The sequence below is a fragment of the Oryctolagus cuniculus genome, chromosome 12 (assembly GCF_964237555.1).
Source record: "Oryctolagus cuniculus chromosome 12, mOryCun1.1, whole genome shotgun sequence".
NCBI classification, from domain to species: Eukaryota; Metazoa; Chordata; class Mammalia; order Lagomorpha; family Leporidae; genus Oryctolagus; species Oryctolagus cuniculus.
Genome location: NC_091443.1, coordinates 106075950 through 106144092, shown reverse-complemented (window position 1 = coordinate 106144092; position 68143 = coordinate 106075950). Strand labels below are relative to the sequence as shown.

The 68143-nt window shown below is 59.2% G+C and overlaps 3 protein-coding genes across 11 annotated transcripts in view; 2 read left to right on the top strand and 1 right to left on the bottom strand.

Annotated features, from left to right (window-relative positions):
• The first annotated feature begins 20613 nt into the window (after positions 1-20613).
• Positions 20614-38021, top strand: SKIC8 (SKI8 subunit of superkiller complex). 8 transcript variants are annotated; one of them, XM_070054614.1, is made up of 12 exons: positions 20659-20711; positions 20947-21042; positions 24151-24200; positions 24835-24862; positions 26652-26757; positions 27042-27214; positions 32007-32155; positions 32371-32464; positions 33465-33519; positions 34777-34869; positions 36456-36534; positions 37741-38021. In XM_070054614.1, the coding sequence occupies exons 3-12, from the start codon at positions 24189-24191 to the stop codon at positions 37828-37830; spliced, it is 879 nt and encodes a 292-aa protein (XP_069910715.1). In that variant the 5' UTR covers positions 20659-20711; positions 20947-21042; positions 24151-24188; the 3' UTR covers positions 37831-38021. The 8 variants fall into 8 exon arrangements, with proteins under 8 accessions (XP_051690616.1, XP_051690613.1, XP_069910715.1 ...); XM_070054610.1 differs by having other exon boundaries at positions 33426-33519; XM_051834656.2 differs by lacking the exon at positions 20947-21042 and having other exon boundaries at positions 20614-20711.
• Positions 38022-38430: 409 nt separating this feature from the next.
• Positions 38431-51750, bottom strand: DNAJA4 (DnaJ heat shock protein family (Hsp40) member A4). 2 transcript variants are annotated; one of them, XM_051834652.2, is made up of 8 exons: positions 51457-51750; positions 50986-51124; positions 45703-45883; positions 44126-44230; positions 42851-43078; positions 41967-42197; positions 40318-40418; positions 38431-40102 (listed from the first exon to the last, which is right to left on the bottom strand). In XM_051834652.2, exons 1-8 carry the CDS (start codon positions 51537-51539, stop codon positions 39887-39889), a joined length of 1284 nt encoding a protein of 427 aa, XP_051690612.1. In that variant the 5' UTR covers positions 51540-51750; the 3' UTR covers positions 38431-39886. The 2 variants fall into 2 exon arrangements, with proteins under 2 accessions (XP_051690612.1, XP_051690611.1); XM_051834651.2 differs by lacking the exon at positions 51457-51750 and adding an exon at positions 51300-51443.
• Positions 51751-64002: 12252 nt separating this feature from the next.
• The window catches only part of ACSBG1 (acyl-CoA synthetase bubblegum family member 1), a 34947-nt gene continuing 30806 nt past the window's right edge, over positions 64003-68143 (top strand). Inside the window, exon 1 of the mRNA XM_017337650.3 lies at positions 64003-64166. Within this exon, the coding sequence (XP_017193139.3) occupies positions 64036-64166 (131 nt within the window). The 5' untranslated portion in view covers positions 64003-64035. The remainder of the gene's footprint in view (positions 64167-68143) is intronic.

Below are 68143 nucleotides of genomic sequence, written 5' to 3'. Positions count from 1 at the left end.
GCCCCAGGGCAGGACAGATGCCGTGCGCAGCGGCACTGCGTGAGCCAAGGTGCTAAACACCAGCAAGCCTGAGCATTCCGGTGGTTTCCCGGCCAGGGCGGACTTCTGACTGCTCCTGGGACTGACCTCCTGCAGGACAACCTCGTGCACGCTGCATTCTGCATGTGCACACACGGAGAAACACATGAACACACAGACATGTGCACACACAAACACGTGCACACACAAACACTTGCACACAAATGCATACAGACACGTGCACACACAGAGACAAGTACACACGCAAACATGTGCACACACACAAACACATGCACGCACACAGACATGTACACACAAACACGTGCATGCACACAGACGTGTGCACACACAGACATGTACACACACAAACACATGCACATAAATGCATAGACACGTGCACACAGAGAAACATGTGCACACACATGTGCATACACACAGACATGTACACACACAGAGACATGTGCACATACAGAAGCACATACACACAGAGAGACACATACACACAAACACTTGCACACACAAACACATGCATACACACAGAGACGTGCACACATAGAAACACACGCACATACAGACGGTGCACAGAGACATGTGCACACACATAAACATACATACACAAACACATGCACAGAAACATGTATGCACATAACACGAGTACACACATAGAGACACATGCACACATAGACACGTGCACACACACAGAGACATGTGCACACACACAGAAACACGTGCACACATAGACACATGCACACATATAGAGACACGTGCACACATAGACACATGCAAACACAGAGACATGTGCACACACAGAGACACGTGCACACACACAGAAACACGTGCTCACACAGAAACACATGCACACACAGAGACACGTGCACACAGAGACACATGCACACACAGAAACACGTGCACACACACCCAACTCACATGTTGAAGTCCCAACACCCAGCATCACCCAAAGTGACTTTTTTTGGACACAGAAGTCATCCAGTCGAGGGGAGGTCATCAGGGTGGGCCCTCGCCCCGTGTGAAAGGGGGAAACCAGGACACGTGACACCCATGGCAGAACCACAGTGAGCAGAGTCGCAGGTAGGCGCGCAGCATCCACAGCCTAGGAGGGGGGCCTGGAGCAGACCCCTACCTCAGGGCCCTCGGAAGGAACCAGCCCTGCGGCCTTTTGCTCTCTGACTTCCGGCCTCTGGGGCCTTGAGACAATCATTTTGTCTTGTTAAAGCCGCCCATCCCTACCAAAATCAGGACAGGAGCCCGGGCAAGCCAGGAGTGAGAGCCGGTGGAGGGCGCCATCCGGGCCTCCTGCCCACGCCCTGCCAGGCTTCTCTGCTCTCACTCGGCCTTGAAGGCTGCGGACGTGCGTCTGCCCTACTGAGAGGCAGGTGCTCTGAACCCTGCTTGGGCTCAAGCTACAGAGGGCGGAGAAACCCAAGAGGCTGGCAGGAGGCCCCTCCCCACCTTGGTGAGGTTTGAGAACCACAGCCAGGCCTCAGGAGGAATCAGCCCCTCGGCCACCTGAGCTGGAGGGACGTCCTGGTTGGCTGGGCCCTGTGGCCTGTGCACCAGTCGCCTCAGGTGCACCTGGAGCTTGTTAGGAATGCAGAGTCCCAGGCCCCAGCCCCTCTGCTGTGTCCGATCTGCATTTGCCAGGATCCCAGTTGCTTTGCGTCGCGCCCAGGTGTGAGACTCGCTCTTCTTAAACCCGGCTACCTGTGGGATCACCAGGAGTCCCAGGCGCACTCTAACCCTGGTGCCTCTGCCAGAGACTGTGACGTAATCGTCGCTGAGCATGGCTCGGAGCAGTAGATTCTGAAGAGCTGTATGGAAAACTGGCACGCACAGCACAGCCAGGATTGGAAACCGTGGGTCCACTCCAGGTATTCACACCAGCCCTCTGGCCTGCCAGGAAGCTGTTTCATCTTTTCAAGATTTATTTTTATTTATTTGAAAGGTAGAGTGACAGAGAGAGGGGGAGAAAAGGGGACACACACACACACACACACACACACAGAAAGCCTGGAGCTCCATCCGGGTCTCCCACGTGGGTGGCAGGGGCCCAAGCACTTGGGCCATCCTCCCAGGCACCTTAGCAGGGAGCTGGATCAGAAGCGGAGCAGCCAGGACTCTGATATGGAATGCCGGCATTGAAAACCGCATCTTAACCTGCTGTACCACAACGCCAGCCCCCATCAGAAAACTTTTATAGCAGATAGCAAAATAGAGCTGGGGGGGTGTGTCTCAACATACCCCCTGCTCCTCCCCCCACTGATGTCTCCGGTTGTCTGGGAGGTGCCTGTGCCAGCGACCTCTGGCCAGGGAAAGGCACGGTTGGAGCCCTGCGTGGGTGAGTTGAGAAAGGCTCCTGTCCTTAGACTGTGGCATTTAATACTGGGAGGAAGTTGGAAGTTGTGCCCAATGCTCCCACATGTTACGTGACTTTACCCGAGGTCCCATAACTGTTCCCATAACTGTTGTGGGTGGGTCTGTGGGTCTCCATTGGGAGCACTGTGTTGCTGAAAGTCTCAGGTTCAGCTGGTCCCCTGGGGCTGGGAACACACTGTCCTGTAGGTGGTTATAGAAGAGGCCACAGCCTGAGAGCAGAGGGCGGACCTTGGGTGCCCAGATGAAATCCAAGATGCACCCCACCCCGGTGAACCTCGGGGAGGACACACGGGCTGCTGCCGACTCTCCGGCCAGACGGCTCTAACCAGGGCAGAGGGAAACCACTTCTCGGAAACCAGCAAGGGACCAGCAGAGGAAACAGGAGTAAGACCCTGGGGCCCGGTGTTGTAGCACAGTGGGTTAAGCCTCCGCTTGACACTCTGGCATCCCAAATGAGTGCCATTTTGCTTCACTTCCAATCCAATTCCCTGCTAATGCACCTGAGAAAGCAGTGGAAGATGGCCCAAGTGCGTGGGTCCCTGCCACCCACGTGGGAGACCCAGAAGAAGCTCCTGGCTCTTGGCTTTGGGCTGGCTCAGCCCTAGCTGTTGCAGTCATCTGGGGAGTGAACCAATGGATGGAAGGTCTCTCTCTCTCTCTCTCTCTCTCTCTCTCTCTCTCGGTCTCTCCCCATCTCTCTCTGTAACTCTTTCAAATAAATAAATCTTTAAAATAAAAAACGTTGGACCTGAGATAGAAGTTGCTCTCTGTTTACTTCCATTGATGTTATGCACTAAGTAGTTGAGCGAGTAGCAGGTAAAGGAACTTGAACCTGGGAGTTCTGAGGGCCAAGGTTTGGCACCCCGACTTCAACATCTCTGAGCCTTGGTTCCACGTCTGCAAATGGGGGGTGATGGTTGACCTTGGATGGTTGACCTTGGATAGTGGGTGTGAGAGCAGGCCGTCCAGGGCAGGGTCTAAATTGGACACACAGTCCTGGCTCATACACTGTCCAAAGTGTGTGTCCATGCTGCATTCACACTGTGCTTGTAACCACACGCCACCCCCTGATCAGGAGGGTCCACACCCACCCACCGGTCCTCGGGTCCCCATGCGATTCCTCCAGGCCAGACATGTTCCCGAATGCTGGACTTGGCTGATTTCCAAAACTGTTATCATACCCCATGATCAAACGCCTTAACCCTACAGCAGAGTCACGTGCAGTGGGATCAAAACAGCCGCAGGTCAGTCTGCTCTGGTTTGGGCTACTCTGGGGAGAGTTGTTTCATTTCCAGAAGGTTTGGGAATTTCAGGAAAGGAAGCTGGCATTATGGCGTAGCGGGTTAAGCCGCCGTCTGCAACACCATCATCCCATATGAGGGCTGGAGCTGTGGCTGCTCTGCTTCTGATCCAGCTCCCTGCTAACACACCTGGAGATGCAGTGGAAGGTGGTCCACGTGCTGGGCCCTGCATCCGCGTGGGAGACCCGGAAAAAGCTCCTGGCTCCTGGCTTCGGATCGGCGCAGCTCCGGCCACTGCAGCCATCTGGGGAGTGAACCAGTGAATGGAAGACCTCTCTCTCTCTCTCTCTCTCTCTCTCTCTGCCTCTGCCTCTCTGTAACTTTGCAATTCAAATAAATAAATACATCTTTTAAAAAAATAAAAGAATGCACTGGCGCCATGGCTCACTAGGCTAATCCTCTGCCTGCAGCGCCGGCACACCGGGTTCTAGTCCCGGTTGGGGCACTGGGTTCTGTCCTGGTTGCTCCTCTTCCAGTCCAGCTCTCTGCTGTGGCCAGGGAGTGCAGTGGAGGATGGCCCAAGTGCTTGGGCCCTGCACCCCATGGGAGACCAGGAGGAAGCACTTGGCTCCTGGCTTCGGATCTGCGCAGCGTCAGCCAAAGCGGCCATTTGGGGATTGAACCAACGGAAGGAAGACCTTTCTCTCTGTCTCTCTCACTGTCTAACTCTGCCTGTCAAAAAAATAAGAGAAATAAAAGAATGCTGGGTGTGTGTTGTGACAGCACTGATGAGCTGAGCGTGTGCCTGACGGGAGGCTGGAGTCACCCATCACTGAATTCGCCCCAGCCCTCTGGGGCTGGAAGGGGATGCCAGCTGGGGGAGGGTCCATGCAGGACCTCTGTAGACCAGGCTGCTAACGGTTACATCCACCTGCTGAGTCAGGTCGGAGAACAGCCTAGGCGCTGAGGACATCCGCCCCGCCCCCCGCCCCGCCCTGCCACTGTCACTCATTCTGACCCCCCCCCTCCTTCCCATTAGCCTAGTGATTCAGCTAGCTGCTTTTGTTCTTTCTTTAAAATTTGCTTGGCCTGTGTTTGTTTCCAAGGATGGAGTTTTGCCCTTTCTTTTGCTCTGTAGGTGTGCGTGGGGGGTCTTCGAGTGTCTGCATCTGGAGTGAGCCGCATCTCTGGGGTGCAAAGGGTGTACCTGCTCCGTGTGTGTCTACACCTTTGTGTGGCTGTGTTTCTCTGAGCTAGGGTGACCAGCTGCCCCAAATTGCCTGGGGCCGAGGGGTTCCCAGGACATAGACCTTCCTGCTGGCCGCGTACTCCGACCACCCGGGTCTCCACGCCCTGGGACTCTCTCTGCTTGCTTGCGCCCCCTGTGCTGTGGCGTGTGAGCCTGCTCACTGCGCATGCGTGCTCTCTACGGCTTCCTCCCCGGGAGGCGTGAGCCTGAGCGATTGGCTCCCCGCCGGCTGTCCGCACCTCTCCTGCGTGTCTCGTCCGTACCTGTGTGTACCTGGGTCTCAGTTCCACCCGCCTGCATCTGCACGCCCTGGAGTGACCTCTCCGTGGGGTTGAGAATCGCTCTGCCCGGAACCCGTATGGGGGGTGTCCCTGCTGCGGCCAAGCTGCCCTCGCCTCCATCCTGGGTTCCCATGGACATTTCTTTCTGAATCCAGCCCCTCTCCATCCTTGGGCCTGGCTCCAGCCCAGAGCTGCTGCACGGGGATTCGTAGCGCCGCCCGGTCTGCACGTGGTGGGCGTGGCCTCGGAGCCCCCACCTGGAGGTGCTATCTGTCCCAGTGCTGGGCAGGGCCAGCAGGGCGGGGGGACCTGTGTTTCCCAGTCCTTCCCGGCAAAACTTCCCTCTCACCTCTGCTCTTTATTTATTTTTTTTAATGCAAAGTCACAGAGAGAGAGAGGGAGAGACAGAGAGAGAGAGAGAGATCTTCCATCCACTGGCTCACCAAATGGCTACAATAGCTAGGACCGGGCCAGGCTGAAGCCTGGAACTCCATCCAGGTCTCCCACGTGGGTACAGGGGCCCTGGGCACTTGGGCCATCCTCTGCTGCTTTCGCAGGCGCATTAGCAGGGAGCGGGGTCAGAAGAGGAGCAGCCGGGACTTGAACCAGCGCCCACTGCACCAGCCCCAGTCTCTGTTCTTGCAGACACCTCAGCAGCACCTGCTCTGTGACGCCCTCACCTCCTCCTTGCCCTCCCCCCACCCCGGGCAAGGGCAAGCACGGCCACTTCCGGCCCCCACAGCCCTCAGTGGCCCCCATGAGAGGGGTCCTGCAGGGGCTGAGGCTCCTGGGTGCCGGGTGCTGGGCTGCACTGCACTGATTTCCTTTCTTTTCTCAGATTATTCATTTGGAGGGCGGAATGAGGAGAGGGAGGGACAGAGAGAGGAGAGGATCTTCCATCTGCTCGTTCACTCCCCAAATCTCCACAGCGTGCAGATGCAGGGCTGGGCCAGGCTGACGCCAGGAGCCAAGCACTCCGTCCACATCTCCCACGTGGGTGGCAGGGGCCCCGAGAACTTGAACCATCACCTGCTGCCTCCCAGGCACTTTGCAGAGAGCTGGATCGGGAGTAGAGCAGCCGGGACTCGAACCGGCGCTCCCGATATGAGATGCCAGCACCGTGAACAGCGGCTTAACAATGTCAGCCCCCGGCATTGAATTCTCACAACCATCCAGGGAGGTGGATGTCCTCATGGCTGCGAGGAAACAGCAGCTCAGAGAGGCTAAGGTGCTGGCCTAAGGCCGCACAGCCAGGCGGCAGCGGGACTGGCTCCAAAGCCCACGCTCCCGCCAGGCTTATCACCTTCTTTTGTGAGAGCTGCCAGCCCCACTGGCCGGTGGAACTTCTACAGGCTGAGCCTGTCCCTGATTTGCCTCCGTACGGGCCCGTGTACTCGCGGGAGATCCGCAGAGGTTTGCTGAGTGAATGCCTGCCCCGGCCATCGACAGCCTCCGCTTTCACTACTCTGATTTATGCCCGCGCTGGGATCCTCCAGCCTGCAAAGCTGGGAGCGCGTGGCCATAATTTATCAGCAAACACGGCAACTGTTCCAGCTTCCCTTTCCGTGCAAGAGAAGCTAAATTGATGTCCAACAGCCCAGCACCGGGGAAGGGCCTGGAGGGTGGCTGCCCGGCTCTGTGCTGACAGCGCGCACAGCACGTGACGGGGACTCCGACCACGGCTGCCCATCCACCTGCTGCCTGAAGGTGGCCACAGGGGGGTCAGCTGGCTCTCATCGATCGCCCTGCTCGGGATGCCAAATGGTGCCTTTGAAAGTCCATAAAGAAAGCGACACTCATTCTTCCCCGAGCAATCACCTCGGGCCGGCCCCGTGCGGCACGTGCGGGGCGCGGCACAATGCCGATCGGTCACGGGTGCTCCATCACTGAGCCGGGATGAATGGTTTTTCAACTGAGAGCCACACCCACCTCCTTCCCCCTGGTCCCCAGGCCGGGCGTCTCCAGGACAATGCCGCGGTGGCGTTCCTTAATCGAGAATGACGGATGTGGGGCATGTGGTGCACAGACGCCGGAGCCGTGCCTCCTGGGGGTGGGGGGCAGTGCAGCTACCTCAGCCTTCCCAGATGTCCCAGGGATCCATTCTCTCCTCCCGATCAATGAAGCAGCTGGGTGACCCCGAGAGCCCCACCTGAGGCTGCCCCCAGCCTCAGGCCTCCACCGGGCCAGGTCACCAGACCTAACGGCCCCGACTCGAAAGCTTTGGCATGAGAGCTGGGGACGCCTCCCCCCCCCCGCCCCCCTTCTTCCTGCTGAGGCTGCGCCAGCCTGGGCTGTGAGTGATGAAGAGAACTCTCCAGCCTTGTGGGGGTGATTGCATGAGCGCAGATAACGCAGAAATTCATCATCGTAATAAGACCTGTCTGGCTGCTGCTGCAGACCTGGGGCCGCCCCGCATTCCGGCAGCACGGGGCTTCCTGCGGAGCCGCGATCATGTCCTCATCTCCACGGCTCCCAGAGGCCCCGCAGGATGTGAATATTTAATTAACGCTCTCTCCGCGCCTGGGGGTTTGTAAATATGATTCATGGGCTGTATTGCTACCTCCGCCCCCTCAGCTGCCAGCAGCTCCCGGGCACGGCCAGCCTCCTGGCAGCTCTCCACCCGCCCTCCGCCGTGTCCAGTGACTGGGGCCTGGGGCCTGGGGCCTGGATACAGCCCACCATCCCTTCCATAGAACCCAGGGTGAAAATCAGAGGCCATGTTTTCACCTTGTGATTTTTCTTTTTAAAGGCTTATAGGGGGAGAGAGAGAAAGAGAGAGAGAGGGAGAGAGATATCTCCCATCCACTTGTTCACCACCAAATGGCTCAGTGGCCAGAGTTTGGTCATGACAAAGCCAGGAACTCCATCCGGGTCTCCCACGTGGGTGGCAGGGGCCCAAGCACTTGGGCCATCTTCTACTGCTCTCCCAGGTGCATTAGCAGGGAGCTGGATCGGAAGTGGAGCAGCCAGGACTCAAACCAGCACCCACATAAGATGCCGGCATCACAGTGGGTGGCTTACCCTGCTGCGCCACAATGCCAGCCCTCACTTTGTGTTTGGATCACAGGCCCGGGAGTTAGTTATGGGGCCTTTTAGCCTCCCAGGATAGGGAGTAAGGAATGTCCCCTTCCCACGCCCACTTAGAAACAAACGTAAGAAAACAGCACCTGCCCTCCAGTGTGGCTGAGGCCCGAGCTATGGCTCCGAGGGAAAGGCGGGGCACGGGGCAGCAGCAGCCCCAAGTCCTTGTCTGGACTTCCTGGCCCGGGGCAGCCCATGGGCCCCAGTCTGAATGTCCTCATGGCATACATGATATTCCTGTTCCATTTCGGCCATGACCAGGTCGGGGTATGGATGGGGCGGTGCAGGGGAAGCCACCAGGTTCTGTGCACATTTCAGAAATGGAAGGTGGGCGTGACAGGTCTCTCACTGTGCAGCTGGGGGAACCGAGGTCCCTGGCACGGTCAGAGCTGCCTTCCTGGGTTGGGGTGGGGGGCTTTCTCAGCCACAGTCTGCCCGTGGACGGCCCTGTTCTTCCAGCTCTGGGATGTGGGTGGCTGCTGGCTGCTTAGAGTGGGACCAGGCTGGGGATCTACCATGGAGAGCTGGCTCCGGGAGGGGGGGGCCCTGCACCTCCCTGAGATCCCTGGAAGGGCGGATCTTGTGGGTGTCCATTCCCACAACCCAGCAGGCCCTGGGGATGCTACCCGGGACAGGCACCCCTGATTTCCTGAGCATCTGTCCCACAGCTTCCCCTGACCTCCCAGCCTCCCAGACGCCCCCTTCCCCCCACCCCCGCCCCGGCACACAGTGCTCCCAGCCTCAGGGTGGGTGGGACCCTCCCGGCTCTGGGTTCTGAGGACTTCATGGCCTGGGTCCGCCTTGCCTCATTTCCCCCACAGCTGCTGCTAGGACAACACAGGCCCTGGACGCGTCTTTAGCTCTGTCCCGCTCTCCCTCCTGTCTCTCTGCCTAGAACAACCCCCTTCAGACAGCGCAAAGTGCCTCCCGCTTGTCCCCAACTCTGGCAGCTCCCTAGGCCCTCCAGGCCTTCATCCGCGCACCCCCAGCGCGCACATCCCAAGTGTCCAGGCCCAGCCCAGGATGACGCACAGGAGATGTCAGAGATGTCCCTGGTGTCGTGAGTGAGGGTGGGGTTGTCCAGCAGGTTCCCCGGCTGGCTGCCCACGACACACGGCCACGCAGCAGCTGCTGTTGGGGCTTGTCCCTCCTCCCTCCCCCCAACCCCGGGCCTTTGTGTGCCCTCCTCCTTGGGGCCCGGAGCCAAGGGGCTCTGGCAGTCGGCCTGGGGAGGAGACAGGAGAGGTGAAGCTGGAGGCACCAAGCATCTGGAGCCCGATTCCAATCAATGCAGCTTCTCAGGGGTCCGGGGCGGGGGAGGCCCTGGGATCTGAACGGCAATAGCTTGGCAGGCTCCTGACCCATCCCCCTCCAGTGGGGCGGGCAGGGGGCCTTTGTTTAAGGCCTTTGATCAGATGGTGTGTCCAGCCTTCCCCTGGCCGGAGAGGTGTAAGGATAAAATCCTACTGTAGGAAGCAGTGGGTAGTGGGCTGTGTGAGGTGGTGGTGCTGATGGGGGTGGGGGTCCCAGGTGAGCTCACCCCCAGGCAGAGGAGGCTGCCACCTGCCTCCTGTCTCTCCCCTGCCATTCCTGAGTCTGCCCTGGCCTCATTCCTGATGTCCCGTCCCAGAGACGGGAGGAGACGGCCTTACTGGGGGCGGGGACGCTTCCTGCCACGGTCACCTGGAGGGCACAGATGAAGGAAGGCAGTCACCGAGCTGTGGGACTGCAGGAGGCCAGGCCCAGCGGCCATGCGAGAGGATCCCACTCCCTCACTCATTAACGACGGCCCATCCATCTCCACTGGGCTGACAGCAGGGCAGGGGTGCTGCCCTCCGTGTGGCTGGGAGAAGTCTTTGGGAAATGTCCTGTGGTTTCAGCCGCCCCACCCCCCGGAGCACCGTGTCCTCCTCTGTGTGACTGGGAAACCACTCTGGGCCTTGATGGGCATTTGTGAGGTTGGGTAAGACTGTGGGATGGCCACCTCCCCACCGTTCACAGCCCGTGACTTATCTTTTTTTTTTTTTAAAGATTTATTTCATTTTATTTTAAAGGCAGAGTTATGGAGGGGAGAGAGAGAGAGAGAGAGAGAGAGAGAGAGAGAGAGAGAGAATCTTCCATCCAATGGTTCACTCCCCAGATGGCCCTGACAGCCCGGGTTGGGCTGGGCTGAGCCAAAGCCAGGAGTCAGGAGCTTCTTCCAGGTCTCCCACGTGGGTGCAGGGGCCCAAGCACTTGGGCCACCTTCCACTGCTCTCCCAGGTGCATTAGCAGGGAGCCGGATCAGAAGGCTCTGCACCCAGCTCAGTCGTCTGTTGGGATTTTTTATGCACCACACGCTCAAAACGGTGGTGTGGCTCACAGCTGCCAGCCCGGAGAGGTCACAGATTGGTCTCAGTGGGCAATTCTCAGCGTGCGTACAGGTCAGTAGTTGCTGCCTGAATGTGTTTTGCGCCAGGCTGGTTTGGAGCTGAGGGTGGATGCGGGTCAGACGGGAGGGTGACGGAGCGAGCCTGATTCAAGGGGATGTACCTGATGCCCTGCACTCCGTCTGAGGATGTGTTTTGGTTTGTCAGTGCCCCTCTTTGGAAAAATGCGAGCACAACTTTTTTAAGTAAAATTAATTGACATTTTTTCAACCTATTTTCATTGTATTTGAAAGGCAGACAGAGAGAGAGAGAGAGTGATCTTCCATCTGCTGGTCCACTCCTAAAATGTCCACAACAGCCAGGGCTGGGCCAGGCTGAAATCAGAAGGACACATCTCCATCCGGGTCTCCCTCGTGGGTGGCAGGGACCCAGCCACTGACCCATCACTGCTGCCTCTCAGAGTACGTATTAGCAGGAAGCGGGAATCGGAAGCAGAGCCAGGACTTGAACCCAGGCCCTCTGGTATAGGATGTAGATGTCACAGCGGTGTCTTTTAACCACTGAACCAAATACCCGTCCCTAAGTAACAATATTTTATAGAAAAATTAGAAAATGGAGCCCCCCCAAAATCCACTATTTGTATGTTTATATTTTCTTCCTGTTTCACCTCCACATCTGTTATGGGGTGACCACACGGCATCAGACAAATGTGAACCACATTTTTTCTTAGTTTCCTAACAAAAGCACTTTCCATGCAGAGGTAGGATATTTGCTTTACTTTTTTTTAGAAGGTATATTTATTTATTTATTCGAAAGTCAGTGTAACCGAGAGAGAGAGAGAGAGGGAGAGAGAGAGAGAATCTTCCATCCACTAGTTCACTTCCCTATGGCTACAACAGCCAGGAACCAAGAACTCAGTCTGGGTGTCCCACGTGGGCGGCAGGGACCCACGTACTTGGGCCATCTCCCATTGCTTTCCTAGTTGCATTAGCAGAAGCAGAATAGCTGAGGCTCGAATCGGCACTCCAATTGGTTGCCAGTGCCACAAGCATTAGCTTAATTGCACCACAATGCCAGTACCATGGTTTTTGGTTTTTGGGTTTTTTTGGAAAATAATGCAATGGGATGATTCAATATTTTGAAACTCTTCATCCTCCCCTCAAGTGCTCTATGCGATTCAATCGCCATCCAAACACTGACAAGGCTTTTCATAGTTGGCAAGTGGGCTCTAAGTTTTTACTAGGCTGCTTCAGCAAGTTTGTGGAAAATAGAATTAAAGGGTAAGTTTATTTCAGTGCAAAAAAGTCTTGAAACCCATGCATAGCTTTTTTCATAACAAGCTTTTTCCATGACTTCTTAAAGACCCCTCGTATGCAGAGATGCCAGGTTGTTTGCACCAAAATAAACGTATCTTTTAATCCCATTTCCATGAACTTTTTGAAACACCCTCATGTGAATGGGTAAATGTCAAGAAAATTAGGACAGAAAGGAGAAAGAGGAGAAAGGGAATTGGCAAACCAGATACAGAAGGTTGTCTTCCGGCCTCAGCACTTTGAAATCGTAGCATTCGCAGGGAGTAAAGAGATGAACAGAACAGCATTGAGAGCGGGGACACGGGCTGCTGGATTGGAAAGGCAGAACGTAAAACAGAGGCCCCTCTTGGCTTTGTGGCACAGCGGGTTAAGCTGTGACCTACAATGCCAGCGTCCCATATGGGTGCAGGTTCAAGTCCTGGCAGCTCCAACTGTTCTGATCCAGAATGTACCTGGGAAAGCAGCAGAAGATGGCCCTTGGCCCTCTGCACCCACCTGGGAGACCCGGATGGAGGTCCAGGCTCCTGGCTTCAGCCTGGCCCAGCCCTCCTGATTGTTGAGGACATTTGGGGGGTGAACCAGCAGATGGAAGACCTCTCTCTCTCTCTCTCTCTCTCTCCCTGTCTCTGTCACTCTGCCTTCCAAACACGTAAATAAATCTTGAAAAAAAAATCGGTTTTAGTTCACGTACAGTTTTCCTTATACACATTTTCTGTGAATTTTTTGAGGACCTCTCATATGCTAATTTATGTCACACAGTCCCCTCCCACCGGACACTTTGGGTTTGACCATTCTAACACATCAAGGGGCATTGAGACACATCTGTGTCTCCCAAGGTCCTTTTTTTCTTCTGCTTTTGGATTTGTCCTTTAGGAACTGTCCTGGGGCAGGGTTGCTGGGGCAGAGGGCAGGTGCACAGGAAGACCTTGGCAAGCAGGACCAAGGGCCTACCGCTGTTTCACTCCCTCCACCCTTCACGGAGCTCCTATGGGGGCTGGGTGTCCTGGCTGGGAACCCAGGTCCCGCTTGGCACAGAAAGGCCATCGGAGGAGAGACTGGGAATGCCGCTTTCCAAAACCAGGGAGTGTGGGTGGCGCAGCGTGGGAGCGCCTGGAGCCGGGCTGTGCGGGCGCAGAGGAAGGCTCCCCAGGAGCACAGATGCTCAGACGCGGCTGCCTTCTCGGGTAGGGGGGACCCAAGAGGACATCAGGTGCCAGCTCAAGGAGTTGGGATGCAGCCCCGGAAGGCTGGTGAGCCGCTGAGTTCCCGGGCAGCCTTCACACGGCTCTGGCCAATATGCGTTTTCCCTATCACATCACTGCTCTGCCTGACCCTCTCCACCAAGCCTGTCTCTCTACCTGCAGAGGCCAGCCCAGCTCCCACAGGGACAAGAACCTCTGCTGGCCCTGGCCTGCCCCTTAGAGACCCGCAGCTTGTCCAGACTCACTGAGGGGGTGCTAGATGGATCTGTGCCCAGCAGAGTGGGCGCTGGGTGTGTGTGGGAGCTCAGCACCTCCGAGCTGGTCCCCACCCTGCTGCTCACACCCGCGATGGCCCTGGACAGGTCCCTGGCTTCCGCGAGCCTCAGGCCCCCAGGGCAGAGTAAGGAGTAAATGAGAAAGAGTAAGGGCTAGGACATGGGCTGGCCACGCTGGCCCAAGGCAAGTAAACTCCAGCCCCACAAAGCCAAGCCTCGACTGTACTGGGGACGGGGCGGGGGGAATCAAGCCAAAATCCCATACACCTGTCGCGCAAGGCGCTTCTCCCCTCCTGCCTCCCTCCAGTCCCCCAAATCAAGCCTCTTGGAGCCCTTGTGTCTACAGAACGCAGTGGACACGGGCGTCCCCCAGCCCAAGCTCTGCCCCGGGCCCCTGCTGTCCCCCAGGCAGGGGAGGCCCTAATGCAGACCTCATTCATCTTCCCAGCCGGCCCCGAGACAAAGGCCTAATGTGCGGCAGATGGGCCAGCCCCTGCCTCATCCCTCACAACCGCTGGCCGATAATGGGTCTCCAACGAGTCTCCCGTGACCGCCCGCTGACCAGGGGGTGGCCGGGCAATGACACGTGCAAACACAGAGCCCGGATGACAAAGCAGGGGGACGAGGGTCGGGGGGAGGCACGGTCACAGCCCGCGGCGAATCCCATAACTCATTCCTGACGTGCACACATTAAGCCGCTCAAAGACCACTTACCCCTGGACACAGAGCTGCCAAATTAATTGCCGTGGGGCCCTGGGAGGCAGCTCCTATACAGCAGGAACCCTCAGCCCCACAGCCCTGGCCCCAGGAGCCATCATCCTCCAGGAGGACAGAATTGTGCCCTGCCAGGCCAGAGCTGAGCGCCCTTCTGGGCTGCCTGGGCAGCGCCCTTCTGGCTAGGGCAGAGGGCCCCTCGTACGTGTGATCACGTGATCGGGGGAACGGGGTCGCAGGCGGAGCTGTGGGGAGCTGCGAGCAGGCAGCATACAGCGGGGCAAGGCCCTGAGTGCCGCAGAGAGCGCTGATCACCTGGACCCTGCCTCCAGCCCGTGTCCTCCCCCAGAGCCAGCCCCGGGGCCTGGGCTGCTCCCCCACGGTGCAGACACTGGGGGGCCTTCTTAAACGCAGACCCAGAGTGGACAGCGCCGATTCTGCAGGAGCCTGGAACTGGGGTCCGCAGAGGGCCCAGGGTCCCAGCCCTCTGTACCCCTGCCCCGGGCTGAGCAAGGCCTTGCAGAGCGTACCCCACCCACGTGCAGCCTCTCCCCAAGAAATCATCTCTGGGGTGGGGGGCGTATGGCGGTTACATTGCCGCTAGGGATACCCACATCTGTATCACACAGAGTGCCTGGTTCAAGTCCCAGCTCCTCAACTGGCAAGCCAGCTTCCTGCTAATGCGCACCCCACAGGCAGCAGGCCACGGCTCAAGTAGTTGGGTCCCTACACCCACGTGGGAGACCCAGATGGAGTTGCTGGCTCCTGGCTACATCCCGGCCAGCCCTGGCTGTGGTGGGCATTTGAGGAGATCTCTCTGTGTGTCTGACCTTCAAATAAAATGAAAACAAAATTTTTTAAAAAGAAAAAAATCACCTGTGAATGCAAGGGAGTGAAAACTTATCATACAAAAACCCGGCCCGCTTTATCCAGCAGGCAGACTATTGGCAATCATGGATGCTTGGAAACTGTCTCTACCTGTTCCCACCAAAAGCATGGCCTGAGACCAAGCCCGCTGCATAGGGGCCAATTCAGGGAGGTGACCCCTGGGAGCAGAATGGAGGAGAGCATGAAACAAAGGAGGAAAAAGCCACATCAAGGATTTTTTTAAATTTATTTATTTTGAAAAAGAGAGAGAGAGAGACAGAATCTTTCACCTGCTGGTTCACTCCCCAGATGACCACAACAGCCAGAGCTGGGCTGATCTGAAGCCAGGAGCCAGGAGCTTCTTCCAGGTCTCCCATGTGGGTGCAGGGGCCCAAGCACCCGGGCCATCTTCTACTGCTTTCCCAGGCCACAGCAGAGAGCTGGATGAGAAGCGGAGCAGCCAAGAACAGGCACCCATATGGGATGCCAGCGTCACAGGTGGTGGCTTCACCCGCAACGCCACAGCAGCAGCCCTAAGGATGCCTTGTGGATTGGCCACCAGTGCCCAAGAGCCCTGTGTCAGCTGTCTCAGAACTGTCCCTGCAGCTTCCAGGCCCCACTGGTCAAGGCTGCCCACGGGTAGTGCCCTCCCTCTGTGTGAATGTCGCCTAGTATTTTCTTTCATTTAAGAGGCATGGGGTGGAGGGACAGAGAGAGAGAAAGAGAGGGAGGGAAAGAGAGAGGAAGAGAGAGTGCTTCCACCTGCTGGCTCACTTCCCAAATGCTGGCAACTGCCAAGGCTGGACCAGGGCTGGTCCAGGGCTGGATCCAGGAGCTGGGAACTCCAGCCAGCTCCCACGTGGGAGGCAGGGACTCGGCTAGAGGAGCCATCCCTGCTGCCTCCAGGGTGCGCGTCTGCAGGCAGCTGGAGTGCCTAGAACTCAGGCAGTCTAATGTGGTTACGTGGGTGTCTTTTCGGGCGCCCTAACTGCTAGACCCAAGCTGGTGGGCACTCCCGCGGAACCGATCACCGGGTTGAGGCCACACTAGGAGGAGAGGCAGAAGGGAGGTGCAGGGACACAGCAAAAGCCCCCGAGGCCGCGAAAATGCAGCTCGACTGCGGGCCCACAGGCAGCTCACAGCCCAAGAGACGAGTGCTGGGATCCCACGGGCAAGAGCAGCATGTGGGGCTCAGAAGGTGAACCCTGGAGCAGCGCAGAGCCGGCGGCCTCACAGGACGGACGGCTGACCCGGGGCCTGGGGAGGGCAGGGGCGGGGGGCTGGACGGCCCCTTTCACAGCCTGGGAAGCAGGTGGGCGAGGGCCCAGTTTCACAGCACACAGTGGCAATGGTGACAATGACACTGCGGCTGCTGACCTGAGGTCCAGTGCTCTGGCCACCCCCCGGGCACAGCAAGTTCTCCACGTGGTCTCATCCCGCCAGAGAAAGGCGGTGCCTGCAGCTGGTGACACAGGCTCTGGCCCCGGCTCACCGTCTGCTCACTCAAGGGAGCTGCTCTAAAGCCACCTTGACAGGTGCGCTGGATACAAACTCCCTGCTGCTCTGGCAAGCTGGTGCCCCTGGCAGCCCCTCTGGGCCTCACTGCGGCGGGAAGGGAATTTCCAAGCTCCAACCAGAACCTCAAGGCTGTGGGCGCTCTGCCCCGAGCTCACCTCTCCCCTTTGAGCCCAGTGCCCTCTGGCCAGCATCTCCCTGCCGTCCTGCCATCCCCACCCTGGACCTTACTCCAACCCTACTGCTGCCACCACTCCCAGCTGTCCCCAGAGGACACCACCTCCTGGCGGCCTCCAGAGTGGACTCCACAGGGTGTGGATGCCCCCACGTACCTGGGGGTGCTGGAGCTGGCCCACACCAGCTTCCTAGTGCCCCAGGCAGGCATGGGCCAGCAGCATCAAGTCAGCAGCTTCCATCACCCCTGGGAGCGGGGTCCACAGCAGAGCAAGAGGAACCTACTATCAACCACCTGTAGACAGCCTGTTGTTAAAGGCCTCCCAGCACACCACTGGCACCTGCTCCTCAGAGACCCTCCCAGGCCAGGCAGACCCTCCTCCACCCTCCCGGGCACATTCCCCTGCCAGCCTCTTTTATCTCATCAAGCCCCCCATCCACCTGCCCCCCTGGAATGGGCCTGGCTCCCTCCAGCTGCACTTTGCCCCACCCCACCCCCCAGTACAGGGTGAGCCCATAGGACCATCCATCCTGCCTCTTTCGGCCATGCCCACAGCGTGCTCGTGAGCAGACGTGGCCTACGTGAGGATTCCTGGGGCCTGGTTCTAGTTCCCACCCTGCTCTGGATTAGCCATGCGCTCTCGCTGGGCCAACTCCACCCCCCAGGGCTCTGGTGTGGGGAGAATCAGATGGGTGGGGGCTTCTTGGACTAAAAGGTCCTTTGCTGTTGAGGGAGACCAGGAGCCCTGGCGAGAAAGAGCCAGCCTGAGCCCCGTGGCAGGAATCTTCCACCCCGTTCCTTAGAGCATCCCAGCCTGGCCCCGCAGAAGCCTAGAGAGTGGACACTGGCGGAGCAGTCACGGGCTGGTGGAAACCACCGAGCCATGGCCAGCAGCTGGTACCCGGCGTAGAATTGCAACCTGACCCTGGACAGCGGCTGGGTGCAAGGAAGTCCATCCGGCCATGCCTGCAGGCTGCAGCCCTGCACAAGGTGTGTGCCCAGGGCGGAGGCTGCAGCTGTCCCCAGCCCCACCTCCCCAGCACGAGCCTTTTAACCCACACTCCTTTCTCTCTAGCTCCCCGGGGCATCTCAATAGCAGGACCTGTGAGGTCACAGGTGGGACCCCCACAGCTCCATCTGCAGGGCCCCCGAGCGAGCAACATGGGGCTTGCAACTTCCCTATTATAGGCTGTGCCTGCAGAGTGCCAGCCCCGCCCCCAGCGTTTCTGGATCTGCAGGTGTCATGTTTTGAGTAATTGTCCAGGGGCGGCAGCAGCTGCTGGTCTGGGAACACACTCTGAAACCCCCTAGGGGTTAAGGTGCTGACCTCGAGGCCCCAGAGGTCTTGGGCTAAGTTCCAGTAGCCCTCAACAGCCGGCAGCCACTGCCTCCCTGCGCAGAACAGCCAGGGAGGGGCCGGCGCCTGCGCTGTGCGGGCCGTGACTGCCACCCTCTGGCCAGTGATGGTACAGCCCCTGTCTGGAGGCCCGGCCGATCGGCCATCTTCTGCAGCTCTCCCAGGCACGTTAGCAGGGAGCTGGATTGAAAGATCAGCTGTACTTCGGTATGGGATGCCAGCTTAACCCACTACCCCACGAGGCCAGCCCTGTTTTTATGCATAGAAACAGACAAGATTCCGAGACTTCATCAAATGCCAAAAACATTCATGGCACCAAAAAGGCTAATTATCACTGCTTCATAGCTGCACTGTTAAGGCCATGTGCCTACTTCTTTGGGGTCAAGGGGTGAAAGCAGGTGCTTAAAGTGCTGTTTTTGCCCGGCGCCGTGGCTCAATAGGCTAATCCTCCACCTTGCGGTGCCAGCACACCGGGTTCTAGTCCCGGTCGGGGCGCCGGATTCTGTCCCGGTTGCCCCTCTTCCAGGCCAAGCTCTCTGCTGTGGCCCAGGAGTGCAGTGAGGATGGCCCAAGTCCTTGGGCCCTGCACCCCATGGGAGACCAGGAGAAGCACCTGGCTCCTGGCTTCGTGTGCCGGCCGCAGCACGAGGGTGAACCAACGGCAAAAAGGAAGACCTTTCTCTCTGTCTCCTTCTCTCTCACTGTCCACTCTGCCTGTCATAAATAAATAAAGTGTTGTTTTTAAGTGAAGGATTTGGATTTCTTAATTACAGAACTGGACTGTCTTCAGAAAGCCTTTGTGTGGTCAGCATTGTGGCTCAATGGGTTAAACTGCCATCTGCAATGCTGGCATCCCATATCTCAACCACATGGGCACGGGTTCAAGTCCTGGTTGCTCCACTTCCCATCCAGATCCCTGCTAAGGAGCCTGAGAAAGCAATGGAAGATGGCCCGAGTGCTTGGGCCCCTGCCACCCATGTAGCAGACCCGGACGGAGTGGCAGCTGTTGGCCTAGCAGTTTAGACACCTGTGGGAGGCCCACAGCCCATATCGCACGCAGCACCTGGGTTTGGGTCCCTCTGTTACTGAAACCTACAAACTTCACCAAGTCAGGGAGGGAGATCGCTCATCTCGTAACTCCCAGAAGCCATTGCTCCGTGGGGCTGGTGTTAACTGTTCCCCGCACTTGGGGAGCCCGGGGCCCGGCCAGGGTGGGGTGTCTGTGCGCTCAGCTCTGTGGAAAGTGCCTGAACAGCAGGGCCCACTCGGCACTTAGGCCCATGTGAGGGGCACTGCCTGGCCTCAAACCCAGGGCCAAGCGCCTCTGGCCAGGTACACCCGAAACGGGCACAAGGCTCTCCTGACTTTCAGGAGACGTCGCGTTGAGAATTCTGACAATTCAGTCTTTTTTTTTTTTTTTGACAGGCAGAGTGGACAGTGAGAGAGAGACAGAGAGAAAGGTCTTCCTTTTTGCCGCTGGTTCACCCTCCAATGGCTGCCGCGGCCGGTGCACCGCGCTGATCCGATGGCAGGAGCCAGGTGCTTCTCCTGGTCTCCCATGGGGTACAGGGCCCAAGCACTTGGGCCATTCTCCACTGCACTCCTGGGCCACAGCAGAGGAAGAGGGGCAACCAGGACTAGAACCCGGTGTGCTGGCGCCGCAAGGTGGAGGATTAGCCTAGTGAGCCGCGGCGCCGGCACAATTCAGTCTTGAAACCTGTTCACTTCCACCCAGGACGTCCAGGGAGGGGAGTGGCGTAGCAAGGGCTGCCCCAGCCCATGCGGGTGCCAGCTGGAAACCCAGCGGGTCCACCTGCGACCCAGCTCTCTGCCGGAAGCAGAAGATGGCCCAAGGGCTTGGGCCCCTGCACCCACGTGGGAGACCCAGGCCCAGCAGTTGCGGCCATTTGGGGAGTGAACCAGCGGATGGAAGACCTCTCTCTCTCCCTAACTCCGCCTTGCAAATTAACACATCTTAAAAAGAGGGAGATAGACGGTCTTAATAGACGGGATCGAATTTAGCATTAGCTGCGAGGGGGGCGGAAGCAGAGAGACTTGGAGGTGCAGCGCCCACCGCCCAGCACCGTCACCTTCCAGAATCCTTCTGAACTTCAAGTTCTAAGCAAGAGAGGCCGTGGTCTCTCCCAGGACCTAGCTGAACCAGGATTTACCCCGTCAGGGCCCGCTCTGCACATTCCGCTACCCCAAAAAACCTCTTCCCTCCTGGGCGGGAGGCCAGCGAGCAGGAGCGGCAGGGCCTCCTCCCGTCCGTCTCAGCTGCACATGTGTCACACTCAAGGGACGTCGCAAAAACAACAGAACCCTAGAGGCCATCAAGTCCAGTCCCAACTCAGCACAAATGGAGAAACCGGAAGGCAGAACCCCGGGCCGCCGCCTGCCGGAAGCTAACAACCGCGTTTCCGGGAACAGGCCCCGCCCTCCCCTCTGCTGGGAATGGGGCGTGGCTTTCTCCCCTCTCCCCGCCCACCCACCTCCGCGTCTGCTGCACGTGCGGCATAGTGACGGTAGGGGGCGCTGCGACGTGAGCTAGCGCCCTGGGGGGCGGGACGGCCCGGATGCCCCGCCCCTTCGTGAGCACATCATTGTGCGCCGCGGTCGCGTCGTCCCTGGCGTCAGTCGTGCAGCCGGGCTGTGCGGTGGTGAGTTGGTACTCGTGGCCGTTGGCAGGGGCGGTTATGGGGGTCGCCGACGGCCGGTGGCTGAGCGAGGGTGGCCCCGCGGCTGCCTTTAAGCAGATTTGTGCGAGGATGCCGCAGGCCGCGAGGCTGGAGGGCGGCGTCCGTGACTCCATTCACCCCGGCTGCCCCTCGGAGCCCCGGGCCACTAGGGGAGCGAAAAGGCTGATCGGTGGCCGCTCTCGCATCCTGTGTGCAGCCCCGAGGTGCCCCTGGATGGAAAGCCCGTCTTAACGGAAGTTTTCCAGGAGCGGAGCACGCGGGCTTAGGTGCCAGCCGCCCCGGCATCGGACAGGTGCGGCGGGAGGCTGGCTTCGCGTTATTTGGCGCATCGCACTGTGCGTTACCGCCTCGCCAGCGTCCGCTGGTGCTGGTTTTTGGAACACTGAGGGGGTGAACCGTGAATTCTGGCTGAGAAAGTTTCCTAAAGAGATAAGGTGGCGAGGGGAGGGGGCGTCGCTTAGCTCTGAACTTCCGTTAGGGGGTGAGAGAGTGGAGCAAGCGGTGTTGTGTCCTGGTAGCCTGTCCTGGAGCGTGCATCCTTTCTAGTGTCAGGCCGGCCTTGGGGCCACGCCCTTGACCTGAGCCTCACTATTCGCACCAAGGAAAGTGCAGTTGATGGTAAGACTGCCTACTGACATGGGGCTGTGGGCGTCCAGTGAGCGCATCTGTGTGCAGACTTATTTATTGATTTGAAAGGCAAAGTTAGAGAGAGAGGTCTTCCATCCGCTGGTTCACGCCCCACATGGCCACAACAGCCCGGACTGGGCCGATCCGAAGCCGGGAGCCAGGAACTCCATCCAGGTCTCCCCACGTGCACGGTAGGGGCCCAGGCATTGGGCCATCTTCCACGGCTTTCCCAGGCCATCAGCAGGGAGCTGGACCGGAAGTGGAGCAGCCTGGGCGTGCATGTGCTTTGGGAGTTGTCTTTCTGCGAGCCCTCCTACTTTTTGATGCTTGATTCCTTCCTGTTGCTAATTGTGAGGCTGAGATTGGCAGACAAGACGGTAGAATGCTGCGCCAGCCCTGCTGTCCTGGGCAGGACTCCAAAGTCCCTAAGGTCAGCGCTGGCAATGCCTTTGCTGTCTTGGACGACATGTGTAGGGTGGTGACAAGTCGCAGGCGCCTGATGGGCCTGTTCTCAGAGGAGGCCCGGCAGGTGACACCCTGCCTCCTTGTCTGTCCTCACCCTGTCAGCAGGTGTCACCTTGTTTGGAGCCGTGCTTTTGGCAGGTGATCCCACTGTCGGGTGCAGCGCCAAGCAGTGTGGTAGTGGCGCCGGGTGCCGCTAAGCGCAGGGAGGCTGTGCCGTGTCTTCTGAGAAGCCGTGTGTTCTGTAAGCTGTGGTCAGGCCTGACCTGGGATTAGTGACGTTGTGCCGTCTGTTCAGTCTGTGCCCTTCCACAGCCACACCTGACGCACGCTGTGTGTTCGGTTGACGGGGAGGGTGCGCCCGGAGGCTCTGAAGAGCAGTGGCTCACTTTGCTGAGTGTTTGGGGCGACTTCGTAGAACACCTGAGTCACGAGAGCCCACTGCTTGGTTTGCTTTCTGCTCCTGCGTGTTCATGTCCTAATGACCTCCTGACAGAGCGATGCGCTCTACCAGGCTGCTGGAGGGGTCTGACATACACAGAATACTAAGGACGCTTAGTGTAGCTGAGAACTTAAAACCACTGCCTTTGTCTGAAAGAATGACGGACAGAGAGTTCACTCCCCAAACGCCCGCAACAACCAGGACTGGGCCGGCCTGCAGTCAGCACCCAGAACTCCTATTCTCATCCCCCACGTGGGTGGCAGGGACCTACGCATTTGGTCCATCTTCCAAGGCTCCTTTCCCAGGCTCCTTAGCGGACAGCTGGATTAGAAGTGGATAGCACAGGGGCAGGCGCTGTGGCGTAGCAGGCAGAGCCGCCGCCTGCGGTGCCGGCATCCCATATGAGCGCCGGTTCGAGTCCCGGCTGCTCCACTTCCGGTCCAGCTCTCTGCTATGGCCTGGGACAGCAGTAGAAGATGGCCCATGTGCTTGGGCCCCTGCACCCGTGTGGGAGACCTGGAAGAAGCTCCTGGCTCCTGGCTTCGGATTGGCACGGCTCCGGCCATTGTGGCCATTTGGGGAGTAAACCAACGCAAGGAAGACCTTTCTCTCTGTCTCTTCCTCTCACTCTCTGTAACTCTACCTCTCAAGTAAATAAATAAAATCTTTAAAAAAAAAAAAAAAAAAAAAAAGGCCGGCGCCGTGCCTCAATAGGCTAATCCTCCGCCTGCGGCGCCAGCACACCGGGTTCTAGTCCCGGTTGGGGCACTGGATTCTGTCCCGGTTGCCCCTCTCCCAGGCCAGCTCTCTGCTGTGGCCGGGGAGTGCAGTGGAGGATGCCCAAGTGCTTGGGCCCTGCACCCCATGGGAGACCAGGAGAAGCACCTGGCTCCTGCCTTCGGATCGGCACAGCGCCGGCCATAGCGGCCATTTGGGGGGTGAACTAACGGGAGGAAGACCTTTTTCTCTGTCTCTCTCTCTCTCCCTTGTTGTCTAACTCTGTCTGTTAAAAATAAATAAATAAAGCTTTATAAAAAAAAAAAAAGAAGTGGATAGCACTTGAACAGGCCCTCTGATATCAGATGCTGGTATTGTAGGCCAAGGCTTAATGCACTGAGCTACAACATTGAGAGGGAGAAACAGAGAGAGAGTCCTCCTTCCACTAGTTCACTCCCCAGATGGCCGCAACTGCTGGAGCTGAGCTGAGCTGAAGCCAGGAGCCTCTTCCAGGTCTCCCATGTGCACTTGGGCCATCTTCTCCTGCTGTCCCAGGCCTTAGCAGAGAGCTGGATCAGAAGTGGAGCAGCTGGGACACAAACTTGCCCACATGGGATGCTGGCAGGGCAGGCAGAGGCTTAGCCTACCGTGCCACAGCGCCAGCCCTCAATCTGTCTGTTCATGAAGTGACTGTGGTCTGTTTAGCAGAGCTGATTTCTTAAAGACGCGCGCCTCCCTGCAGCCGCTGTGCTGTTGGCTCGCTTGTTGTCTCCACAGTGTGCTGGGTGGAGACCCCTGCACGGGCTGTAAGAACTTTGCTACCTTTGGGCTTCCCTGTGAATGAATGTTTCAAATGAGAGCGGCCTGTGCTTTTGTCTCTGCAAAGAGCAGCCAGAGACAGAGAATGGTCCCCACAGTCTGACGTGCGTGTGATGGGAGTGGGTGTTGTCGAGTCCCGGGGTTCAGTGGGGAAAGAGGAGCCCCCCACTTGGCTGGGCTCTTGAGGGGGGCCCCAGGGACCGACCCTTAGCGAGATGTTCGAACAGTGCCATTAACGGAGGGTTGCTTTATCTTCTTGGTCGAGGGGAGCCAACTGTAGCCCCCTCTGTCCCAATGAGGCCCCTGACTGAAGTCCTGGTGTTGTTTTCACAGAGCTGTCGGCCTTTAGCCCTTCACCCCTGCTTAAGGAGATGACCAACCAGGTAAGGCCCGTGTCGGGGCAGACGGGTAGGGCCTGTGCCGGCTGCTCTGTCTGGGTGTGTGGTCGGGAAGCCAGCCCTAATCTCGCTCTGCTCCTAAAGAGCTGGATGACCCTGGCACCTGCTCACCTAGCCAGGGCCAGGTAGCCCCAGGGAAACGTCTGCTTGTCTAAGGCCACAGTTTAGAGAGGACTCGAGAAAGCTTAAAAGCATAGGTTCACAACAGACAGTGAGAAAGCCGTCAGAGCAGGAGAGGAATTAGGGAAACGTGTCTATGATGCGGTGAAGGGCAGCGTTAACAGGCTGTGCCGTCTACACAGCGGCGGAACCACACTGTGTCCCGCGAGCTTCCTGGTGGCCAGCGCAGAGAGAGAGAACATCATTTATTTATTAGTCCCTCGCTGGGCAACAGGGTGATGGAAGGGGAGGGGAGCGTATCACTTTCTTCCAGAACTAATTTTTCCCTGGTGCGACTGGACACATCTTGTGTGAGTGCGAGTCAGGGAGCTTGAGGGGGACAGGGCGACAGCAGAGGAAGTGGCTGACCCTGGTGACCACACCCAGTGGGGCACGCGCTTCCGGAGGGTCGGGCGAGCTGGAGTCGGGCGGCAGTTAACCTGCTTCTGTTCTCTTCTAGTACAGCATTCTCTTCAAACAGGAGCAAGGTAAGGGCCTGCCAGCTCCAGCAGATTCCGCTCTGAACGGCCGTGTGCCCCAGACGGCGGCTCCCAGTGTGCTCACTCTCATTGAAGAGTCGGCAGAGGCAGCTGAAAGCAGACACCTAACACACACGTGACAAAAGGAACAAAAGGGAGAAAGCAGGCGGCAGATGACGGACCAGGGACTCAGGCTGAGGAGGGCTTTCCCACGCGAGGAAGACGGCAGCCCCGGCCGCAGAAGGCTGTGATGACGGCTCCTCTGGGCAAGGGGGGGGGGGGGCCTTGAACCCAGAACCTGACGTCAGTCCCCCGGGGCTGAGCAGCCAGGGCAGGGACGCCCACCCAGGACCTTTGCCCCGTAGTGAAGACTGACGGGGTGAGAGTGAGCTGGGTTTCTGTCGAGGCCCCTGGGTGCGTGGGAGGGCAGGGGCAGGGGCAGGAAGGGGAGCAGGGGGCAGGTGCAGCATGGGCTGGCTCACCTGGAAGGGGCAGCACTCGCGCGTGGGCTGCCCGCGTATATCTCGTTTCTAAGCGCAGCCTGAGGGGGCTAGCGAGGCCCAGAGCTCTGGCGTATCCAGGAGCGCTCTCCGCTCCAGCGAGGTTAAGTTAAGCCGAAGCTTTCTTCCCAGCCAGCCAGTCCAGGTGACGAGTTTGCACGCCGGCTGCTGCTGTGTGTGCAGCTGTTCAGTTTTGTGGCCCTGGAGAACGGCTGCCAGGTGTGGCGAGCGCCTCCCGGTGCACTTGGCACATCTGTGTGTCCACAACAGCGCCGCAGGCCCAGCAGTGTGGCCTGCTCTCGTGGATTTGAGGAGGACTTGGAACCCTAGCTCTGCCCCTTCTTACCTCTGTGACCTCGGGTGGGCTTCTGGGCTCCTTTGATTTATTTTTAAAGATTGATTTATTTGAAAGGCAGAGTTAGAGAGAGGCTGAGAGAGAGAGATCATCTATCCGTTGGTTCACTCCCCAAATGGCTGTAATGGCCAGAGCTGTGCTGGACAGGAGCCAGGAGCTTCTTCCAGGTCTCCCACATGGGTGCAGGGCCCAAAGACTTGGGCCATCTTCCACTGCTTTCCTAGGAGCATTAGCAGAGAGCTGGATGGGAAGTAGAGCAGCAGGGACTTGAATCAGCACCCATATGGGATGCTGGCCCTGCAGGTGGCGGCTTTACCCACTACCCGCAGCGCCGGCCCTGCTTCCTTGTCTGTGGCGTGAAGGCCATGCCGATGGTGCCTGCTTCACAGGTGGTCGTGACGGATCGTGAGACCACGTGTGTGAGGCTGACTGATGCCCGCACTGCCCACTGAGCGCACTGAGGGCGCCTGTGACAGGCAGCCGCGTGCGGAGGCCGTATTTGGTGTTTAGACCTGTACGTTTTCCAGTCGAGTGGCTGTTGGTCCCTGAGAAGCTGTGGGTTGTGTCTCACCAAGTTTAGGGTTTCGGTGGGGCGGGGCGGGGTGGGGACATGCGTATTCCTTAGTGGTCTCCCTTGTAGCCGAGCAGTTTCCATTGCTGTCTGCTGCAGGCCCGACAGCACGCGAGAGGCAGGGCCGTGGGCGTGGGGCTTGGAGCTCAGAGGCTTGTTCTGTGTCTGCCTGACCTGCTGGGGACCGGGGCCCAGGCACAGCCTGCAGCTTTCCTGTGTACCCACAGTTCCAGGGCAAGCCTGTGGGAGAGCCCCTTCAGGACAGGGAAGCAGATGCGGTGCGGATGCCTTGCCATGTTGAAGAGCATTTTGTCCCAGCACACTCAGCGGTGGCTGCCAGAGACTGGGTAAACAAAGCACTTTCCGTTCTAGCCCACGACGATGCCATTTGGTCAGTTGCCTGGGGAACAAACAAGAAGGAGAACACTGAGACGGTGGTGACGGGCTCCCTGGACGACCTGGTGAAGGTCTGGAAATGGTGAGTCCCCCCCACCCTGCCCCACCCGGGAAGGTGACCCCGGGGCTCTCGGGTTGCAGCCCGGGAAGCATTCGCCCTTCCTTGGCCAGAAAGCAGCAGCAGTGTGGGGGTAAAATAAAGTCCCGAGTGGAAACCTGGCTGCATCTGGCGGCCCGTTGCTCTGTAGTTGTCTGCTTCTGCCTCGCAGAGGCCTTGGGGGAAGTGTAGCTCCAGGCACCCGGGATCGCAGGTGCTGGGTTCCGTGTCGGATGTGAAGAAATGTGTTTCTCTGTCCCCCGTTGAAGGTGTGATGAGCGGCTGGACCTGCAGTGGAGCCTGGAGGGACATCAGCTGGGGGTGGTATCCGTGGACATCAGCCACACGCTGCCCATTGCTGCGTCCAGTTCTCTCGACGCACACATCCGTCTCTGGGACTTAGAAAATGGCAAACAGATAAAGTCTATAGATGCAGGACCTGGTAAGAGTTTTACTTTTAGGGGCAGTAAGAGAGGTTCTTGACCTGGTATAGGTTTCTGAACTGGGTCTCACTTCATACCTTCAGTGGGGCTGGGCACAGCGCCGGCCTGGCACGCGGGCGAGCGCCCCGGAACAGGGCCGGGCTCGTCTGCGCCATGTGAGGACTTGCAGGCTGCAGACAGCCTGTGTCGCTGACGGTCACGCCTTGCTGCTTACTGAAAATTGGCTCTAACCTTAGGCATTGTGGTTTTCAAAGCTGTGTTTCAGAACTGCCAGTGTAGGATCATAAACCTGTATTTGGATGGCCCAGAGGGCCTCCATTAAGACTGATATTTGAAAAAGGTACAGAGAGAGAAGGAGAGACAGGTATCGTCCATCTGCTGTTCACTCCCAGGTGACCGCAACAGCCAGGACTGGGCCAGGCCAAAGCCAGGCTCCTGGAACTCTGTCTGGGTCTCCTATGTGGGTGTTGGGGCCCAAGCACTTGGGCCATCCTCTGCTACCTTCCCAGGCGCATTAGCAGGGAGCTGGATCAGAAGTGGAGCAGCTGGGTCACAAACCAGTGCCCATATGGGATGCCAGTGTCACATGCGGTGGCTTTTACCCACTACACCACAGCACTGGCACTGGCTGTATTCTTTTTTTTTTTTTTTTTTTAATTATTAGAGTGACAGAGAGACAGAGCAAAAAGGGCTCCTGTTCGCTGACTCACTCCCCAGATGGCTGCAATAGCTGGGGCTGGGCCAGGCCTAAACCAGGAGCTGGGAAATCAGTCCAGGTCTCCCATGAGTGGCAGGGACCCAACCACTTGAGCCGTCATCTGCTGCCTCCCAGGGTGCACGTTAGCAGGAAGCTGGGATCCAGGGCAGAACCGAGACTGGCACGCGGGCACTGTGGCACGGGAGTGGGCATCCCGTGCGGCATTTCAGCCACTCACAGGTGTCTGCCCCGCTCACGCTGTTCCGAGTCAAGCTGGCAGAAGCTGGGACGTAAACCCTGGTCACACGGCTGCGTGTCGCGGTCGCACTGCTCACCGCGGTTCAGGTTCTGAGTTCTAGTTTGTGGTGGGTGGGGCACTTTGCAAGAAACAACCTCAGTGATTTTTGAGTGCTGCAGGGTCACATCCTCTGGTCCGCAGTCTGTGTGGGCAGGAGCGTCTGGGCTGGTGGGCACGAGCAAGTTCAGTGGGCCGGGTCAGCGTGGAGCACGCGGCGTCGCGTTTCCCGGAGCTTTCAGCCTCCGGTCGCTTCCTGAGGGACTGCGGGGCATGTTCTGCCCGAGCGGGGGTGGCCGTGCAGGGCTCACAGAGCCCACCGGGCTGCCTGGTGTCTCGGGAACACTGTGGTCTGCCTCCCGCCAGGCGTGCCCAGTGGCCACTCGAGGCTCTCCCTGTATTGACAGAAAAGTTCCCAGAGTTGGCAAGGAGGCGGGGAGGTCTGGAAACCAAGTTCATTTTCCCTCAAAGCAGGGTCCTTATCTGATTCTGACTCCTATAGAGAGGTGTTTTTTTTTTTTTTAAGAATATGCCTTTTTTTTTTTTTTTTTAAGAATATGCCTCTATGCCTCTCCGGTCCCTGTTTGGGATCCACTGACACGGTTTTCCATGCGTCTGCTGGGTTGTGTATTTGGAAGGGCCACCCAGACACTGGCTCCCCAGAGACTCGCCGTCACCCCCTGTGCCCTTGTCTTGCTGATGGCTTCTGAGGCGCTTGGGCCCCACACTGTCCTGGACAGACTCCTAAGGCTCTGCTCCAAAGAGGCAGCCCAGTTCCTGCCTTTTCATCTGGGCCCCTGAGGCCCAGGGCCCGTGAGGCCGTGTCCCTGCGTGGGCACTCCGCGGCCGAAGGTGTGAGTGCTGGGTTGGTCCAAGTGCAAGGCCGCTGTGCGTGTCCTGCAGCAGCGCCCTGTCGCCCTGTCCTGGACGTCTCGCGTGGCAAAGCTGCGACGCTGCTGCTAGCACCGAACAAGACGCTGAGCATGGCGAAGGGCTTGGGTTCATTTTCTTTTTGGATGGTCTGTGAGGCTAGACCAGGCCGTCAAACAGTAAGCAGTTCCTGGGCTGAGTGACAGGAGCGGGCGCTGCCCGGGACAGCCTGCGGGCCGCTGGATTCACCTGACGGGCCCTAAGGACCCGGGGTCTCGTCAGAGTGGGAGGTGGACACTTAACAGGCAACTGGAAAACGTGTGGAGGATGTGAGCTCTCCAAAAGGAAGAGAACCGTCCCAGATCTGAAGAAGAAAGTGAGGACGCAGAAAGCCGAGATGAGGGAGATCCTGCCGGGGCCCTGAGCCAGGCTGGAGCTGCCCGGCGGCCACCCTGAAGAACAGAGGTGGGAGCAGGAGCCCCGAGTGCCGGGTGGTTCAGGACGGCCACTCCGTGATCAACCGGAGCTCAGTCATGGAGGTGCTCACTGCGTGCTGCGCCGGCGGGGACACCTGCCTCCCTGCTCAGAGTGCCAGGCTTTGGGTTCGAGTCCTGGCTCCAGCTCCCGGCTCCAGCTTCCTGCTAACGCATGGCCTTGCAGGCAGCAGGCAGTGACGGCTCCGGTAGCTGGCTCTGTGCCGCGCACACAGGAGACCTGGAGGGTGTTCCCAGGTCCTGGCTTCAGCCCAGCCCAGCCCCAGCTGTCGCGGCCATTTGCAGACTGAGCGAGCAGATGAAAGCTCTGTCTTTGTCCTTCTGTCTGCCTCTCAGATAAAAAAGTTAACGTATTATCAGATTTTGAGATCTTAGAGCGCAAGGTTTAACTGAGGGATAAAAGTTGTTCCTTCTATTTTGAGCATAAGAACATTTGGTACTAAAAGTTCTGTATCGCCAAACAGTTGGGAAATGTAAAAAATTTAGAAGGGTTTTTAAACTTTGAGGAACAAAAACTGTTACTCCTGCAAGTGACTCGTTATAATAGGACTAAAGGAAAACATATTCCTGTTGACATAAACGCGCCTTCATTTGGGAATAAATATAAAAGTTAAAAAGCAGCTCTCTGACAGGTAGATACGTCATTTTCAGGTCTTGCTGGTTAATTGAGCACCTTTGAAGTAAATTTCAATTGTGAAACAAACTATTCATAAGTAAAGTGAAAGAGTTAAATGACTTATTATTGCGTATATGTGTAATATTTTTCAGGAAAATTTTATTTTAAAGAGAACTCAAGGGGCTGGCATCTCGGCCGCATCAGGTTAAGGTCCTGCCTGTGACGCGGGCATCCCATATGGGCACTGGTTCGTGTCCCAGCTGCTCCACTTCCTGTCCAGTTCTCTGCTAATGCAGGACAGGAAAAACAGAAGATGGCCCGAGAGCTTGGGCCGCTGCACCCACATGGGAGACCCGGAAGAAGCTCCTGCTCCTGGCTTCAGCCTGGCCAGCCCTGGGTTGCCTCTCATTCGAGGGAGTGAACCAGCGGGCCGGAGATAAGCGCAGGAGAGGACTGAGGAGAGGCCGTGGCTCCAGACCACCAGTGGCATCTCGGTGGTGGCTTCCGCGAGCTCTCCGAGGTGCCCCGGTGCCCCCGAAGGCCTGCATGGGAGGCGACAGTTGTCAGTGTCGCCTCACTGGGCACGAGCCCTGTTGAACAGCTCCTCAGCCCTTCTCTGGCAATCCTCTGTCAGTGCACCTTCCCTGGAGTGTTTCCGCTGCACCTTGCCCTGTTTGCGGCCTAACTGGGGTCAGATGGCCCCTCTGTGCGTGCACTGTGAAGCCTGCCCCTGGCCGGCATGATTCCTGATTTCCGTGGTTGTGCGTCGCCACCCCAGCGCGGTGTTAGACACCTCCGTGCACCCCAAGTTCCCCATGCTCCCCCCCCACCCGCCTCCTGCGACAGCCGCGGGTCTGCCCTGCGCCTCTGCAGCCCTGCCTTGTGGGAAATCACGTGGCGTGGAATTGTGCTGCCCCGGGGCTCCCTTCCCGCAGCATCTAGGTGGAGCCCGGCCTGCTCTCGGTTGCCAGGTGGTGTCCACGGGTGGGCTAGCCGCTCTGGACTCCGCTCGCTGCCCGGTTCCAGGGTGGGGCTGCTCTGAGTAGAGGCGCCGGGACGCCGGTGGACTCGTCTCCGTGTGGTGCTTGTTCCTGTTTCCCTCGCTGCCGGGGAGTGGAGCTGCTGGGGGTCGGGGGAGTGTTTCCGCTGAAGAAACTGTGGTGCCCGTGTGCGGAGGGGCCGCCCCTCTGTGCGTTCTCGCTAGCGTAGGGAGGCTCTGTTGGTCCATGGTCTTTCTTTCTTTCTTTTTTTATTTTTAATATGTATTTACTTATTTGAAAGAATTACAGAGAATTATTCGTAGAATTACAGAGAGAGGTCTTCCATCCACTAGTTCATTCCCCAAATGGCTGCAACAGCCAGGGCTGGACTGGGTCAAACCAGGAGCCCGGAACTCTGGGTCTCTTACAAGGGTGCAGGGGCCCAAGCACTTGGGCCAACTTCCACTGCTTTCCTGGGGTATTAACAGGGAACTGGCTTGGAAGTACAGCAGCCGGGACTTGAACCCGCCCTCACTCATGGGACGCTGGCGTGGCATCCAGGAGACAGCTTAACCTGCTGAGCTACAGGGTGCCAGCCCTGTTGTCCACGTGCTTGTTAGCACTTGGTGTTGTCCTGTTTCTGTTAAAACTTTAACAGAATATAGACTGACTTAGACTAAAACTAAACTTGGTAAAAAAAGAAAAGGAAAAAAAAAAAGAAAAAAATTAACATTTTCCCAACCACTTTCTAAAGCAAGACGTCATTTCTGCAATTTAGAAACGATTTGTGTCTTTGGGTCAAATCTCTTCTTACCGTATTTTCTCTTTTCTCTGTGCAGTGGATGCCTGGACTTTGGCCTTCTCCCCCGATTCCCAGTATCTGGCCACAGGAACTCATGTGGGGAAAGTGAACATCTTTGGTGTGGAAAGTGGGAAAAAGGAATATTCCTTGGACACAAGAGGAAAATTCATTCTCAGTATTGCTTACGTAAGGAAACTCTGCCTTCTTCTTCTTCTCTCTGGCTGCGTCTGCAGGTTGCTGTGGCCCCTGGCGCAGACCGGGCAGGGGTCTCTTGGGGCAGCTGCTGGCCTGTGGCGTTTGCCAGCAGCCCGTTGGGCCTGGAGCCCGCAGGAGGCTCGCCTGGGTCTGATGGGGAAAGCGTAACGCACGGGGCCCAGCGCCTTCCTGTGTTCTCTGAACAGAGTCCCGACGGGAAGTACCTGGCCAGCGGAGCCATCGACGGCATCATCAATATTTTTGACATTGCCACCGGGAAGCTTCTGCACACGCTGGAAGGTATCGCTCGGTGTCTCTGTGCAGACTGGGTCGCCGGGGTGGGCGGCCTCCTGCTGGCTCCACACCTTAGGTTCTCGGATCATCGTCAGCCTGGGGAAGCCGGAAGGCCTCCACGTTTCAGTGTTGTCAGCGTGGTTTGCAGTAGACAGATCATAGCTAGGGTAGTGTGAACTGTGGGTTTTCATGAATCAGCTTACTTTTTGTTTGTTTGTTTGTTTGTTTGTTTGACAGGCAGAGTCAAACAGTCAGTGAGAGAGAGAGAGAGAGACAGAGAGAAAGGTCTTCCTTTTGCCGTTGGCTCATCCTCCAATGGCCGCTGCGGCCAGCGCGCCGCACTGATCCGAAGGCAGGAGCCAGGCGCTTCCTCCTGGTCTCCCATGGGGTGCAGGGCCCAAGCACTTGGGCCATCCTCCACTGCACTCCCTGGCCACAGCAGAGGCTGGCCTGGAAGAGGGGCAACCGGGACAGAATCCGGCGCCCCGACCGGGACTAGAACCCGGTGTGCCGGCGCCGCAAGGTGGAGGATTAGCCTAGTGAGCCACAGCGCCGGCTCTCAGCTTACTTTTGATTGACGTGTCGGCCTGTCTCACTGCCGAGTGGCTTGTGTCTTGGTTCGAGAGAACTCTGTGGCTGGGACACAGCCCTCTTTGCCGAGGGGTGAAAGCCGATGTAGGCGTTGCGCTGCTGTCCGCTCTGCTGGCCTCTGGGTGGGTGGGGAGGGATCCCAGCCCCCGTGTCCTGCCACAGAGGACTGGGCAGGGAAGGCGCGTCTCGGTCGCTGGACCTCGTGCCTCAGGAGCCGTGTGGCTCTCCGTGGAGGCCCGTGGGCCCGGGCAGGGAGCGGAGGGTGAGCTGCCGTTTCTGCAGGGGGCAGGGCGCCGGCTGGAGACCTGTGGGAAGGGGTGAGGCGCGGGGGCTGTGCGGAGGCGACCACCCAGATTAACGGGCTTCTCGATTCCAGGCCACGCCATGCCCATTCGCTCCTTAACGTTTTCCCCAGACTCGCAGCTCCTCGTCACGGCCTCAGACGACGGCTACATCAAGATCTATGATGTGTAAGTGGCCTTGTGCGGGTCGCGGTGTCTCCCTTCGCTCCAGTGCCCGCCTTGTGCTCCTACTGGTAGCAGGAGTGTCCCCCCCACCCCGGCCTGCTGCAGTCTGGCGCTCAGGGCTCGTGCAGGGGCCGAGCACAGGTGCCTGGGAGGCGAGCGGCGAGGCCCTCACCGACCGCGTTCTCTGGGTGAGGCAGTGCTGTGCGCTTGGAACGGAGCGTGGGCTGTCGCCGGCCTCCGGTGGCAGGGGCACTCCGTGCCTGCGTGTGTGCCCTCCGTCTGGTGGGGCCTCTCTGGGCAGGTTCCTGCCTGCCGGGGTCAGAGGGAGGGGTCATCCCTGAGCACTGAGGGCTCTTCCCGGGGGAGCCTGTGCAGCACCCCCGTGCCCCGCCCTCTGCTCCTCACGCTAAGGAAGGCCCGCCGAGCACGGTGCTGCTGCCCTGTGTGGGCGCCCACCGCTCCATCGCTACTGGGGCCTGCGAGGACGTGGGCGTGGGCACCCCGCTGCCTCCAGCCCGCTGCTGGCCGGAAGTCTTCCAGTAGCATGGAGCGGAACTGAGCGGTAGCAGTTAGCACTAAGCAGGGCGCTGGCCACACGGACGGCGTCTCTGGGCTTGTACTCGCTCGGCGGCGAGGCCAGCGTGGATGGTGGCGGTTCCCAGATGTCTGGCTTCCGTTCATGCCGTTGGCTGCCACTGTGGCACTGCTCTTCCCAGCAGCCACAGAGCCAGCCCCATCTGTAGATGAGGGGCCCAGCGGAAGGTGGGTGCCCTTTCCTCCCTCAAGGCCCGACCCAGTCAAAACTGCTGACCTAGCTGGGCCCCGGGCTGCGCTCCTGCCGTAGGGATTGGTTTCCCTGCCCTAGAAAATGCACTGTGCGTGTGGGCCAGGCTGGGCCACGTGTGCCGTAGAGTCCCTCTTGGCGCTGTGCCTGGCTGGGAGGCTGTGGCCCCTGTGCACAGGGTGCCAGCCTCACGGAACGGCCCACGCGCACCCTGCTCAGTGGCCTGGGGCGTCTGGGCGGTGCCTGTCCTGGATCCGACTCTTGGCGGCATCAGTCAGCCCTGGCGGGCTTGGTGCTGCAGGAAGATTGGTCTCTGCCAGCCATGACGCCACCGCACTGGGAGTGGGGTTCCTGGTGTCGCGTTGTATGTGAGGAGGGGCGCAGGTGCGGCCCAGGTGTCTGGGCAGTGATCACTCACTGTGTGAGCTCACGCACGTGCTGACGGGTCTGAGTTGCTGGCGCCTCTCCCCTTGCAGGCAGCACGCCAACCTGGCCGGCACACTGAGTGGACACGCCTCCTGGGTGCTGAACGTCGCCTTTTGTCCCGACGACACGCACTTTGTTTCCAGGTACGGAAGGTTCTCAGCTGCGTCTGAGCGCCGGGGCGTGGCGGCCTGGCTTCTGTGTCGGTCACCCTCAGATCTGAAAGCTGTGGGACTCTTAAACCCAGGGAGCCTTTGTCCTCTGCGCTTCAGCCGAGAGGTCTGTCGTCCATAACTGGCATAAAGCCCAGTTCTCCAGCACAGTCTCTCCACTTTTCCTTAGAAATCTAGGTTTCTACCTACAGATACTCCAAGACGCACCTGTGTTCCAGCAGTACATGCAGCTCTCTTTGTAAGGTGTGCGTGTGGATAGATGCAGTGGTTTCACATTTTACTATTTGAAAGGCAAAGCAACAGAGGTGGAGGGAGAGACGAAGGAAGAAGTCTTCCATCTGCTGGTTCACTCCCCAAATGCCTGCAACAGCAGGAGCTGAGCAAGGCCGAAACCAGGAGCCAAGAACTCCCTCAGGGTCTCCCTGGGGTTGGCAGAAACCCAAGCACTTGCACCATCTGCTGCCTCCCAGGCGCTTCAGCAGGAATCTGGATTGCACGCTGAGGCGGGACCTGACGGGTGTCCCTAGTGGCGGCTTAACCTACCATTACCACATCGCCCACCCGTACCATACCACATCGCCCACCCGTACCGTGCCACATCACCCACCCGTACCGTGCCACGTCGCCCACCCGTACCGTGCCACATCACCCACCTGTACCGTGCCACGTCGCCCACCCGTACCGTGCCACATCAGCCACCCGTACCATACCACATCACCCACCCGTACCGTGCCACATCGCCCACCCGTTCCGTGCCATGTCGCCCACCCGTACCGTGCCACGTCGCCCACCCGTTCCGTGCCATGTCGCCCACCCGTACCGTGCCACGTCGCCCACCCGTACCGTGCCACGTCGCCCACCCGTACCGTGCCACATCGCCCACCTGTACCGTGCCACATCGCCCACCCCAATAGACCCCGTGTTCACTGCTGCTCCGGCCCAGGGCAGTCGGCACAGCTGGAAACAGGAAGACTGTCTTACGCCACTACGTGCGACACCAGCATCCTGTGTCAGAGAGCCTCCCCCGCTCCCCGCTGTTGTGCCCGAGAAGGCAGTGGCGGATGGCCCACGTGCCTGGATGCCCGCAGCCCTGTGGGAGGCCGGAGTGGGCTCCTGGCTCCTGGCTGCAGCCTGACTCAGACCTCTTGTGGCCATCTGGGGCGTGAACCAGTGCATCAGAATCTCCCTCTCTCTCTCTCTCATCCTCTCTCTATTGCTCTGCCTTTCAAATCTTTAAAAAAAAAAAAAAAGAGAGTTGCTCAGTAGTTTGCTGCCTTGGGGGCCATACGTGAATCTGTGAAACTGAAACAGACCTCCCTCCGCTGGGGAGCAGGTGGGTGTCCCAGCCCGACGAGGGCGTGGAGCCAGAGGCTGGGCGGGGCAGATGGTCCGGGCAGGCACGCGGCTGCCATGTGGGGAGGGAGCCACCTGCTCCAGCCCGGCGAGTGGAGGGGCGGGGGTAAGCCAGGGAGGGAGCGAGCACGGGACTTCCGGTCGAGCGCCTTCCAGCCTCGGACCGGTCAAGCTGCTTTCTGATACTGCCGCTCGCTGTTCGACAGCTCATCTGACAAGAGTGTGAAAGTCTGGGATGTTGGCACGAGGACCTGTGTGCACACCTTCTTTGATCACCAGGATCAGGTACGACGTACACCCTGACGCTCCTTTGTCTGGTGGCTGGCGCTCAGCTACGGTGCCAGCAGCTTCCTCTCCCCGCCTTGCTGCGGGGTCGAGGGTGACAGACCCTGAGGATTGGCCACTGCCGTGTCCCCTCGCCCACGTTCCCGTGCAGTGGGGGGTGGGGGAGGCGTCAGCCTAGTGACCGTGAGGCCTGTCCCTAGCGGCACAGCCTTCCTTCAAGTGTCTGTTCGAGAGACTGCCGCCGCAGGCCCTGGCGCACCACCGGCCAGGCAGCTCGGGAGGGCCTGCCCTCTGGGCTCTGCTGCCCTGATCCGTCACTTTAAAAAAAAAAAAAAAAAAATAGGAGATTGAATTGTTTTAAGCGAGTAGACACTGGAGCTCGCGCCGTCCGTGGCCTTGCTAACTTCTGTGTCCGGGGCGCTGGGCTGGGGGCAGTCCGACTCGCCGGGCTGATGTGGTCTAAGATGGTGAATTTCTTACCAGCTCCCAGGTGAAGCCGGGCTGCTGGTCCCAGCCACCGAGCCACTGCGTCGCAGAGGCCCTGGGGAACTCAGCACAACAAATAAAATGCTCACAGCAGTGCCGAGCTGGCTTTTCATATATTCTAAATGTTTTAGATGATCTTTTTAGATTCTCCTCTTTAAAGTGCAGCTTAAAGTTAGCAGGGTTGTTCCAGGGTTCACCTTGGACGCAGGGGTCAGTGTGGCTGTTCCAGATGTGGGAGTGGCAGTGAGGCCATCATGTGAATTCAGGGCTGGACACCAAGGTCAAGGGGACAGGCCAACCACCTGTTCCTCCTGAGAGAAACTGCGGCCACGGCAGTGCTGTCTGGGGAGCAGGTGTGAACCTGTTCACGCGCACGTGGCAGGTACAGTCGGCGGCCCACAAAGCACGCCCCGAGCCGCGGGACCTTGAACGCTGTGGCCGGGGCACAGGGCTGGGTGAGGGACGCGGGCAGCAGCTCCGGGCCTGGCAAGTTTGCTCCCGGATACAGGTTGTTCCTCTGCGGTCTCTGCCGCGGCACAGCCCTTCCCGTGGGCTGAGTGACAGGGACGGGGCTGGCGCGGGCTCCGTTCTCCCCGGTGCAGAGGGCGCAGGAACGTCCTAGACTCAATGAGGAGACAGCAGGCTGTTGCTTTCACAAACTCCCGTGTGAGGAATGAAGGCTTCAGTAGGGCGTATTTTGTGGGTTTTGTTTTATTTTAGGTCTGGGGAGTAAAGTACAACGGAAACGGCTCCAAAGTCGTGTCTGTCGGTGATGACCAGGAGATCCACGTCTACGACTGTCCCGTGTGAGCCGGAGCCTGCGCGCCCGGGCTGCGCCCAGAAGGCTCCGCCGTGTCACTCCCGCCCTTGGCAGGCTCTCCGTACAGAAATGCCGCATTTGTTACGGCAGAGGCTCGAGTTTGTAGATACAGGACGAATCTTTCCATTGTATTGGGAATGCTGTCCGTACCCTAACGTAAATAAAGCATTCTTAATGCAAACGGCGCCTTCTTGAAAACACTCGTGTTTCATCTACCCTGTGACTGCCGGGACAGCGAGAGGAGCTGGCGCGGTCCAGCGGCCGCACTGGCCTCCGGGCAGCCAGGGACTGGGCATGCCTCGCCTGGCGCCGCCCGGGCTCCCGTCGGTGGGCGGGCAGCTCCTTCAGCTCATCGGCAGGCTGCGCGAGCCTCCTTCCCACCCCTTGCCGCACAGCCCAGTCCCGGCTCCTCCCTCCCCCGCCCCTCTCGCTCCTCTGGTTCTTCCCTGGGTGAGCGGCCCGGCCCATGCGTGCGGTCGGCCCACCCCCGCACACGAGCTCCCCAAGGGTGGGAGCTTCCCCACCCGCCCTGAGGCGGGGCCTTGAGCGCTGTCCGTCTGTTCCCAGGAAGAAGAGGCAGAGCCACTGTGTCTCATCCAGCTCCGTTTTAATTCGGAAGTGACAGGTGCACAGGTGGAATAAGTCAATCACAACCCCTCCAGGTTCCGCTCGGGACAGGAAGGAGCTGGACGTAACGGCTCCAGCGCCAACCGGACAGTATTCTTTAGCAACGATTTATTAGGAAGGCACAGCACAGACGGCAGCCTGGAGCCGTGGTCCACTGGGGGCGGGCGTTCACCCGGGCTCGGCTGGAGGAGTGCGTTCTGTCTGTGCTGACCGGGGTCCACGTGGGCACAGGTGGGCTCCGTGCTTGCAGCAAATGGCAGCCCACTGCTAGCACGGTCCATGTGGCCGGCTCGCCCCACCTGCCCATCTCAGCTGCCCTCTGACCCCCACCCCCCCCAGGGACTGGGCTACAGGAGGAGACCAGGGCAGACCTGACAGGTGGTCCTGCCTCTCAAAGGCAGTGAGCTCTTCATGAGTGAGGCAAAGAGCTGAGCAGTAATGGCTAAGGCTGAGGTCGCCCCAACTCAAAGCTGTCGCCTGCCCGCCTGGAGGAGAGACTCCTGTCCCCCAGCGAGCTCTCGGAGACGGGCCGGGCGCGCAGTGCCTAGTGTGCAAGAAGCCCCGGGTGAGACGGCTGTGCAATGAGCAATGATCCCTTGGGAGGGAGAGTCTGGGGGAGAGGTGACAACACCAGACCCCGCAGCCACCCGGGACGCCGGTCAGGAGGCTGGCGGTGCCGTGGGGCTGAAGCCAGCCTGTACCCAGGCCTCTGCCGCTGCCCTCGGGGTGCTGGGCGTGTGGGCACATTCGTGTTCTTTACAAGTAAGCACTTGGGTGGGAGAGCATCGCAAAGGCTGTCAACAGAAAGTCATTAAACACAGAACACGTGCGGGGGCCACCACTCGGAACACGGGTCTGTCCTGACCGCAGGACCTGGCAGGTTCCCAAACGGCCAGGAGATGGTCGGACAAAGCCATTCCAACCAGGGCCCAGAGAGCAGAACTAGGGTGCCTGAGACTCCGGGGCAGAGCCCGTTGGGTGAGAACCGGGCACGGCGAAGCAAGTCCCACCCAGGGTCCCCTAGAATGGAGGTTCCCGGTGTCCTAGCCGCGGCTCCGCCGAGGCAGGGCGGGGGAGGGGGAGCCGCAGAGCCAGGGATGGGCCGGGCCGCAGGCCCCACGGCCCGGCTGTGCTTCCCCGGCGGAGCCGGAACCGGTCAGCACAGCCACAGGAAGCGCAGGTCCTGAGGGTGTAAATGAACAGATCGCATATGGAGACTAGAGGTGATTGACACTTAAAACATTTAAATATAAATTAAGCTATAACTTAAGTTACAACCAAAAAAACACCCAAGAGGACACTCAGCAGTTGAGGATGCTGAACACATACACAGGACACCCCAAACACGAGGCCGTGAAAGCGAGGCCATTTTCATTGTGCCAACGTTACAGTCACCACGTGCCGTGCCGGCCACGCCCGTCAGGCCGTCTGGCACTGCACTCCGGCCCGGGGCCCGTCGTCCTCCTCGTCGTAGGCCTCCCGGTGCTGGCGCCAGCTCTGCTCGCCGGGGTTGAACTCCTTCAGCTCCACCTGCTCCATCTCGTCCGTGATCCTGACCTTCTGCCGGGGCGGGAGCAAGGCCTCCAGCTGGGGCAGCTGCTCTAGGGAAAGCCAGTGCCGCTCAGGAAAGACCACCTGTGGGGAGAGCCAGTGCCTGGAGTCACCGCCAGGGAGAGCGAGCATGGAGTCCCGCCGGGGGAGAGCGAGCACATGGAGTCACCGCATGGAGTCCCCGGGCCCAGGCTGAGGCTGCAGGGCCGCGGGGCCGCGGGGACGTGGGGACGTGGGGACGTGGGGTTGCGGGGTCACGGGGTCGCGGGGTCGCGGGGTCGCGGGGCCGGCGCACTTACGAGGAACTGGATGATGAGCGCTCCCTTCTCCAGGGGCGCCTTGTAGACTGGCATGCCCTCGTTACGCACGCACTTCAGGTCCCCGTGCTTTACCACCTCACCTGGGGGGGGGGGCGGCTGTCAGACGGGCGGGGCCTCTGCGCCAGGGCCTGCCAAACAGGGGGCTGCCAGCTGGCACGCGGATCCCACACACGATGGGGACCCTCTGAGAGCCGCTGGGGGCCACCTGCAGTCCCCTCCCTGGATCCTTGGGGGACCCCTCTGCAGGGGAGCAAGCGGCCCCCAACTCGGTTTCTGAGGCCTCGAGACCTACCGGGACTAACGGAAGGGTCTGGAGGCACACAGGGACAGAAAGGCTGGGGGGGGGGGGACAGCAGAGGGCAGGGCGGCCAGGGCTCTGTCTTTGGTCCGTCTCTTTCTGGAATCAAGTTTGTCCTCAGGCCCTTGCTGCTGCTCAGGGGAAGCTGTGAGACCAAGCAGGGAAGACTGTGGTGCTCGGGGGGGGGGGGGGGGGGGGGGGGGGGCCGGCTCCAGCAGGTGTGGCAGGCCACCAGCAGGAGGAGGAAGAGGGGGAGAGGAGAGGAAGGAGCAGCAATGGGGGGGAGGAGTGCAGACAGGAAAGGGTTAAGAGAGCCCAGAAAAGGCAGAAAATCGCCCCAGAAAGTGCCCGCAGCGGGAGGTTTGGGGACACCCGGCCCTTCCCCTGCTGGAGCCAGAGCAGGGCCCTGGGGTTTGCCACTCCCTGGTTCCGGCGGAGGCACCAGGCTCCAGTCCCGCAGGCTGCCCCAAGACCTCAGCATCCATGCTTGGCCCAGGACGGGCCTTCCCACAGAAGCTGCACGCAGACGTGGCCCAGCCCCCACGGGCTACAGTGCAGCGGACACGGGGGCCTGGGGCCCTGCCCGCCACCTGTGGCCTTGAACTCCTCCTCCCGCGAGGGAGAAACCGGGTACCTGGGAGGCATGTGGACTGCAGCCCCAAATGCGTGTGCAAGTCCCGCACACAGCAGCGCCTCCTCCAGTCCTTGATGAAGCATGCACGCACGTGTGCACACGCACACACACGCACACACTCTGCAAATGTCAAACTCTGCCCAAAACTGGAGAGTCTTTCCAAGTTTTAAAAAAAAACCACAAGCTCAAGGCCTGATCTAAAATGTCATCTCACATCATCCCCAAGAAAGGGGGCGGAGGAAGAACAAGAGAGGTGGGCGACAGAGGGAGCCAGGCCAGAAAGGGGAGGGCAGGGGAGGCCGGGGGCGTGGCCTCAGCACCAGCCCAAACCAGCAGCCTGCCGAGCCCTCCCGGCCCTGCGTGGCCTCCACCCTCGGACGGCCAGAGGCACGGCAACCCCCCCACCCAGCAGCACTGTTCGCAGCCCAGCCACGGCCGCACCCGCGGACACGCTGCTGCCCACTGCTGACCCGCGGTGCTGTGCCTGTCCTCAGCTGTTTGGCTCAAAAACCACATTTTTTACAAGTTTGATGGGCACATTCAGCTCAAATTTGGGACTCCCAAGACTCCCGCTGCGGCCCCTCCCCGCTGACACTGGCTGTTTTGTTCTGGGAGAGAATAAAGGAACTCCTGACGCTGTGGCGCCCCCCCCCCCCCCCGCAGCCGGGCTGGGGGCCTGCGGCGCCCGGGCCTCACCTGACTTGGACGTAATGACCAGGGTCCGATCGTCCAGCGTCTTTATCGTCTTCTTGAAGCCACACAGAGCTTCAGAGAGCTGGATTTTCATTTTCATGATCAGGTCGTGGCCTCGCCTCTGAAAGACACTATGATCCTTCTGATCAAGCACAATTATGACATCGCCAGGCTCCAGCTCAGGCTCCTGGTCGCCTTCGCCATGAAACAGAATCTTTTGCCCATCCTTCATACCTACGGAACAGCACGCCCCGCGGTTAGCGCCTCGCGGGCTCGGGGGTCGCAGTCGGCCAGCCTCCCACCCACAGCCCGGCCTGGGGCGGCAGGGCCCGAGGAAAGAGGCGGGGGCCGGGGTCCTGAGCGGCCAGGCAGCCCGGTCACACGGCGTGCCCGCCCTGGCCCGCTGCTGCCTCCTGCCGCCACCACCCACTCTCAGCGCACAGCTCTGGCCACTGTGCGGGGCGGCCAGCCTGGGCCCCCTCCGAGAGCTGGCGTGGGCACACGCGTGTGCGTGAAATCCCTCCACAGTGCCCGCGGCGGCGGGTGTGGATTCTCTCTTGTTCTCGGGGTTAGGAAACCACGGGGACTGGGGCAGGAGGCACTGCACAGGGGAGGGGCCGCAGTGGGGAGAGAGGCGGAGAACAGAACGGACGGTGTCCCCTTGGTCACGGGACAACCCAGCTCAGCAAGAGCGCCCCAGGGTCCCAGGGGATCTCTGAGGGTGGCCGCAGGGCCCTTTCCAAAACGGGGCCGCGTGACACCCTGAGCCCTGGAAACGCTTAGCCAGAGGCTGTTTGTGGTCTCAGGACGCGGGACGGCAAGAGGCCGGGGCGGTGATGCGGCTCACCCCCTGTCCCCCTCGGGCGGCGGGGCCCACCCGGCCTCACCTCTCTCCACGTGGACCTCGATGATCTTCTTCTCGCGGGTCACCCTGGCGCCGCTGCAGCTCTCGCAGCGGTCCTTGGGGTTGATGCGCTCGCCCTGGCCCTTGCACTCGATGCAGACCGTCTGGATCTGCTGCACCATGCCCGGCCCGATCTGCTGGATGTGGATCTGCATGCCCCGGCCCTTGCACAGCGGGCACTTCTCCACCGACCCCTTCTTCCCGCCGACGCCTGCACAGACCACAGTAAGGCAGCTGCGGCTTTGCCGCCGCAGCAGCCGAGCCCGGGCCCTGGGGCTGGGGTCCTCGCGTGCCTGGCCGGCGGACCACCTCGGACGACGGCATCTGCTCACAAGCATGTGTGGTCTGGGCTGTGCCAGCCTCGCCACACGTGCTGTACCCGCTCCCACAGGTGAAGCCACCCGCGCCCACCTGAGCTGGCAGGGGCCGTGGGGGCCCGTCCACGGGGGCCGCAGGGCGTGGCTCAGCCGTCCCTCCGTGGGGAGCTCTGGTCTGACGTCACCAGACTGGAATTTTCATGAAAACTCAAGGGCCGGCTGAGCCTTGAGATGGCAGATCCGGGCCGTCGCAGCACAGGGAGGGCCACAGAGCTGGGGACACTTAACTGCCCAGCCCTTGACAGGCGGCGTCTGCCAACCGTGGGCCCAGGTGGACTGACTCGGTTTTTTGTTTGTTTTGTTTTGTTTTGTTTTTGACAGGCAGAGTGGACAGTGAGAGAGAGAGACAGAGAGAAAGGTCTTCCTTTGCCGTTGGTTCACCCTCCAATGGCTGCCGCAGCTGGCGCGCTGCGGCCGGCGCACCGCGCTGATCCGAAGCCAGGAGCCAGGTGCTTTTCCTGGTCTCCCATGGGGTGCAGGGCCCAAGCACCTGGGCCATCCTCCACTGCACTCCCTGGCCACAGCAGAGAGCTGGCCTGGAAGAGGGGCAACCGGGACAGAATCCAGTGCCCCGACCGGGACTAGAACCCGGTGTGCCAGCGCCGCAAGGTGGAGGATTAGCCTAGTGAGCCGCGGCACCGGCCTGACTCGGTTTTTAAACGCTTCAAATAACTGTCAACACACAGAGGAAATACGTGGCCGGCCCGAGTCAACCCTGCCCTGGGACAGAAAGCCCCGGGCCTCGGGCCCCGCTTCAATCTCTGCCTGAGGCCCACATGTGAAAAGAGAAATAATTTTTCTGTGAACCGTAAAATACACACGTTCCTGGATCTAGGGCTCGGGACTGTGAGAGTCACTCAAAAATTAATTAATTACTTTACCTTCGCATTTCTCACAAATTACATTTTTCTGGAGGGCCAATTTCTTTGTGACTCCATTATACAAATCTTCAAGGGTTACGGACAGCTGGTGCACGACATTCTTGCCTTGCCAATGGAGAAAAAAACCGGGTTAGTATTCGCATGATAAACGGCCCGCCGCGTGAACATCGCCCACCAGCCCCCGTGCCTGGGGGCCTCCAAAGACCCCCGTGCTGGGTCCTGGCCGGCCTCCCAGCCGGAAGCAGCTTCCGTGGCCGCAGCCTGGCCCTGAGCCAGCCACCAGAGCTCTTACCCTCTCTCGCTACGAGCCAATTAGTCATTTATCAAGGTCTTTATCAAATCTGAGGACAGAGCGCTCACGCGGGGAGAAGGCGAAGGCGGGCCGCGCAGGGACCCTGCTGTCCGAGACCTCCCAGGGAGAGGCCCTGTCCCTGTCCTGTACCAACAGGGGATGAGGGGATGTCCTGCGGCTCCTCCTCGGGCGGCAGGTGCTTCCCTCTCGGGGCCCTCTGGTCGCTCGTGGCCACGCAGGAGCGCTGCTCTCTGTCGAGATCTGGTTTCTGCGTTTGTCCCGGGGTGGGGGTCTGTCTGCCTCGGGCTCTGCCCATCTGTCAGGCCGGAAGGCATGAGGACCCTCCCCACACGGCCCGTGGCTCTCCCGGCCTCTGGCACAAGCTGTCCTGGCTGACTGGCCGTCACCTTTGAGGGATGACTTCATTAACGGCGTGAAGTTTTCCATCTCAAGTCGGTGAGAGAGCTGGGTAGGACACCCGGGTTTCCAGGACGGCCACAGCGTCGCTGACAGGCCAGAGGCCAGGGGAGGACTGGGCCCTGCCACTCACCTGGCCAGTGTCGCACACCACGTCCACAGCACTGGCACCCCGGCTTTTTAAAGCCCAAAGCCAATTACAGTGTGAGAACAAACATGGCTTCATTTATCCAGGGGCCCCTCACTGACCAAAACCAGACTTCCGAAACCCCCTGCACAGCTGATGTCGCCTGCCTTTGTCTAGAATTACATCCAGCCTGGTCCCCCACTTGGCTCCCGGATCCCAAGCAGGCTGTGAGGAGTACGGCAGACGGGGCAGAGGCCGGGGGGAGGGGCAGCTGTGCAAACCCAGTGCCCAAATCAATGGCACGAAGCTGCCGTGGAAGGCTGTGAGAACCAGGCCCACACGGAGCCCAGCCAAGCCCGTCAGCCCCAGAGGGGTCGCCGGCCCTGGCACTCTGCCACAAGGAGGGGTTGGGGTGGAGGAGAGAGGCACTCTTGGCAGAGGCATCGCGAAGGACCCCAGCAGGTGCCCCGGCCGCCCACCAGGACACATGGGTGCTGGCGCCAACCACAGAGGGAAAGAGGACAAGATGAACCCAACCTCGGTATCCACTGCCGCACCCCTCCTACGTGGCATCTGGAGGGTGTCGCACAACCACGAAGCACACTCAGGCTGCCTGGATGCCAGACAGGTGGCAAAATGGTGAAGCCACGGAACCCCAGACGTGACGATGCCCGCCAAGCACGGTCCCCTGCCGCGCCAGCACCTGGACCGGCCCCGCAGCGCTGCAGGCCGCGTGTTTACCTCTCCTCTCTCTGGCCATCCGTCCACCGCCGCCGAAGAACATGTCAAATATGTCCATGGGCGATGAGAAGCTGGGGCTGCCCGAGCCGCCTTCTTTGATGGCCTGCTCTCCGCCCTGATCATAAATGTCCCTTTTCTTTGGATCGGAAAGCACCTCATATGCTTGGGATATGAGTTTAAACTTCGCAAGAAAAAAGAGAGGAGAGAGGTTATGACATGGAGGGGTTTGAGTTGTGTCACTAAGCAAGCCTGCGACAGGAATACGAAACAGTAACGGGCAGGCCCGGGCTAGAGTTGGTCCCCTTTCCCACTTACTCCCTGGGGAAGGGGCCCAGGGAGCGCGCAGGAGAGAAAGCAGGGGGGAGGGGCGCCACCTCCCCCTCCGGCTGCAGCCGGCAGGAAGCAGCAGAGCCCGGTTCCGATGCACTGAGGTGGTGCCAGGGCCCAAGTCTAAAGGCGAACAGAGCCGCGGGGGCTGCGGCTGCTCTGCCGGTTTACCGCGTGGACTTCCACTACCGGCACCTGTGAGCATCCACGGGCCGGCCAGGTGCTGCTGCAGACCCGGCCTCGGGCGCCAATCTCGCCTCTCCGCACCTGGCCTCCTGCTCCTGCTTCAAGCCTGCGCCCGGAGGAACTGTGGCAGACACAACACCACGTGCAGCCACCCCGCGAAACGGGCAAGGGGAGTCAAAAAGTTCGTGGGGAGGCCGGCGCCGCAGCTCACTAGGCTAATCCTCCACCTAGCGGCGCCGGCACACCAGGTTCTAGTCCCGGTCGGGGCGCCGGATTCTGTCCCGGTTGCCCCTCTTCCAGGCCAGCTCTCTGCTGTGGCCTGGGAGTGCAGTGGAGGATGGCCCAAGTGCTTGGGCCCTGCACCCCATGGGAGACCAGGAAAAGCACCTGGCTCCTGGCTCCTGCCATCGGATCAGCGTGGTGCGCCGGCCGCAGCGCGCCGGCCGCGGCGGCCATTGGAGGGTGAACCAACGGCAAAGGAAGACCTTTCTCTCTGTCTCTCTCTCTCACTGTCCACTCTGCCTGTCAAAAATAAATAAATAAATAAATAAAAATAAAATAAATAAATAAAAAGTTTGTGGGGAAAAAATCGCATTACGAAAAAACTATGCGTGCATTTTAAAATTTTTTGCACCAAAATAAACTGCTTTTAATTCAATTTTCCATAAGCTTTAAAAAAATTCATTTATTTCACTTAATTTGAAAGGCGGAGAGAAAGAGATGTCCCACCCGCTGGTTCACTTCTCAAACATCCACGATGCACAGGGCTGGGCCAGGCTGAAGCCAGGACTCAGGCCCTCGATCTAGGTCTGCATGCGAATGACCTGGACCCAACCAGCTGAGCCGTCACCCGCGGCCTCCCAGGATATGTACCCTGCAGGAAGCTGGGACCAGGCGCAGAGCCGGGACTCGAACCCAGGCATCCCGTATCCCACGTGGCATCCCAGCCTCCAGGTCAAACCCAAGCAGCTCCCTGCAACCCCACCAGGAACACTGCAATGCTCCTCCTCTCACTGGCATTCGGTTATAAGAATCGGAAACCCCGACTGAGGACAGGCTGCACAGGGAAGCTGGATCCGCCTGAGATCCTGTGCTGGCTCCACGCTTGGGAGACAATGGCTGCAGAGGAACAACGCTGCTGGGACAACGGAAGCAATGTGACTTCCTCCGCGTTAGACGTTTTGGCTGCCGTATCTACACGATGGTTAAGTACAGGGACGCTTGCTCCCAGGAGAAACGTGTTTGGGGCGGCGTGGTTGTGACGTGCGCAGCTTGCTTTAAGGCTGAGCGCCCCTTGTCTTAGACACTTGTCTTAAACATGCATTTCAGGACTGGGGTTTTCTTGGACTTTGGAATATTTGCATAGATGTTAGTAGCTGAGCACCCCAACCTGAAAATCCAGGTTCTAGAAGCTTCCGATGGGCAGGGATATGCAACCCATTGTAGAGATGATCGAAGCCAACATGCAAAGTTGAGGGGAGGGTCTGCAGGTGCTCACTGTGCCACGCCCATCTCCTCCACAGGTATAAACACCAGCACACTGACCTACGCCAACCCACCCTTCCGCCCACCACTGCCATCGCCCTGACCAAGGCCACAGCTAAGCCCACTCCCATCCTCATTGCGTATACTACATGCCCACTGCGACCCGAGCCCCATGACCACGGGGCTGGGGGCTCTGTCAGCCCTGCCGCTGCTGCAGCCCTGCGCCTAGAACCGTGTGCAGCCCGTAGAAGGCACTGGGAACATATTTGTTAAACAAATGGCTGGATCCTGAAAACTGAGACATGAAGGAGAGGAGGCCAGCTCTGTCTGACCAACAGTGCAGCCTAGGCCACGAGGACCAAACGCTGACACTTACCAAGGTGCTGGAGCGTCCCTGGCCCCCGGCCCCTGCCAGAGAGCTAATCAACATCTGATAAGCAGAGCCCACCCGCCAAAGTAGCCAGCCAGGAGATTCAGTCTCACTGCACAAGGCACACGGTCTTTGGATCCGTTAATTCTCCGTACCACTTCTGCCGTGTAGGTCTCAGTCACTAAGCTCCCTTTCTCCAGCAGCAAATTTGGGGTGCAGGTAGTCTCTGCACCCCCAGATCTGAAAGCAACTGGACAAGGAGGCCCCTGGAACGTTCCTGGGCCCCTGTGTAGCTCAGGGCACACGCAGGTAACAGTGTCCACTAGACACACTCACCAAATACCTGGACATGCACAAGCACTCACACGTGACAGAAGCCCTCTAAGGGTGGGAAAAGAACACCCCTGGGGATGGGTTCGATCAGATCCTGCAGGGGTGGGGGCACTGACTACCCAGAGCAGGGGCCCCTCAACCTCCAGGGACCCTGCCGAGTCTAACCAGTGCCCTGCCCGGGCCACTCTCCCAGCTGGAGATGGCTGCCGTGACCGGCACTGGAAGCGCTCGCTCTGCAGCCAGGGCAAACGGTCTGAAGACTGCATCCTCACTTGTGATCAAATATCAAGCATCAAATATCAAGCAAAGAGAGGAAAACTAAAGTCTACGCACAGGCTCCCCCCGGGAAAAGCCTGGAAGGCAGTCCGAGGTGCGTGTAGGGGATGTGTCCAGGGTGGGCTCTTTCAAGACCCTTTAACATCAAAGTCTGTTACGCAAACTAGAAGTTACAATGAAATCAAGCAAAAGACCAAATTCATCTTAACAGAGCCGCAGCCCAGAACACTCCCCTGATCGCTGGCCCCGGAAAGGGACTGCCTTGCTGACCGGCCACTGGCCACCCGCTGTGTCTTGCAGAAAACCAACCACACGCAGACAAGTAGCGACTCCACGCCAAGAGACCAGAGCGTCTGACAACAAATGCGGGCGACCCGGTGCTTAGCAACGGGGGACAACAGAGCAGAAAACAAAGACCGGCACCCCAACGGCCGTCTCAGCTGTCCCCGAACAAGGGGGACGGGACTGGCCGAGTCTATTTTTGAAGGGACATGAATAATACAGTGACAAACTCAGGAGGAAAAAAAAAACCCCAAGGTTCCACCTGAGACAGGCAAAGCGCAAAGAGCCACATTCAGACACCCAAGAAAGCAGAGGCCAGCAAAGTGCCCGGCACACAGTAGGAGCAGAAGAGGAGCCCCCGTCTCGTCACACCCCCCCCTTGGTTTCTGCAGACCTCCACCCCACCCCCCCGCCCCGACCCCCTTCCTGGAACGGCCCTGCCTGTCTGCAACTGCACCAGGCTCTCTGCCCTCCGGTCCCACCCGACATTTCTGAAAGTTCACTTCTCATGACATTGTCATTCACTCCCATGGCCAGCAGGGACCCTGCACAGCGGGCCCCTCGGCTCAGGAGCAGGCGTGGGGACACAGCCTCCGGCCTGGCCACATCACAGCATGGAATACGGGTATCACACGAACAACCAGTGTCCTAGGAGGCTAAGCAGTGCACCAGTGGTTCAGAACCCACCTCCTGGGTGGTGGGTAGCTGAGAACTACACTGAAGGGTTTGTTTCTTCCATAAACACAGGCGAAGGAAGATGCGCCTGGCAGTAGCATGCCCCCCCCTCCAAAAAATAAAGAAATAAACAGGAGAGACCTGAAAGACCCTACTCCTAAGAGCCTCATTTATGTGACACTAATTCAGTGCTTGGCTATAAATAATTTTCAGCTTAAAACAAGTCTAATGTAAACAGACAAACTTCGGAACACCAAAAACACACACCCGTGCATGCACACAGCCAGGCACGAGGTCTGACCTGAGCCCAGGGTCACAAGGCTGGCCCACATGCGGCCACGACCAGCCCAGGCTCTTTCCTTACAGGAGCTGGTGAGAAACCAACTACGATGCACGCAGGGAGTGTGTCTATGAATCACCAACCCCAGGGAGAAAGCCAAGGGCTTTAAAAGCTACAGTAACCCACCTAAATATAGACGAGAAAGGGCTGGAGGGGGTGGGGGCAGGCACACGGTCTGGGAGGGGAGCATTGCAACCTGGTGACGGCCACAATCGGCAGATGTGGCTAAATATAAATATTTGATCACTACTACCACCCTCCAAGCTTCCTCCAGCTGGGATAACTACCAGGACAGGTACTTCCATTGGCTCTCCACACCAGGCAGGTGGGTGGGGGTTCTTGTCAGCTACTGCAACCGCCCCACCTCCCAAAACCCATCTGGGACATCCAAAGTTTCACAGGAAACCGGCAGGCAGAATAAGGAGCCAGAATAAGTCACCTGTTCAGGTGGATCGAGGGCTTCCTTTGGGACAAAAAACAGACTTCCTGAAAAAGATTAATTCCGTTGTCTACAACGCGGAGCCCTTTGGAGCTTATTTTTGGTACTTAGGATCCACAGGAAGCCTAGAATATGATGCGCTGATAGGTCGGGGCCTTTCGCATCCCCGCGATAAAGGGGAGGCAGCCCAGGGGCCAACGCACCCTGTCATTCTCAAAAGGGACCCCGGGTTGGTCCCAGGCACAGGCTCAGCCCTAACAGCTCATCCCTAGGGTTTCCGCATCCACTGGGACCAGGAGCACAAAGCGCCTTCCATCCCGGGAGTCCCCAGGCAAGGACACAACTTCTGGCCCCGAGTGCCTCAGTTTCCCCGTTCGCCGGCTGCCTCTCCCGCAGCGATGCTCCCAGGGGTCAGCCCCCGCACACACTGGACGAGCGAACCGCAGCGGGGACCGGCCGCGCAGGGGCTCCCGCGGCTCCGCTCGGCGCCTCGCCCGCCCACGCCGCGCCGCCCGGCCCGGCCCGACCCCGCCGCCCCCGAGTGAGTCCCGGGGGCGCAGCCGCCCGCACCTTCTCGCCCTCATCCGGGTTCTTGTCCGGGTGGTACTTGAGCGCCAGCTTGCGATAGGCCTTCTTGATCTCCTCCGGGGAGGCGCTGGGCTTCACCCCCAGGATGTCATAGTACTGGGTCTCCTTCACCATCTTGTCTCTGCGGGCCGGGGCGGGCGAGGCCGGTCAGCGTGTGCGGGGCGCCCGCCGGGGCCCTGGCCCGCGCCGCCCGCCCGCGCCTCACGGTCACGGTCACGGTCACGGCTCCCTCGGCCGCCCGCCCGCCCGCTCGCTCGCCCGCTCGCTCAGCCGCCCGCCCGCGCCGCCGGGCCGACCTCCGCGCCCGGCACCGCCGCACTCGAGCCGCCGGCTCCTCCGCGGCGGGTTTTATTGGGCGCCGGCGGAAGGTTCCGCAAGGAGCGGGTGACGCCACAGAGGCCCAGAACCTTCGCGGAGGTTCCGGCGGCGGCCGTCTCGGCCCGGCCGGCTCACCCCGAGTCCTCGGCCGCCTGCTCCTCCTGCCGCCCTTCCGACTCCCCGGAGCTCCAGTGCTGACTGGAGCCGCCCCGGGCCATGGTGGGGCCCTTGGGAGGCGGCTTGGACGTGAAGGGCGCCCTCCGACGACCGTCCCGCCGCCGCGAGGCCGCCCCCTTGCCCTTGCGCGTGTCCGTGGGGCCGGCTGGCTGGAGGCTGCAGAGGCTTGGGGGGCCGCGCGGGCGGGAACCGTGCACCGAGGGGCAGCGCTGGGCGAGCTGCGGGCGCGGCCCGCGGACCCCACCCGGCCTCTCCCACGGGCGTGGCCCCCCTCTGTGGGGTCACCGCCCGCGTGCGCCCGGAGGCTTACGCCACATTGTTGCGTTTTTGAGGGGCTGGGGGCTGTGGGTAGGGACGCCCTGTACTGGGTTGGGGTCCCGTCTCTCGAGGGTGCACAGCAGCCAGCAGCTAGGGGGGGTTCTCAAGGCTGAGGTGTACCCCAAAGTCTTCCAGATCTGGACAGCGGCCCTTAGCTGGCCCTGGGTGTGGACAGCGATCTGTCCGCTGCCCACCCTTGGGAGGCCCGTAAATGCCCCCTATTGTGGGCATTTCCGTCTATGAGATGAGAAGGCGACATCCCCCAGGACCTCCGAAGGGATCCGCGCCCCCCTCCCCTCCAGGCGTCTTCAATGCACCTGCCGCTGACTGAACCAATCTGATGGGCAATTGCCGTGTCGTGCACCACATCACAGGGGTCCCATGGCTGAACCCTGACCTGACGGGGTGGCCCCGGAGGCTGCCTGGAAGGGCACAGTAATAGCCCTCGACGCCCCTGGGCTGCCCCCAGCTCCTGGCATGTGTCCTGGGAGCCATGATCAGACCTGCAGCAGCCAGGGTGGGGACAGCTAGTGTCCTGCTATCAGTGAACTGCAGGCCCCTCTGCCCGCGCCAGCCTTGGCTTCTGCCTGTGTTTTCGCTTTGTCAGCAGAGCCCTGTGCGGGCCACTGGCCACTCCCTAGGATCCCCTGGCCTGGTTTGGGGTCCTGTGGTTGCAGCCGGCACTGCCTCTCCTCCATGTCTTCCGTGGATATGAGAAATGATACGTAATGGCCAAGAGAAGTTAGGCTGCTCACGGCTGTTCTTGGGGACTTTTTTTTTTTTTTCTCTGAATTGTGCCCTTGGACACAGTAAGCTTTGGTTAGGGAACTCACAACTGGAGCTCAGGAATTTTGGATTCCCTACCCAGCTATTACTGACTGTTCATATAGCTTTATGGGGGCCAGTGCTGTGGCACAGTAGGTTAAGCCTCCACCTGCAGCGCCGGCATCCCATATGGGCGCTGGTTCTAGTCCCGCTGCTCCTCTTCCAGTCCAGCTCTCTGCTGTGGCCTGGGAAAGCAGTGGAGGATGGCCCAGGTGCTTGGGCCCCTGCACCTATGTGGGAGACCAGGAGGAAGCACCCGGCTCCTGACTTCGGATCGACACAGCTCCTGCCATTGCGGCGAATTGGGGAGTGAACCAATGGAAGGAAGACCTTTCTCTCTCTCTCTGCCTCTCCTCTCTCTGTGTAACTCTGACTTTCAAATAAATAAATACATCTTTAAAAATATTTTTATTTATTTATTTGAGAGGTAGAGTTGCAGACAATGAGAGGAAGAGACAAAGCCTCAGGGCTCTTGGATCAAATGGGCAGATGAAGGCTCCTGGCCCTGTAGCCTCAACCCCGGCTGCTGTGGGGGTCACCCGGAAGCTTCTGAAAGGCCCTGTGACTGGGCAGTGCGCTGCACTACTACAGAGCTTCAGGGGCGGGATCCAGGCATCACACTGGGGGGGGGGGGGGTTAAAATCATAAGAGGCCAAGAGAGAGTTCCTCTCCTGAAGTGCTCACAGAAGCCCTGGGCCAGGGATTGAAACCAGGTCCCAGGACTCAATGCAGATCCCACACATGGGTGGCCGGAACCCAGCTGCTGCCTCCCAGGGTCTGCACTAGCAGGAAGCTGGAGTCTGGAGCCAGACCCCACTATCAAACAAGCATTCCAGTAATGGGACGTGGGCATCTTAACTGCTAGGCCAAATGCCTACCTGAAAAAAAATTTTTTAAGGTTTATTTGAAAGGTGGAGTTACAGAGAGGCAGAGGCAGAGAGAAAGAGAGGTCTTCCATCAGCTGGTTCACTCCTCAATTGGCCGCAACAGCCAGAGCTGGGCTGATCTGAAGCCAGGAGCCAGGAGCTTCTTCCAGGTCTTAGCAGGGGCCTAAGCACTTGGGCCATCTTCTACTGCTTTTCCAGGCCACAGCAGAGAGCTGGATCAGAAGAGGAGCAGCCAGGACTTGAACCAGTGCCCATGTGGGAGGCTGGTGCTGCAGGCCAGGCCCAAAAATAACATTTTTAAAAAGGAATAATGAGTAGGTGGCACTTGCACAAGAGATGTTTAACACATACTGATGCAATTCTGCCACCTCATTTTACAGTGGGGAGACTTGGTGCAGAGGAGAAACAGCGGTGTGGAATGCTCCGTGGCCCCTGATTCCAGGGTGGGAGTCAGTCCAAGAAGCATGGAAGGAATCCTGGGACAGGTTCCCCTTGGAGTCCCGTGATGGAGGAGAGCCCCGCGAGACTGGGGAGAGGCCCGGAAGGACTTCATGGAGGAGGGAGCATATGCCACAGGCCTGCATGTTGGAACCGCCTTGAGCAGGGTGGGTGGGAGGGTGGGGAGCCATGAGGAAATGACCGCAGAAGAAAGGCAGGTGGTGCAGTGCCCTGGCGGGGGGCAAACCCTGCGTGGGAAGGGAAGCAGGGGCAGGTACCCTGGAGCCCTGATGCCTTCAGGAGTGTGCTGCATCCTCAGATGGTCCTGGGGAGCCGTGAAGGGCTTCAGAGCAGGAGCTGCCCGGGGGAGGCTGGGCGGGTGTGGGCCTCAGGGAGGGGTGTGACAGCCGGCCCAGAGAGAGGGCAGCAGCAGGGCAAGGCAGCGCCCAGGAGACGGCTGGGGAGCACCTGCCAGTGGGAGGTGGAGGGATGAGGAGCAGCCCCAGAGCGGCGGAAAGAGAACCCGGGGTGACAGGGGCTGCAAGAGGAGGAGGTTGTCAGGGTCCATGAGAAAGTGTATTACGGGGCGGGCGCCATGGCTCACTAGGCTAATCCTCCGCCTTGTGGCGCTGGCACACCGGGGTCTAGTCCCGGTCGGGGCGCCGGATTCTGTCCCGGTTGCCCCTCTTCCAGGCCAGCTCCCTGCTATGGCCCAGGAGTGCAGTGGAGGATGGCCCAAGTGCTTGGGCCCTGCACCCGCATAGGAGACCAGGAGAAGCACCTGGCTCCTTGCTTCGGATCAGCACAGTGCGCCGGCCGTGGTGGCCATTGGAGGGTGAACCAACGGCAAAAGGAAGACCTGTCTCTCTCTCTCTCACTGTCCACTCTGCCTGTCCAAAAAAAAAAGAAAAAGTGTATTATGAAAAAATCTGTGCTTGGATTTCAAAAACTTTTTGCAGCTAAATAAACTTCTCTATTCATTCCGTCTTCCCACAACCGTTTTGAAGTATGCCTGTATATATATATATAATGACTTTTTTTTTTACTTTATTTCAGCAAGATCACTCTGTTGTTATAACAGTTACATTGTGTTCCATTTTCAGTAATATAAAATTGTAAAAAGATTCTTGAGTCATTGTAACTCTGAGTTTTCATTTGAAGACATTTCCCTGTTTGGAAGCACAGCAAAATTCTCAAAGCAGTGCTTAGATGCGAACATGAATTTTATGTATCATGTCTGAACGTGGCAATAAAGACACAGAAGATAGATGAGTTGCTGTAGAAATACGTTTTTATGCCATGGCATCATTGCTATCAGTTTGCTGAGATGCCCTTAATGAGATATAATTGACGCACAAGGCATTGCATATGTTTGGAGTGTGCCGTTTAATACGTTTTGATTGGTGTATCCACCCGTGAAAGCCTCACTTGGAGACCACGGACATACCCACTGCTCCCAAAGTTATCCTTACGAGCAAACGCCCACTTGAAGAATGGCCTGATCAGGCTGGCACCGGTCAGGTGGCCGGAGCCACAGTCCCATTCTGCTGCCTCCTACTTTGCTTCCAGAAAATCAACCCATCGCCAGCACAGGTGGGTCCGCCACTTCCCAGCCTTGCGGCCTTGGCGCTACTGCTTCCTCTCTCTGCCTGCGTTTCACATCTGTAAAAGAGCAGGTGCGTCGTAGGACCGTGAGAGGTGTGGAAGGTCACCTTGGCATCCATGGTGAGCTGCTTGTGTGCTGCTGGGCCTGGCAGTTTATCTCACGGTAATGTCAGCCCCATCTTGGTTTGTGCGAGTAGAATGTGTGACCATTCAGCGACAGCACAGCTGATTCTGTTGTCAAGCAATACACGGCTGCATCCGTAGACATGAACAGGTGTCTGTGTGTGTGTGAATATATACCGTACATAAATTACGTAATCAAAAACCCTTGGGCAAGCATTGTGGTGCGGTGGGGTAAGCCGCTGCTGGCGATGCCGGCGTCCCATATCAGAGAGCCAGAATGAGTCCCTGCTGCTTTGCTTCGGATCCAGCTTCCTGCTCACGCACCTGGGAAGGCAGCAGAGCGTGAACCCAGTCTCAGGCCTCTAAGCCTCTCATCTCCTGCTCTCCGGCCCCTTCCTGCTGACTAAAGGCAACGGGCATCCCCTGGGGCCTCCAGGCCCAGCCTCATTTACCTCTCAGAAAAGCAAACAAATGTTGGAATTTCTAAAACAATTTTAAAAAGAGTTTGCTTAGAAAAGCAGTACTTGGCCGGCGCCGCGGCTCACTAGGCTAATACTCCACCTTGCGGCGCCAGCACACCAGGTTCTAGTCCCGGTCGGGGCGCCGGATTCTGTCCCGGTTGCCCCTCTTCCAGGCCAGCTCTCTGCTGTGGCCTGGGAGTGCAGTGGAGGATGGCCCAAGTGCTTGGGTCCTGCACCCACACAGCAGACCAGGAGAAGCAACTGGCTCCTGCCTTCAGATAGGCGCGGTGCGCCGGCCGCAGCGCGCTGGCCGCAGCGGCCATTGAAGGGTGAACCAACGGCAAAGGAAGACCTTTCTCTCTGTATCTCTCTCTCACTGTCCACTCTGCCTGTCAAAAAAAAAAAAAAAAGAAAAAAAAGAAAAGAAAAGAAAGAAAAGAAAAGCAGTACTGTTTGTGATGCTGTTGGCGACTGGTACTCGCTTGCTAGCCAGGCTGGATCTCATGCACGCAGCCCAGGGCTGCTCTGTGCTGTGTCCCCATGGTGTCCACTGGCACAATCAGACGCGAAGGGCAGGGGTGGAGGGAGGGACCCGCCACGTTTACTTGTGCCCATCTGGCTGAGGGTGACCACGGAGTGCACAGCAAGGCCAGGCCCCCCTGCACCTTAGCTGGTGGTGGGCGTTGGGGGTGCTCCTTGGAACCCAGGAGGAGGTAGGAAAGGCCGGAGCTGCTGGAGGTCGGCCTGCTGGGCCTGGACCGTCCCTGCAAGGCAGCGAGCGCAGAGCTGGCTCACCCCTGGGTCCTCACCTCCCCTGACGCGGCCTCCCGCAGCCCTGCGTGCCTGGGTCTTCCCGAGGGGCTGATCCTGGGCTGACTCCATGGCTCCCCCTGCCTGGGGCTCTGCTCTACCTTCCAGAGGGCAAGGGGCGAACTAGGTCTATGCCTCAGAGACCTCCCCAACACCCGTCCTGCCCCCCTGCAAACAGCCGAGCTCTGGAACTGAGCCTTGGGGACGTCAGATCCCTGCTTGGGAAAAGAAAAACCTGGTTTCTTCGGTCCCTGGGCAGCGTGACAGTAAAGGGTGCCGGTCTGGTCAGCCGCGGTTGTGCCCTGCACAGGGAGGTCCCTGGCTCCTTGGGAACAAGCAGGCCCTGTTCCCTGGCCTGTAACCTGGTCAGCAGCCTGGGGCTCCTCACACTGCCTCAGAGCAGGCACTGTGACCTCCCTCCCTTGTCTCCGGAGGTCAGCAAACAGCCACTGACCCCTAAGCCTGAACTTAACCCTTTTTTTCCCAGCCAGGGCCCTGTGGACATAAAGGAGCCGGGGGGGGGGCTCCCACCCTGTGGGCTGCTGATCGTGCCTCCCTTGTCACCCCCACCCCACCCCCGCCTGCCCTCTGCCCCCTCCCCCACACCTTGGGGGTTTGTCTTTAAGGAGGACGTGGGGGTTGGGCAGGCAGCACCTCTCCACGCTTGCGTGTACAGCTCCCCCGGTGAGCATGGCTGATCTGCCCCAGCCTGCCTTGCCCTGGCCTCCCGGTGGCCTGGGACGCTGGCAAGGACTCAGACACCTGCTTCTGGGAGCCTGATGTTGGAGGTCTGTGCCACAGGGAGGTATCCTGTCCCCGGACACACCCCGTGTCGCTGTCCAGTGCCACAAGCCCTTGTCTCACCCGGCTAGGCTACGTCCTGTCTTTGTGCCTCAGTTTCCTCAGAAGCAGACACTGAGACTGGGGTGGGGGGGCGGCTTGGCCTGGGCGGTCCACTGTGCTCCCCCTCCGCAGCCTCCCCGCCGGCTCCTGAGAACGCAGGTCTCACGGCCTCGAGCCAGGTGGGCAGGAAGGCACAGACCCTACAGAGGGTGGCCAGGCACCTGCGTTTGCTCCCGCTCATCTCCTCCTCCACAGGACTTGATGGCTGCAGACCAAACACCATTCACAGATTCTCCTCTGTGCCTGCAGGAGGGGCGCCTCGGAGCTGCAGCAAAGTCACCCCCGAGCCTGGGCCCCAAACCTGGGACAGGAACCCGGGAAGAGCACTGGGGTCTGGCAGCTGAGCCCTGAGCCCCGTGTCCAGGGTTCACCGCAGGCCGATGGAGGAGTCCTGGGCGTGTGTGTGTGTGTGTGTGTGTGTGTCTGGGGCTGGCAGTGGTGATGGGGCAGCCTGGGCTCTTGGAAACCCTGGGCAGGAAGGAGGCGCTGTGGCCAGCAGGGGTCAGCAGAAGCCCATCGTTCTGCTGCTCCTGTGGGCCTCAAGCCGGGTCCCAGGTGCAGTATTTGAAAACTTCAAAAGGAAGACGAATCGAATCCTAGCAATGCACGTCCACGCTATCAAAAGTTTAGCCTGGAAGAACTGATGTTAAAAAACAGCAACTCAGGCCGGCGCCGCGGCTCACTAGGCTAATCCTCTGCCTTGCGGGGCCAGCACACCAGGTTCTAGTCCCGGTTAGGGCACCGGATTCTGTCCCAGTTGCTCCTCTTCCAGGCCAGCTCTCTGCTGTGGCCCGGGAGTGCAGTGGAGGATGGCCCAAGTGCTTGAGCCCTGCACCCGCGTGGGAGACCAGGAGAGGCACCTGGCTCCTGGCTTTGGATCAGCACAGCACCAACCGAAGAAGCCACTTGGGGGTCAACCAACGGAAAAATGAAGACCTCTCTCTCTCTCTCTCTCTCTTTCTCTCTCTCACTATCTAACTCTGCCTGTTAAAGAAACAAAACAAAACAAAAAACAGCAACACTGCTCCAGGCCCAGGGGCACCCTTTTCTTCTTTCTTTAAAATTTTAAAAGATTTATTTATTTGAAAGAGGAGAGAGAGCTTGAGCGAGAGAGAGAGAGAGAGAGAGAGAAATGAGAATATCTTCCATGCACTGGTTTACTCCCCAAATGGCCACAATGGCCAGGCCAGGGCTGGGCCTGGTTGAAGCCAGGAGCCTGGAACTCCATCCGGGTCTCCCATGTGAGTGGCAGGGACCCAAACACTTGGGCCATCCTCTGCTGCCTTCCCAGGAGCATTAGCAGGGAGCTGGATCGGAAGTGGAGCAGCCGGGACTCGAACCAGACATTGCAATGTGGAGCACAGGCACTGTAAGTGGCGGGTTAACCCGCTGTGCCACAGCGCCGGCCCCCGGCCCCTTTCTTTAAAGTGTCTGTCCTTCCTGCCTCTCTCTCCAGCGTGTAAAACACACCCTCCTCTCTCTGCAGCTGGATCTACCAGCCATAAATGACACCTGTGTGCAACCAGGCACCTCACTCCTCGGAGCTCCCTCTGGCCGCCTTCTAATGCTTGCTATCCCATGGTTCCAGTATGGCAATGGCCCTCCGTGTACCATGAGGGTCTGAGCGACCCCTGCTGCCGCCCACCGCCCACCTTCTCCCAGCTGTACCTTGTCAGGATCAATAACACTCCCTCCTTTCATGGAAACAAAAGCAAGGGCACCACGCTTTTTCTAGAGTTGATTCCAAAACTGTCCCATGATAAAATATTACAGGTGGTATAATGGTCACACATTTTATTTTATTTATTTGGGAGAGAGCTCCCATCCCCTGGTCCGCCCCTGAAGTGTCCGCAGTGGTCAGGGCTGGGCCAGGACTACTGAAGCTGGGAGCTGGGGATGCAATCCAGGTCTCCCTGGATGGGTGGCAGGAGACCACACCTGGGCCACCAGGCTGCCTCCCTGGGTCCTCGTCACCAGGAAGCTGAAGTTAGGAACCAGAGCTGGGGGTTAACCCGGGTTCTCTGATGTAGGACATGGGCATCTGAAGTGCCTACTCTGGACACAGAGTTTTTTTTTTTTTTTTTTTAAAAAAAAACAAAGACTTTCATTTATTTATTTCGAAGAGTTACAGAGAGAGGAGAGACACAGAGGGAATCTTCTATCTGCTGGCTCACTCTCAAATGGACACAACTGTCAGGCTGGGCCAGGCTGGAGCCAGGAGCTTCATCTGGGTCTCCCACGTGGCTGGCAGGGGCCCAAACACTAGGCCATCTTCTGTTACTTTTCCCAGGCCGTTAGCAGGGAGCTAAATTTTAAGGGTGAGTCATGGTGAAGAAAAATAGGAATCAATGGGGACCAGTGCTGTGGCACAGCAGGTTAATGCCCTGGCCTGAACCCCGGCATCCCATATGGGCGCTGGTTTGAGACCCGGCTGCTCCACTTCCCATCTAGCTCTCTGCTGTGGCCTGGGAAAGCAGTGGAAGATGGCCCAAGTCCTTTGGCCCCTGCACCCGCATGGGAGACCTGGAAGAAGCTCCTGGCTCCTGGCTTTGGATTGGCGCAGCTCCAGCCATTGCAGCCATCTGGGGAGTGAACCATCGGATGGAAGACCTCTCTCTCTCTCTCTCTCTGCCTCTCTCTCTGTGTAACTCTTTCAAATAAAATCTTTAAAAAGAAAGATATGAAATGATGGACAATAGCTGAGTAGTGCAAATACGGCAAAACCAGGTGCCCAGAACCCTACCCAGGTCTCCCTCCTGGGTGGCAGGTGGGGGGGCAAGTACTAGAGCCATCTCCTGCTGCCTCCCAGAGTGCCCGGTAGCAGGGAGTGGAACGGGAAGTGGACCTGGGCCTGGAATCCTGGCCTTGCGCTGCAGGCTGCAGGCGTCCCCAGCAGTGTCCTAACGGCTGTACCCAGTGCCTGTGGGTCTCTGTCGTGTTTCCTATGACGTGGCACTGTGGTTGGGGCAGAGTGTCCCCCAGGGGCTCCCCTGGTGGGGGCTTGGTTCACACTGTGGCGGCATGAGAGATGGTGAGACTTGTAACAGGCCCGAACCTCATGTGTCCCCTGGGGCCGCCGAGTGGGTAATCGGGGAGTGAGTTCCTACAGAAGCCTGCAACAGACCCCTCCCCACTCCTTCCCACCGTGAACTCTCACTCCTGCACACCAGGATACCCTGGGGGGCCAAATCTATGGGGTCTCTCGACCTTGGAGTTCCAGCCTCCAAAACTATGAGCTGAATCAAACCTCTTCCCTTTATAAACTTAGCCTGCCTCCGGCACTTCCTTATAGTCACAGGAAGTGGACTAGGACACACAGAGTCTCCGACTCTGCTTGGAACCATTTCCCAAGAGGTTGTTTTCCACGCTGCTGGGCAGGGCCCACAGTGCAGCACGGCACACTCGCAGGTCACCGGCCGCTGGTTGGGTAAATAGTTACCGGGCACCTATTCTGGGCCAGGCACTGTTCTGGAGTCTGGCGGGTAGAGAAGGAACAAGACAATCAGAAGTCCCTGCCTCCAACAGCATTGCTGTGGCAGACGGGTCCCCACACCGTAGACAGTCACGCGATGACGGTCGGAGCAACGGCGAGAGACAGACAGAAAGTGGATGGGGTACCGGGCAGGGGGCTGTACTTGAGATTAGGTGGTCGGGTGGCCTTTCTGGGAAATATTTAAGCAAATACTGGTGGCGGTAGGGAGGAGAGAGATGAGGACTGTATATTGGGAACATCCAGTATCATCCCATATCAAAGTGCCCCACCTCCACTTCCAATCCAGCTGCCTGCCACTGTGCACCCTGGGAGGCAGTAGTCGACGGCCCAAATGCCTGGGCCCCTGCACCCATGCGGGAGGCCTGGATGGAGTTCCAGGCTCCTGGCTTCGGATTGGCTCAGCTCCAGCCATTGTGGCCATTAGAGAGTGAACCAGTGAATGTACAATCTCTCTCTGTATCTCCCTCTGCCTTTCAAATAAAAAAAAAAAATCCTAAAAAAGGAGCAGGCATTCAGCAGGTGCCACCTCCGTGGCCACCTCCCTGCCCTTGGAGGCCCAGGTTCCCAGGGTGCTCTGGGCGGCTCCCACAGGCTGGGGCTGCTGCAGGCTGCTCACCCAGGGCTGACGGAGGACGAGGCCTCCCGCTCAGCACACGCTGTGCCCCGTCCTCCCCACCTCCCGACCTGTGCCAGCCCCATCATGGTATCTAATCTGCCAGGGAAGGCACAGGCTCTGCGTGCCTGCTGGGGGCCACGGCTTCTGGGCGTTGCCACCTCTGCCTCCCTGCGGGCCAGAGGAGGAGCTCAGTCCCCTTGAGGTGCACATGAGTGGCAGGGGTCGGGGAGCCCATCGAAAACATGGTGACCCCATGAGACGGAACAGTGCGGCAAGGCCGCACCTCCCGGTGGCAGGCTCCACGCCGGGCCCTGTTCCCATCTTCAGCTTCGATCCTCACAGCCACCTTCAAAAAGCCATTGTCACAGACCCCCACCCCCACCTGTGTCCACGCTGGGGCTCACCCAGCTTATAAGCAGAAAGGCAAGAATTGCACTCCAATCTGGGGGTTTCCTGTTCCTGGGGTCCCCCCACTGTCACATGCAGGCCTCTGTGGGGATTGCCAGGCTGGGGGAGGAGCTGCTGTCCCATGGGAACCCTGGGGTGGGCCGAAGGGCAAGGACACAGCAGCTACCAAAAGCCAGCAGCTACCAAAAGCCAGCAGCTGGGAGGGAGAGGGAGCGAGCAGACCCAGCCTCTCCTCTGTTCTCCTCCCCACTGTCCCAGAGCAGGACGGGGCGGCTGCCCAAGACCACCAAGGTGGGGGGTCCCACCCCCTGCCCCCACACCTCCGATCCACTGTGCCCCGAGCAGGACTCTCCAGGCAGCCTCAGAGGGCTGAGTCCAGCGCTGTGGACTTTACTGGATGCCCTGTGGCCAGGCTGGACCTGCAGCCCCTCTTGGGGGCATCTCATAGGAATCCTGCCCACTGCTCCTATAGCAAATCTCTGCAGGATTGAATTGTGTCTGCCTCAAACCTGTGTCTACCCAGGGCCTCAGGACGCGAGCTTCTTGGCAAAGAGTTTTTGCAGATGTGATGAGTGAGCAGGGGGCTGTACGGGACTGGCCCAGTGACTGGTATCCTTAGAGGACAACGGCTCGGCATTGGGGTGCAGCAGGCTAAGCCACTGCTAGGGATGCCCGAGATAGAATCCCACATCCACTTCCCATCCAGCTTCCTGCTAATGTGCTCCCTGGGAGGCAGCAGAAGACAGCCCAAGGACTTGGGTCCCTGCCACCCTTGGGGGGAGACCGAGTGGTGGGTCTTGGCCCAGCCTGGCTGCTGTGGGCATCGGGGGAGGGAACCAGCAGATGGAGGAGGAAGCCTTCCCAGAGCCCAGGGAGCAAGGACTGCACACACACACACACACACACACAGCCCCGCCCTGCCCCGCCCCGGGATCAGGGTGTGGGGGCTGCACCTCTACCACTCTTGGCCACCCACTTTCTGGCCCAGAGAACTAACACTCAGGGAAGCTCAGAGTGGAGATTTCTGGATTTAATTCATAAAAGGCCAATTTCCCATGTGTGTGCACGCACGTGTGGCAGCCGGAACCATGTTCAGGGTCAGGTGTTCCCCGGGGTGGGGGGTGGGGGCCTGCATGGTGGCCCTCGCTGTTGGCCAGGGCTGCTTCCTTTCCCCAGCCCAGGGTCCTAGGTCCCCCTCGGGCCTCCAGCGCCGCACGGCGCACACTCCACCGACAGCCAGGCCCGGTGGCTGCGGTGTGGACAGCTGGGTCCAGATTCGTGCTGAGAGGAAGCCCCTTTAAGTGGCCTTTTAAAGCCAGGCCGGAGGTTTTCTGGGGGCTCACTGGCCTGGCCTCCTGGGAGAACAGGGGCGCATTTGCATCTCAAAAAACACTGAGCTCATTCATATTCTCCTCTTCTCCCATGAAACACAGCCACAAAGAAAAGGAAAGTTTTAATTCCGAGCAACTTTGCCACTGAGGGGCATTTTTTTTTTTTTTGAGCTGCTAAAAATAGAGAGGAAATGGGCTCCTTTGGGTCAGTCCCATGGCCGCCTCCCCCCAACACCGCCCCCTGCCCGCCCTATGCCCGCCCCTTGCCTGCCCCCACGGCCCACTCAAGGACAGCCCTGGCCGTGGGAGAGCCGGGCAGATGCCACGCAGCTCTGGAGCTGGATGCGGCTGTGCCCCCAGGGACCCCAGCGCACCGGACAGCAGAGAAGCCCCCCAGGAGAGCAGGCCGGACGCCGGCATGGCGACCACCCGGGACAGCCTGGGGTCCAGGTGAGTGGGTGGCCTCTGCGCACGGACACTGGGGCCTGTTCCACCGTGACTCTGCTGTGTGAACCTGGGCAAGCCGCTCTTCTCCCCCGCAAAATGGCAGCAAGGGCCGGGAACCGGGGTCTGGGGTCTGGAGTCCCTGCAGGGCCTGCTCCCAGCGGAGGCCCACAGAGGCACAGCCCTAGGACAGCTCACATCGCGAGCTGGGGGTGGGGGGTCTCCCTTGCTGAGAATGCTTTCCTGTCTCTTTGGGGGCCCGTGGCAGGGGTCCAATGACAGACAAGGTCAAGATCAGCGGGAGGCTCTGGCGCCCGTGGGCCGGGTGGCTTGGGGGAGTTCCTGGCCCTCTGGGGCCGTTGCGCCCCGTGTGCACCTGAGTGGGGTGGCTGCACGATGCGTACCGATTCAATCCATCAGATGTTCACCAGTGCCCGCTCTGGCCCCGCCGTCTATCCAAGGAGTGTGGGATCCGGGAGGCGGGGAGTAGCAGACATGGCCGGGCCCACGGCGTGAGGGAGGGGCCCGGCCAAGGGCAGGAGGCGAGCAGCTCCTGACCAGAGCACCTGAGGTGTCCTTGCACGGGCAGGAAGGGAGGGAATGTCACCACACCTGGCCCTGGCCTAGACCTGGGCCACCCCACAGAGGGTCAGGGCCTGGAGGGAGCTCGCCCGGCCTCCGCACCCCATGGCAGGTGGTGCCAGGTCTGCTCCAGGCCCCCGGGCGCTGCCACCTCCACTCCCCACCCCCTGAGCTGCTCTACCCTTGCACATGAACTTCAAGTTCAGTCCTCAAGGGCCCCTGCGCACCAGAGTGAGGGTCCGGCAGGGGCCCAGTGTCTCTTACAGGCTGGGTCTCAGGCCCGTGGCAACAAGGGGTGGCGGAGGGGCCTGTGTGGCTGGGGCCCCTAGAGGCCTGGGCCTGCTTGGCTGGAGCCACCACAGGCAGGAGACCAGACCGCGTCCAGCCCAGGCCTGGTGCAGGGGAGGCCGCCCGCATGGCCAACGGGCAGGAGAAGGGCTGGAACCCAGGCCCGGAGCCCCAGAGTCATCCTCTGGGCAAACCAAGAGAGGACGGTGTCCTAGAAGGTACCGTGGGTGTACCGCGACGACGCTGGCAAAGGCATGAGGGTCTCTGTCCCAGCCACAGCGACCCTCAAACCCTGCTCAGAGGGGAAGGCACGTGCCTGGGTTCTGGTCCAGCTCTGCTCCTCGCCTGCTCTGTGGCCCTGGGCCCCACGCCCTCTCTCTAAGCCTCAGTTTCCCCATCTGCAAAATGGGGGCGGTAAACTTGCCCCTTGGGGAGACTTCCTCCAGCCCTGGCTCAGCCTCTCTCTCTCTCTCTCTCTCTCTCTCTCTCTCTCTCTCTTTCTCAGCTTTCCGGTGCCTCCAGGCCAACCCCAGCTGCCAGGGGCACTATCTTGGGCCTGCCAGCTGCCCACACTGTGAGGCCAGGGCTCTGTATTCTAGTTCACCGGCCAGGGCTGCAGAGGGGGAGAGTAGAGAGCCAGAGGAAGGTGTGCGCTCCCCAGCCTGGCCCCGGACCTCTCTAGTGTAGCACCAAGAGCAGGGCTGTGGGGACGCAGCCGGGCCAGGGCCAGGGCCAGGGCCAAGGCCAAGAGAAGCCCAACCAGCTGCGCCGAGCTGGGACAGGTCTGGCTCCGGCCTGATAGCTCGTGTGCTTTGTGCCCTTGGAGGCTGTAGCCGCTGACCACACCACCCATCGGGGTGCCCACTGCCCCTCTCCAGCAGAGCCACCAGCCCCCCTGAGCCCAGGGAAGCCCTATGTGGGGAGGGAACACTTTGTCCTGGCCTTGCCAGGCTGTGGAGCCCAGGGCAGCAGCAGAGCTGAACCTGGTGTCACGTGGAGGGGGCTGGGGGTAGGGGGGAGCCACGAGAGGCATGGACGCAGCAGGTGCCTGGACAGAGCCTGGCTTGGGGAGGTGAGTGTAGCAGCAGCGAGTGGGGAGGCTGGACCTGGGGTGGGCTGGAGGTTGGGGAACAAGGAGAGAGGCTCTATGAACCACACTCATCAGGGCTCCCAGCCTCTCCCAGCACTGCCTGCCCAAAGACAGGGGTGCTGATGGGACGCCCCACAAGAGCCAGGCTGTGGGACGGTCCCCAGAGGCTGCTGCAGGCTCAGCGCCAAGGCCCTTCTCCTGACAGAGCTCCTGGGGTGCCAGGGAACGAGCTCCCGCCTTTGGGGTGTGGAGCCTGGCGGGGGGCATAATCACACAGGTGTCCGGAAGAATCTAGAACATTCCAGGCCTTCTAGGTCTGGACGTCTTTCCTGCCCCCACGGCCACCTCCCCCACTTGCCCATGACCTAGAGGCACGGTTATTCTCTTTTATCTTCATGCTCTGATATCTTCATTGTCGCTGTGCACTCAGGGAGTCAGAATCATTTCTTGTTAAGCAGCCGGCACCGTGCCAGGCACTGGGTCACCACTCAGGAGCGCAAGCTTAGGGTGGACCGCGAGGAATAGTTCTATGGGTGCTTGTCGGACTGTAATTGAGACAGGTGTCGTAAGGCATAAAACACAGAGGAAAGTGATCAATGCCATGGAAATACCACCCTAAAAATGGCTAATTGTAGCTTATATATTTTATCACAATCATGCATGTTTTTGAAATGTTGGAGTTTTTTTTTTAAAGATTTATTTTAAAGGCAAAGTTACAGAAAGAGGGAAAGAAAGAGGGACAGAAGTTACACTCACACTCATCTGCATGTTGCCCTCGATGCAACATTCTACTAAATTCTGCAGATGCATTTTTTAAAAATTTTATTTGAAAGGCAGAATTAGAGGGAGGGAGAGAGAGAGGGAGGGAGAGAGAGAGAGAGAGAGATCTTCCATGCACTGGTTCACTCCCCAGATGGCCACAACCTCCAGAACTGGGCCAGACCAAAGCCAGGAGCCAGGAACTCCTTCCGGGTCCCCCACGTGGGTGCAGGGGCCAAGCGCTTGGGCCGTCCCCTGCTGCTTTCCCAGGTGCATTAGCAGGGAGCTGGATTAGCCAGGACTGGAATGAGCACTCATACGGGGTGCTGGCATCTCAGAAGGCAGCTGAGCCTGCTACGCCACAATGGTGGCCGCCATGTTGGTAATGTAATTGTCCTGGCTTCAGCAGCACGTGTACTAAAATTTATTTTTAATTGATTTATTTATTTTGAAAGAGAGATCTTCCATCTGCTTCCATCTCTTCAGATGGCCACAGTGCCCGGGGCGGGGCCAGGCAGAAGCCACAAGCCAAGAGCTTCTCCCAAGTCTCCTACGTGGGTGGCAGAGGTCCAGGCACTTGGGCCATCTTCCTCTGCTTTTCCCGGGCCATTTGCAGGGAGCTGGATCAGAAGAGGAACAGGCAGGACACAAACCGGCACCCATAGGAGCATCACAGGTGGCAGCTGAACCTGCTACGCCACAGCACTGGCCCCAGGGACTTTTTTTTTTTTTTAATTCATTGAGTCCAACCCATTCTGTTACAACATTCTACTCTGACTTGGATCCCTCCAGGGACAGGGAACTCCCCTGCAGCCTCTTCACCCCTGCAAAGACATGGTTTCATCCAGGGACAGTGGCGATGGCACAGTGTTCTGTCTCCACTCCAGATCCCGGAAGAGATCCCTGCATCCTGGCCCTGCCCCCTCCTCAGATGACCCTGGCTCCTTGCCAGGGGTCTGAAGTGCATCTGAGCACCGGCTGGGAAGATGTTTTGGAAACATTCAAGGCTGTGACCATGTAAAGGACATCTAGGGCCTTGCTCAGACTGTGGCCCCAAGATGCTGTGAAATACGGATGCATCTGCGGGGCCAGCACTGTGGTGCAGTGGGCAAAACAGCGCCGGCATCCCATACGGGCACCGGTTCGAGTCCTGGCTATTCCACTTCCCATCCAGCTCCCTGCTAATGCACTTGGGAAGGCAATAAAAGATGGTCCAAGTGCTTGGGCCCTTGCCACCCATATGGGAGACCTGGAAGAAGCCCTT

Coding starts and splice junctions, on each gene's coding strand:
- DNAJA4 (XM_051834652.2), bottom strand. CDS start 51,539: ATGGCCCGGGGCGGCTCCAGTCAGCACTGGAGCTCCGGGGAGTCGGAA. Junction 43,079..44,125: donor AATTTGTGAGAAATGCGAAG/GTAAAGTAATTA, acceptor TGGTCTGTGCAG/GCGTCGGCGGGAAGAAGGGG. Junction 40,103..40,317: donor CGCTCATCATCCAGTTCCTC/GTAAGTGCGCCG, acceptor CTCTCCCCACAG/GTGGTCTTTCCTGAGCGGCA.
- SKIC8 (XM_051834653.2), top strand. Junction 32,156..32,370: donor TCATTCTCAGTATTGCTTAC/GTAAGGAAACTC, acceptor TTCTCTGAACAG/AGTCCCGACGGGAAGTACCT. Junction 33,520..34,776: donor TACATCAAGATCTATGATGT/GTAAGTGGCCTT, acceptor CTCCCCTTGCAG/GCAGCACGCCAACCTGGCCG.